General features: G+C 37.8%; 2 protein-coding genes, 1 long non-coding RNA gene and 1 pseudogene across 3 annotated transcripts; 2 read left to right on the top strand and 2 right to left on the bottom strand.

The window, feature by feature from the left end:
• The first annotated feature begins 22,400 nt into the window (after positions 1-22,400).
• LOC110937212 lies at positions 22,401-27,941 on the top strand (annotated as a pseudogene).
• LOC110937211 (potassium channel KAT3) lies at positions 27,896-32,521 on the bottom strand. Its single transcript, XM_022179604.2, has 11 exons — positions 31,860-32,521; positions 31,558-31,773; positions 31,320-31,475; positions 31,169-31,226; positions 30,727-31,044; positions 30,414-30,653; positions 30,154-30,252; positions 30,042-30,074; positions 29,785-29,970; positions 28,248-28,911; positions 27,896-28,148 (listed from the first exon to the last, which is right to left on the bottom strand). Exons 1-11 carry the CDS (start codon positions 32,060-32,062, stop codon positions 28,024-28,026), a joined length of 2,298 nt encoding a protein of 765 aa, XP_022035296.1. The 5' UTR covers positions 32,063-32,521; the 3' UTR covers positions 27,896-28,023.
• Positions 28,318-32,645, top strand: LOC110937213. Its single transcript, XR_002590644.2, has 5 exons — positions 28,318-28,457; positions 28,581-28,712; positions 30,400-31,062; positions 31,410-31,471; positions 32,515-32,645. It is a non-coding gene; the product is annotated as an uncharacterized LOC110937213 (long non-coding RNA).
• Positions 32,646-53,943: 21,298 nt separating this feature from the next.
• Positions 53,944-54,636, bottom strand: LOC110933870. Its single transcript, XM_022177073.1, has one exon. The coding sequence runs from the start codon at positions 54,634-54,636 to the stop codon at positions 53,944-53,946; it is 693 nt and encodes a 230-aa protein (XP_022032765.1).
• Positions 54,637-72,089: the final 17,453 nt, after the last annotated feature.

A 72,089-nucleotide genomic window follows, 5' to 3' on the forward strand; every position in this document is an offset into this window, starting at 1 on the left:
TTGTCACTTTTAGTCCCTCTAAAGTATATTTTCACATACCGGAACCTTATGACACGTGTCAAGACATTATTGGACGAAATTTTTCGAGGTGTTACACTTTCCTAGGTGTAGTTTTAATGGCTACTGACTTTACACGTTTCCTAGGGGTAGTATCCACACATTCAGCCTTTTCACTTTCATTTTCACTTTCACTTTCACTTGTAGTCCCTTCATAAGCCCCTACATAACTACTATCAGTTTTATCTTCATCATCAGTTTTATCTTCATCATGCTTACCACTGTCCTCATAACTTTCTTGTTCACTCAACTCAACATATTCAGGTTCTCTTTCATCATTTTCTACATCATGTTTAGGATTTTTCCTAATATGTTGAATATAAAGATCAAGCACCTTGTTTGTTTTAACATATTCAAGCAGTCTAATGAAGTCAGTGTTACTGCCTAAGGGCCTTAAACCTAACATTAAATCTTCTCCTGGAACCCTAAAATGGTATACCACAACATCCTCTTCAGAATAGCCTAACTCTACAAACATATTATTTAACATCATCACAGATAAGAAGTCAGAATCCATCTTGTCAATGTGGTCTACCTGACCCCCACTATAGTCAAAATCATCCTCATCAGTGAAATTACCTCCATGATGAAGTCTCAACGTGAAAAATCCAGGTCGATTAGCTATACATTCACAAAAAAACTTTTCAGAGATCGATTCAACTGACTTTGCCCTAACAATTTTGAAAGAAAAAACATGAAATACGTACCATATTTTACTTCAGGATCAAACGTTGTGCCTTCTCTTCGGATGCACCAGTTCCAGTCTTCGTCATCCATTGTTAGGGTTTGAGTAGGAGAAGGGAACCGGGTGAGGAAGGAAGAAGATGATGGGGAATGAGGGTTTTGATCGAAACAGGGGGCTTTTAAGGGTTTTTTTTATTTTCTTTAATATAAATTGCTTAATAATAATATAGAATGACAATTTTGCCCTTGTTTGAAATAAGGATAAAGACAAATTTCAGTAAAAAAATTGATAAAATTTGACTTTTTTGAAATTTGGACTAAAATAGCAAAAAAATGCAAATCTCAGGGACCCAGATTTAAAAAATTTAGAATTTGGACTAAAGTACCAAAAGTGAGCAAACCTCAGAGACCATTTTGACTATTAACTCGCTTAGTTATTTAAAAGAATAGAATTTGATATAAGCAATTTAAGTATTGACACATTTTTCTTTTTCTAAGGCAACGGTCTATGTTTAGGAATGCACAATAATTGCAACAAAGTTTAGAATGTGGTATAAAGTCTCTAGGGGTTTTATCACATCACATCAGCGCCACGTAGACGCCACCTCATATGGGGGCTTTAAAGCCTCTTCCTTTAACATTCCTGCAATGGTTTAAAGCCCCTTCCTTTAATATTCCTGCAATGGTTTAAAGCCTCTTTTAAACAATATAAAAAAAGAAAAAGAAAAAGGAAATCAAAAAAGAAGGAAATCTGATTGGTGGAAAAGGAATAGGTCCCACATGATTGGCGTTAAAATGACCGTTAGCACGCTGACGGGGATGCCATACCGCCTCTCAATGGCGGGCATGGGGTGGGGTGGGGCGCTAAAGGGCGCCATTTTTAGTGAAGTGGCGGGATGGCACGCGGCCACACCCCCTGGTACTCATACATCAGAAGAAAGGAATGTATTTTTTGTTCTATTTTTTATGGTCATGTAGAAACTACTGAGTAACATCAAGAAGTAATAATTATAGTTTCGTTTTAACCTAAAGAAAATTAATAATATGCAATACTAAGAACAAAGAAGATTAGGATTATTTTAATATGTTAAGAGCTTCTTGAAAAATATTATTTCTTTATTTTTTGTTGATAATTACAACATGACTGCTAAAAATATTAAGATGCCTTAGGATTTCCTTTTTTGTTTTGTATAAAGATTAACAAATGTTGGAGCTGCAAGTATGACAAGGCTACATGGTGTATGAACGCCTATGTTACAAACTTTATCGATGACCAGTCAAGCGTTTGTTTTATAAGTTCTATGTGGCTGTCATTTTTTTTAACGACCAACAAACTCAATCTCGAACACTCTCGGGGTACACACTAGACAAACAGAGTACTCCGAAAGTAACCCGAGTCCACCACCAATTCCGGGGAAAACCTGGTAACCCACCCGCCCGTAGGCACGACAGTGAAATTACCGGTAAAACCCGTTTGGCTCAAGGATCCAACCCATGTTTCCCTAGGTCTCCTATCATTGTCCACCAGTGCCTCACTCTGCACCAAGTGGGAGTCGAACCTGCATCTCGCAAGAGAATGCAAGCCCTCCACCACTTGATCTAGAGATCATTGGCATGTGTGGCTGTCATTTGGTATTACTTCCCACTAATTGTCTCACTCCACATTAATTCTTCATTTTATGCGCTTAAAACTATTTATTTAAAAGGAAGAAACACCACTTGGCATGTTAAGTTTTCAGATTATAGGTTACTTTTTGCTTGATACTGCAGGTTGTTTTTGGTAGGTAAAAGGTTAAATTGGAAACTAGACATGTAAGAGGTCAAGTTGCAAATCCCTGGCTGACAAACCGTATCGAGTTCTTATAATAAATGTTTCCCCGAACGGGTTTAATCTTACTAGTTAAATAAAAAGAATGCTTAATCATATTGAGAATTTTTTTACTAGCATACACATTTAGTGATTATTTTTATAAGTGATTGATATAGCGTTTTGTTTCAAATTTTAGAGACTATTATAGAGACTACAATGGTGGAGTATCATGGTTTTCGGAGCGGGTTCGTACACCAGAAACAAATGTAGAAAAGGAAGAAATGGGTGCTAACCAACAAGATGGTAAAAAAATCATGGTCCCTCTTAATTCAAAATATGTATTTTTCTATACCTATGTTATTAACATTTTTAGTACATATTTGTACAATGTTTCCATTTAAATTTGATTAGTGACAACTGTTAAAGGGTACCCGGGATCTTAACTTTGAAGTTGTTCACGTTGATCTTGCTTTTGTATGTCACTTTATTTTGTATTTATTTTATTTATACATGTATGATCAATTTGTTTGTATTATTTTATTTATATATTAATAATTAATGATTAATGTAAATAACTTTATGCAAAAATATTGATATTAAAATAGCAAACCACATTGTTGTTTGACATACCAGCAACAAAACCATTCAACAGTGTTAATTCAAAACAATTTATTTGGAAAATGATTCAAACAATCTGAAAATCTGATGCATTATAATTTCTTTATTTATTTCTTTATGCTTACAACTAACTTATGTTTGTTGTAGAATATGTGTCATATGTCATACTTTTTCTATGATTTAAAGTATGTATTAATCATAAATAGTTTTTAGAGTTAAATGCCCGGATAGTCCCTGTAGTTTGGCTTTTTTTCACCTTTAGTCCCTAACTTTCTAAAATTACAGCTATAGTTCTAACTTTTTCAATTTCGTTCCCGGATAGTCCCTGGAATGGATGTCAGTTAGCTTGTCCAGTTAAATGTGTATAAAATGACTAAAGTACCCTTACTAATTAAATTTAATAAATGAAAACACTAAAATAAATATTATTTTTATAGGCCCACCTTCGTTACCCCAACCCACCTCCAATTACCCCCACTTTCATCAACTCATCTTCATCTTCTTCCATCTTCTTCCCTGCATACTCTATAGAGAGAGAACACAGAAACTTACAGAGAGAAAGAGGATGCAGATAGAGAGACAAGAGAGCGATACAGAGAGGGAGAAAGAAACATAGCCAGCGAAGAGAGCGATAGCTAGAGAGAGAGAAGAGACAGTGGTTGTCGATGGTGGTTGTTGCCGGAATCAAAGTTGCAGGTTTTCCAGACGACGACGGTGGGTCGTCGGACATCAGGCCCGCTTCCGAAATCTAAGTTGAATCTCTGTTTGTTGTGTTTCTTTTGCCCTAATTTTTTAGTCATGAAGGTTTTAGACATATCTTGTTTTAGGATTTTAGAGAAACAGAGGGTGATGAAGATGAGTGTATTATGTATTTTTTTTTCATTAGAGCATAAAGTTGGGATAATCGTGTTGGATATTTATGTCCGGTTCGATAAGTCAATGCTGCCGACCGGGTCTTGACCCGTAAGAGTTACACCGTGGTCAACGAACTAAAATCCACTTAACTGATTTAACTGGTAACTACGAACGATACGCGGGTATTGAACTGAGAGACGGGTTCGTAAATCAGGTGGGACAAGAATTCTCTTGTATCGCCATTTGGCAAGCACCTAGATTTCAGCCAATGGAATTACATGCAAGGAATCTTTTCACCACTTGTCATCCACCTAACTTGTGGCCAATCAAAACACATACAATTTTGCATGTCTTACACTTGGCAAGCATACAAGTTGTCCATGGCCTATAAATGTGGGTCTTGTTTTGAGAAGAAGAACACACAAGGTTGCAAAACTCTCTCAACTCACACACCCACAACCGGTCCCCACCGCCTCGGGTAGTCTGCCGCCGCCACCGCCGTCTCGCCGGTCCACCTCGCCGCCGCCGCTCTCCGCCGGTCGCCGCCGCCTGCACCGCCGGCCACCACCGCCGAGACCCGGCTCACATTCACGTATCTCTCGTTCGTGTAACTAGCATTCGTTCGTTGAACCTCGGTGTCTCAACCGGTTTATTTACTAACCGAAGGTATATCTAAACCCCCTATGGTTGATGTTCGATTTCGTGTTTGCATGTTGGTGACCTTGTTCCATTACGGGTATTCCTTGGTATAAAAGTGTTTATGTTAATTTTGTTACATACGCTTCCGTTGCCAAAAATGTGTATATGTTTTTTTTTAACTAGTTAAAGTTTATTTTGAATAACCTATTTCTACATGCACTCTTTTGTCAAAAATGTTTTGACTAAATCCTTGTGACAAAATAAACACATATTTAATATGAACCGGGTTTATAAAATAAAAGTAAAATTATACCACGGAAATCCTTCAAGGGTATCAGAGCCGATGCTCACCACATGCAAATCGAAACCGGTCTTTTTTTTCACCGGAATAATAAATCACAAACTTTAAAAGTCTAAAGTTTTTGATTTATTTTTATCTTTGGGCTATATATATTTTTTGGTCATATTTTAGTTGTTAGTATTTTGTTGACCAAAATTGTCCAAACATACTTTTGGTTATGTTGAATATGTAAATCGGGCTCGACCTCGTGGTTGTGTTTATTTTTGGTTTTGTTTATGGTTTTGGTCCATTTTGCGGCTCAAAGTTGTAATAAATTAGTTTATGGTTTTGGCCCGCTTTGTGGTTCAAAGTTGTAATAGGTAAGGTTCTTTGTCTTTATTATATTTACTTGTTAAATATTATTGATGCGAAGACCCGAAGCAAACCCGAATGCCAAGAGGAGTCTTGGAGTTAGTGGGAGTCGCTCGAGACAACAAGATGCACTCAAGTCCATCCTTGTGGTTGTTTTGTGTTTTGTGACCGTGACCCCTTGATCTTGCTACTTGGCTCTAGCAAGATCATATTCATGCCCATATGATTTACATATTCATTTTTTGCTATTATGGTTGCCATTTGATAAATGTTGTCACACTTCAACCTAATACTAAAACGCATTCTTAAAAAGTTTTTTTTTTTAAAAAATGAAATCGAGAAAAAGCAAGTTCTAGCAACTTGCATATTTTTATAACCACTAGAGTTTTATAACATGTTTTTTTTTCACATCTTTAAAACTTATAAACTTAATAGTATTCACTATTAACTTTAATTGGTTATTCCAAGTCGTGACAAACTTAGTTTTATAGGTTATCTAAAACTAATTGTCCCGAGAGGTGAAAGGGTCCTTTTTGGTTATATCGCAAATTTAATACTTAAGTTAAAACCGATTATAACGACCCTATTTGGCAAAAATTAAAATCAATGGTCTATGCCATCCTACTGCTAGTAACACTTGGGGCATAATGCGAACCATCAGTGTTGGAGCCACAGCACGACACTTGGTGCAAGGGTTCCAAGGTGCAAGGGTTCCGTCGACACATCCGGCCCTTCCACATGTGACCGTTTTAGGACGACTATTACTTTTCTTCTCGTGTTGCGTGCCCCAGCCGTCTCGAGAACAAAAGTGGCATAGATGAGGCCAAACGTGTAACAACTGCCACTAAAATCAATAATTAGGACGATAATTAGTTAATAAGGAAACCCTAATTGAGACACCCAATTAATTCTGCACTAGCCTAAAATTTTCAGAATGATCGGAATCAGGATCAGGGCCCCTAAAACTCGAGGGGGGCAAACCCTAGTTGATAATTATCTTAATTAAAACGTTGCTTTGTTCTGATTTGTTGAAAAGTTGAGTCACCCAAGCTACAACCGAGTCTAGGCAGCCTATGAATTAGACTGCTTAGCTTACGGACCGTAAAGGTTCGGGCTTACGGTCCGTAAGGAGGTCCCAAAACTTGCTATAAATAGCCGACATTGGCACTTAACTGTTGAAGTAGAAACGACGTAATTTGTCCCTGTGTACGTCGAATTATAGTTGTAATACCACAATAAACACACACACGATCACGAGGTGCTGCCGCAATCAGGGTAATAACTGGATCGCTATTACGATTCAACGTCCGATCGATTATAACTATCCAACAATTGTCCGAGTGCTGCTCAAATTGAGCTTGTACTTTGTTATTCATTGTGATTTCGACTTGAATGTTTGAGTGTTGTTCGAATTCGGACTATGCTCTGTCATTCGTTGTGAATCCATTGAATTGTTAAGTATTGCACTTGATAATAGTTGTGAGGGTTTAATCTCGTGAATTGACGTAACTGCTGAATTAGTTACTAATCCCGTTTGTGTGTGCATTGTTATTTAAATTAGGTTAGAAGGCTAATCAGTAAAGCTTATACTCTGCTCGTAAATCTGCAATGTGAGTCATTCCCCTTTTATAAACTCTTTTCTCACAGTTTGTGAGTCATTTTCTTTTTATTAATTGTTTTACAAAACTCCAAACTATTTTCAAAGTTATAATTACAGGGATTAAGTCTATGTAATCACCAAATTACAGCCGGTATGTGGGGTTTTGTATACATTACTTGTTTCCCGTCACACTTGGACAAACGGGTGGCCAAGGGGTGATCTGACCACAGTCACAGACACCATTGGACAAATGGGCTAGCCAATGGATGGTCGAGTGACAAATACTGTGGGTAGTTGGTTTGATGTCAGAAACATTGTAATTCCCCTTAATACTGTAGATTATAACAAGTGTGTCGTTTTTAGTAAACTGAATGATTCACTCAGTATTTCCCTGCTGACAAAACCTTTTTCAAACGTGTTTAAGGTGATATGGTATGAGCAAAGAAAAGTGCCGTGAAGTACTCCCAGCTTAGAAAAGTGGCTCAATGTAAATAAATAAATGAACATGTTTTGAAAATAAAGATTTCCCTGAGAAATCACAGCATTGTAAATTTCGGGAATTTATCCCTAAGTTATGAAACGAGCAGTTTAAATTATTAAAAAGATCCTGTTTTAAAAGACTTCCGATGTCGCCTAAATCAAATACCACAGGATTCCTGTCCCGCGGCTCCTGAAACGGGTCAAACCGGGTCGGGGGCCGTGACAGGAAAAGGTGGTATCAGAGCCACTGTTTTAAGCTTACTGATTAAACTCATTGTTCTAATTAATTTAAGTTTATCGAAAGTTTTATTTGTCATTCTGTGAATATATGCTTATTAACTGATTAATTGTTAAAATTACAGTATGGGTAAACAAAAGATTTCTGCTATCTATCGCAAATTAGATAGTACACCTAAAGAACAGGGAACCTCTTCCTCCAAATCTCCCACTAAATTAGAAGAGGGAATCTTTGTCCGTAAGGCCAATTATGAAAACCCACTTACACCGGAGAAAAGGAATTCAATCCTTAGAAAAGGTCAAGAGAAAAAGAAACCTTGAACCAAGAGAGTGAGGATTAACCCAGAAATTCAGGAAATTAATAATAATCCACCAGGGGAAAATAACTTAGATGAAAAATGGGCAAATCTGTATCTGCTCGCCACTGTAGCAGAAAATGCAAATCTTTAAGCTTTAAACACTAGAAATATTTACTTCCCAGTAAATAAATAAATAGATCTGAGTGTATTATGTTTGCTGTATGTTGTACAAATTGGTATGCAATAAAAAATGTTTATTTGTTAAGCTTTGTTCCAAAGTTTTAACTTAGCATTTTGTGCATTTTGCATATATGCCGTACAGCATGAATGAGATGTCGGAAGCATATCAGAATCTCAACCTCTATCCTGTGCCGATTGAAGTCTCCCACAACTTCACTGGTTACATTGCTGACATAGAGGAACCTCTGGAATTCCAAGCTCCACCGCTGGAAAAAGCCAAACCTAAAAAGAAGAGAAGATATGTAGGGTGGCGAAAAGTGCGCAGAAGGAAACCTAGGAGACTCCCTAAAATAGAAAACCCTGTGAGTGTGAGCAAGGGAAAAGAAATAGAAACCGGAGAAAGTTCCAAGCCAGCAGAAATAGGGATAGATCTAAAGCAAAAGGGAATAGAGATCGGAGAAAGCTCTAAACAGTCTGAGGAAACCACATTCCAGGACGAAATAGACCGCCTACTGAATAATTGTGATGTTCTAGAGCCTATCAACAATAATCTCTTCTCTTATCCTGCTACAGCCCAATTCCCAATAAACATAGGACCAACTATTCCAGACCCACTAGTTCACGCCCGACCATTAGGCCAAATGGAGGAATGGTGGACCAATGACTGGCAATTCCAAAATATAATTAATAGTCCCTATAGTTTTCTCCCACAGTTTGATCCAGAACCTGTCCCTAATCCACCAATGAGCTATGAAAATTTAGCTGAGCTACGTCAGTTTGGTGAAGAACTGATAGGCACCGAGAATAGGATCAGGGAAATGAGGGAGCAGATTTCTTGGAAGTACGACGAGAGGGAGCGTCGTTACTGAAACTGCCAGTGAACCAAAAGATAGGAAGGGTTGAAAAAGTTTGTTTGTATTATAACTAATATAGTAAAACTGATTCTGTAAAATGGGCAATAAAACACTGTAAGATAAAAAGTGTGTATTGAAGCAGGTATAATATATGAAACAAAACAGAAGTCGAGACATCGACAATTTTGACTATGCTTGCATGTTGTGCTGATCTATGTGTTTTCTGTGTATGTATCTGTAATTTTGATATTAATAATTAGACACTAATAATTTCTAATTAGCAGATGGAAAACGCTAATAGTGAACCAGTTAATGAAGTAAATCAGTCTGAGCGAAATCAAGAAGATCAATATATAACTAGACAAGATATTGAACACTTTATTGCTCAAGGGATAGCCAATGCTATTCCAGAAATCGTGGCTGCTGTTCAGAAACCTGCCGAACCACAATTAATTCCTAGTAAACGTATTCCGGAAGATAACGGCAGTAACAGCATAAATGGAGGTGGCAATCATGACAATCATGATCCGCAACAGGCCCCACTCCCTAAAAGAATGAAAGCTGCAACGCCTGGTTGCACTTACAAAGAATTTCTTGCCTGTAAACCCGCAGAATTTGCAGGTAATGAAGGGGCAACTGCAACACTGCGTTGGTTAGAGAAAACCGAGGCAGTAATTGCAATAAGTAAATGTGCTGAAGAAGATCAAGTGATGTATGCATCAAACTTGTTCAAAGAAGGGGCGTTAGAATGGTAGAACACGGTGCTACAAGCAAAAGGAAGAAGGGTGGCCTATGCGATGAATTGGGAAGAATTTAAGTGTCTTGTCGAAAGAAAATTCTGTCCCGAATACGAGAAGGAACAAATGGCAAATAAGTTCCTGAGTCATCATATATTAGGTGTAGAATGTCGAGGATATACTTCGACATTCTTCGAATATGCGAGAGTGGTACCTTCCCTGGCTTCGCCAGAACCGGTACTTATTTCCCGTTATATTTGGGGATTAATCGGAGAAATCCGTAACATCGTTAAAGCTGCGAGACCACGCACGATTGACGATGCTGTGGAATTAGCTAATACCTTAACTGATGAACTAGTCCGCACCAGAGAAGAAGATCGCAAGAAGGAATTGGCTCAGAAGATTACCCAAGGATTTCGCATGGGTAATAATAGCAATAAATTCAAGAAAAGAGGAACCGGGCAATACTCGTCACCTCCTTTCTGTAGAAATTGCAAAAAGAAACACTATGGGCAGTGCAATATCTTTTGCAACTTCTGTAAGGCGAAAGGACATCGGGAAGAAGACTGCAGAAGGAAAACAAAAGTTTGTTATAACTGCAGAGAAACAGGACATTTCCAGTCTGAATGCCCTAAGTTAACTAAACCAGCAGACAGTAGAGCTAAAACGACTGAAGGAACTACTAAGAAAAATGCTCGCGCATTCCAGCTGACCACTCAAGAAGCTGAACTCATTCCAGACGTGATAGCGGGTACGTTCTTAGTGCATAACGTCTATGCAAAAGTATTATTTGATTCTGGTGCAAACCAAAGTTTCATTAATACTGTATTCTGCCAAGCTCTTAACTTACCTCTAAATACCCTTAGGCAAATCTTTTCTGTTGAAACGGCAGATGGAAATTCTGTCAACATAGACAAGGTTTTGCAAGAAGTAAAGATAGAATTGTTAGGTCATAAGTTTTCTGCAAACCTGTTACCTATGAATTTAGCCGGATTCGAGGTGGTGTTAGGAATGGATTGGTTAATAGCCAACCATGCTCGAATCCTGTGTGATAAGAATTCCGTAGAAATCCGTACTCCCACAGGAGAAGTAATTCTAATTATAGGAGATAGACCTCGAAAGCCACTGAAATTCATTTCAGTATTGAAATTGGCTAGTTATTCAAGGAAACAAGAAATGGTGTATATGATTTCTGTAATCATTAACACTAAAAGTAAAGAACTCCATGACATCCCTATAATTTCAGAATACCCAGATGTTTTTCCTGAAGAATTACCTGGTTTACCACCTGATAGGGAAGTAGAGTTTAGAATTCATTTAATTCCAGGTACTGCACCAATAGCTAAGACACCTTATCGATTAGCACCCACTGAAATGCTAGAATTGAAAAAGCAGTTAGATGAATTACTAAGCAAAGGATTCATACAACCTAGTTCATCCCCTTGGGGTGCGCCTGTGTTGTTTGTGAAAAAGAAAGATGGATCAATGAGAATGTGTATCGATTATAGGGAATTAAATAAGGTTACAATTAAGAATCGATACCCATTACCTAGGATTGATGATCTTTTTGATCAGTTGCAAGGAGCTAGGTATTTCTCTAAAATAGATTTAAGATCTGGATATCACCAGTTGAGAGTACAAGAGGAGGACATACCTAAAACTGCTTTCAGAACTAGGTATGGTCATTATGAGTTTACAGTCATGCCCTTTGGATTAACAAATGCTCCAGCTGCATTTATGGACATGATGAATAGAATCTGTAAACCATACTTGGATAAATTTGTAATCGTGTTCATTGACGATATACTCATTTATTCCAAAAGTCAGGAGGAACATTGTGAACACTTGCATGCACTCTTAACTTTGTTAAGAAAGGAAAAGCTTTATGCCAAATTCTCAAAATGCGAATTCTGGCTACAAGAAGTGCAATTTTTAGGTCATATGGTGAATCACGAAGGAATTCACGTAGATCCTGCTAAAATAGAAGCAATCACGAATTGGAAAGCTCCACGAACGGCTATGGAAGTTAGAAGTTTTCTAGGCTTAGCTGGATATTATAGACGATTTATTAAAGATTTTTCTAGGATAGCTGTACCTTTAACCAAGCTAACCTGTAAAGCCGTTAAGTTTGAATGGGGATCTAAACAAGAGGAAGCTTTTAGGATTCTAAAGCACAAATTGACAAATACTCCAATTTTAGCTTTACCCGAAGGAACCGAGGATTTTGAAGTATACTGTGATGCTTCAAAATTAGGATATGGATGTGTGTTGATGCAACGCAAAAAGGTAATTGCGTATGCCTCCAGGCAATTGAAAAAGCACGAAGAAAATTATACAACTCATGATCTAGAGTTAGGAGCCATAATTTTCGCCCTTAAGATTTGGAGACATTATCTGTATGGAAGTAAGTTTACTATCTATACGGACCATAAGAGTTTAAGGTATATATTTGGGCAAAAAGAGTTAAATATGAGGCAAAGAAGGTGGATGGAAATCTTAAGTGATTACGACTGTGATATTCAATATCATGAAGGAAAGGCGAACGTAGTTGCCGACGCCTTAAGTCGTAAATATCATGAAAAGCAAAAGCGAGTCCGTGCTCTTAGGTTAAATCTACAATTAGATTTAATGGAACAAATAAAGGAAGTTCAAGAAACGGCAATCAAGGACGATGCCGAAGGAATGAAAGGTTATCTAAAGGAATTAGAACAAGGAAAAGATGGAATTTGGAGATTCCACAAGAAACGAGTTTGGGTACCTAAGCAAGGAGAATTAAGAAATAAGATTTTAGAAGAATCTCATAAATCTAGGTATACCGTACATCCAGGAAATAATAAGATGTACCAGGATTTAAGAAATAATTTTTGGTGGATAGGAATGAAAAAGGATATAGCCGAATACGTATCTAAGTGTCTAACTTGTTCACAAGTTAAAGTCGAACATCAGAAACCTTCAGGACTACTACAACAGTTAGAAATGCCTGTATGGAAATGGGAACTCATAACAATGGATTTTGTTACTAAGTTACCCAAAACCAGAAAAGGTAATGATGCTATTTGGGTAATTGTGGATTGATTAACCAAATCAGCTCATTTTCTACCAATGAAGGAAACCTTTAGCATGGAAAGGTTAGCCAAGTTGTATGTAGATGAAGTAGTATCCTTACATGGAGTCCCACTCTCCATTGTATCGGATAGAGATAGTCGTTTTACTTCCCGTTTCTGGACAAGTTTCCAAGAAGCAATGGGAACTCGACTTAATTTAAGTACCGCATATCATCCTCAAACGGACGGACAAAGTGAAAGGACGATACAAACCCTGGAAGACATGCTCCGAGCATGTGTAATTGACTTTGGTGGTAATTGGGATACCCATTTACCATTAATTGAATTCTCCTATAACAATAGTTATCATTCGAGCATCGAAGCTGCTCCATTCGAAGCACTGTATGGACGCAAGTGCAGAACTCCCGTTTGTTGGGCAGAGATAGGAGAAAGTCAGTTATCAGGACCAGAGATTGTGCAAGAAACTACTGACAAGATATCGCAAATCAAGGAAAGATTGAAGACTGCTAGAGATCGTCAGAAGAGCTATGCAGACAATCGACGTAAGCCATTAGAATTTCAAGTCGGAGACAAAGTACTTTTGAAAGTATCTCCTTGGAAAGGAGTAGTACGATTTGGTAAGAAAGGAAAACTGAGTCCCAGATATGTTGGACCATTCCCAGTGATCCAACGAATCGGACCAGTAGCTTATCGTTTACAACTACCAGAAGAATTAGCTGGAGTACATGATGTGTTTCATGTATCCAATCTCAAGAAATGTCTATCAGACGAATCCCTGGTAGTACCTCTTCAAGATATAGAGGTAAATGAAAAGCTGAAATTCGTAGAGAAACCCCTACAAATAGAAGATCGGAAGATTAAGTTTCTCAAACATAAAAGACTGGTGTTGGTCAAAGTCAAATGGGAATCCAAGAGAGGACCAGAATATACTTGGGAACTGGAATCAGAGATGAAGCGAAAGTACCCTCATCTATTTCAGTAAATCTCGAGGACGAGATTTTCTTCAAGGTGGGGAGGATGTAACAACTGCCACTAAAATCAATAATTAGGACGATAATTAGTTAATAAGGAAACCCTAATTGAGACACCCAATTAATTCTGCACTAGCCCTAAAATTTTCAGAATGATCGGAATCAGGATCAGGGCCCCTAAAACTCGAGGGGGGCAAACCCTAGTTGATAATTATCTTAATTAAAACGTTGCTTTGTTCTGATTTGTTGAAAAGTTGAGTCACCCAAGCTACAACCGAGTCTAGGCAGCCTATGAATTAGACTGCTTAGCTTACGGACCGTAAAGGTTCGGGCTTACGGTCCGTAAGGAGGTCCCAAAACTTGCTATAAATAGCCGACATTGGCACTTAACTGTTGAAGTAGAAACGACGTAATTTGTCCCTGTGTACGTCGAATTATAGCTGTAATACCACAATAAACACACACACGATCACGAGGTGCTGCCGCAATCAGGGTAATAACTCGATCGCTATTACGATTCAACGTCCGATCGATTATAACTATCCAACAATTGTCCGAGTGCTGCTCAAATTGAGCTTGTACTTTGTTATTCATTGTGATTTCGACTTGAATGTTTGAGTGCTGTTCGAATTCGGACTATGCTCTGTCATTCGTTGTGAATCCATTGAATTGTTAAGTATTGCACTTGATAATAGTTGTGAGGGTTTAATCTCGTGAATTGACGTAACTGCTGAATTAGTTACTAATCCCGTTTGTGTGTGCATTGTTATTTAAATTAGGTTAGAAGGCTAATCAGTAAAGCTTATACTCTGCTCGTAAATCTGCAATGTGAGTCATTCCCCTTTTATAAACTCTTTTCTCACAGTTTGTGAGTCATTCTCTTTTTATTAATTGTTTTACAAAACTCCAAACTATTTCCAAAGTTATAACTACAGGGATTAAGTCTATGTAATCACCAAATTACAGCCGGTATGTGGGGTTTTGTATACATTACTTGTTTCCTGTCACACTTGGACAAACGGGTGGCCAAGGGTTGATCTGACCACAGTCACAGACACCATTGGACAAATGGGCTAGCCAATGGATGGTCGAGTGACAAATACTGTGGGTAGTTGGTTTGATGTCAGAAACATTGTAATTCCCCTTAATACTGTAGATTATAACAAGTGTGTCGTTTTTAGTAAACTGAATGATTCACTCAGTATTTCCTTGCTGACAAAACCTTTTTCAAACGTGTTTCAGGTGATATGGTATGAGCAAAGAAAAGTGCCGTGAAGTACTCCCAGCTTAGAAAAGTGGCTCAATGTAAATAAATAAATGAACATGTTTTGAAAATAAAGATTTCCCTGAGAAATCACAGCATTGTAAATTTCGGGAATTTATCCCTAAGTTATGAAACGAGCAGTTTAAATTATTAAAAAGATCCTGTTTTAAAAAGACTTCCGCTGTCGCCTAAATCAAATACCACGGGATTCCTGTCCCGCGGCTCCTGAAACGGGTCAAACCGGGTCGGGGGCCGTGACAAAACGTATCAATGCAAGGACAAAAGTTGTCCTCGCAGCCTCATAAACCCCGGGAGTTGTGTTTTTCTCATAAGTGACAATCGTTGTCAGTCCGCTTGAACCTCTTGCTAATGTTGCATGCCCCAGCTGCCTTTAGAAAGAGCTTCTAACCGGATTCTCGCTCCTTATCGTCTCACCTCACTAAATAAGGAAATACGTTAAAAATACTAATTAAATAATTTTTGCTTAACAGATGTCATCTGAAAACAACTCCTCTTTTGCTCTCAAGTCCATACTTGAGAAAGACAAACTGAATAACACCAATTTTCTTGAGTGGCACCGCAACTTGAGAATCGTTCTCAAGATGGCAAAAAGGCTTTATCTTTTGGAAACCCCGATCCCAACCGCACCCGAGAACAACAATGTGGTTGCGAAGAAGGCTTTCGACAAACATATAGAAGATGCCATGGAAGTTGCTTGCCTCATGCAAGCCACCATGTCTCCAGATCTTCAGAAAAATATGGAAGACATGAATGCCTTCGACATGATTGAACAATTCAAGGGCATGTTTCAGAAACAAGCCCGTCAGGAACGCTATGACACCATGAAACAGCTCATAAGCTGTAAAATGCAAGAGGGTTCCTCAGTTAGTGCTCATGTCCTCAAGATGAAGGCTACATCGACCAACTAAACAAACTTAGTTATCCTCTCCAAGATGAGATGGCTGTTGATTTCATTCTCAACTCTCTTTCTAGTCACTATGATCAATTTGTTATGAACTTTAACATGAATGACTGGGTAAAGACAGTGCCAGAGCTACATGGGATGCTCAAAACAGCAGAGATGAACATTTCCAACAAAGTAAGCCAAGTGTTAATGGTTCGATCTGGTGGTGTTAAAAAGCCCAAAACGAAGAAGAAAAGTTATAACGGCAAAAACAAAGGAAAGGCTCCTGTTGCTGCCAAACCTGCCACCAACAAGAGCAAGCAAGCTGTGAAAACCCCTCTTCCAGAAGAGCGGCAATGCTATGAGTGTAAGAAGATGGGGCACTGGAAACGTAACTGCCCCGAGTATCTTGCCAAGCTCAAAGTGAAGAAGGCTAATGGAGAAGGCACTTCTTCAGGTATTCTAATATATGTTATTGAACTTTTCACTGTTTCAAGCAACACATGGGTATTTGATACCGGATGTGGTTATCACATCATTAATGTCTTGCAGGAGCCTGAAAAGTGGAAGAAACTGAAGCCGGGAGACATGGAGCTCATTGTTGGCGATGGGAAAAGAGTCCCAGTTCTGGCAACTGGCACATTTAATCTTACATGTCCTTCTGGTCTTATTGTTGTTTTGAACAATTGTCTTTATGCACCTGGTTTAACCAGGAACATCATTTCAGTTTCGTTGCTTTATGAACAAGGATTTAGATATGTTTTCAATAGTATTGCTATTTCTGCTTATCTAAATGGTATTTACTATTTTGAGGCTAAACCTCGAAACGGTATTTATGAAATTAATGTTCAGCCTAGCAGTAACATATATCACCTTTCTAAATGTCAGAAAAATGGTACTAGTGATTCATTCCTATGGCATTGTAGACTTGGCCATATAAGCAAGGCACGCATAAAATGGATCCAATCTGAGGGGATTCTTGAATCCACCGGAACAGGCTCATTTGATGATTGCGAGTCTTGCTTAGCTCGCAAACTCACCAAGGATCCCTTCACCCATGTTGGTGAACGAGCTAGTGATCTACTAGGACTCATACACTCAGATGTATGTGGTCCTTTTAGAACCATGACTAGGAATCACGAGAGATACTTCGTTACATTCATCGACGACTATAGTCGATATGCTTATGTCTATCTAATGAAGCATAAGCATGAAACTTTTGAAAAGTTCAAAGAGTTTCAAAACGAAGTTGAAAACCAACTTAATAGAAAGATTAAAATGCTTCGCTCAGATCGAGGCGGTGAATACCTCAGCTTGGAATTTCTCGATCATCTAAAGGAATGTGGAATAGTTTCACAACCCACTCCACCAGGCACACCCCAACTTAATGGCGTGTGTGAAAGGAGAAATCGAACCTTACTAAATATGATTCGATCGATGATGTGTAGAACAAATCTACCTCACTCCTTTTGGGGTTTTGCTCTTATGACTGCTGCTCGACTCGTAAATCTAGCGCCAACCAAAAGGGTAAACAAAACTCCATATGAGATATGGCATGGGCATAAGCCGAATTTGAGTTACCTAAGAGTATGGGGGTGTGATGCTTACATCACAAGTAACTCTGATGACAAGCTCGACCCTCGAGGCGAAAAGGTTATTTTCGTCGGATACTATAACCAATGCGGTTATTACTTCTACCATCCTGATGCAAATACGATTTCCATCAAAAGGAAGGCTAAAAGGTTCCTTGAAGATGAACTTCTTAGCCGAGGAACTGGAAGTAACTTAGTAGATCTTGAAGAAGTCCAAGGACTACAAGCAACCGTTGATGATGTCGGAACGTCTGAACCACAACAAATTGTTGATACCGAATCAGACCCGAACACAAGCCTTCGCAGGAGCATCAGGACTCGTAAAGAACCCGATAGATACCTTTGGCATGTTGAGGGTTCTGAAGTCCTGACAGTAGCCGAGTCTGATGACGAGCCTACCAGTTACAAATCTGCTATTTCTAATCCAGATTCTGCGAAATGGCTAGAGGCCATGAAAGCCGAGATGTAATCCATGCGTGACAATCAACTCTGGGACTTGGTTGAGCTACCCCCCGAATCTCGGGCAGTAGGGAGCAAATGGGTTTTCAAGAGAAAAACTGACATGCATGGAAATATACAAACCTATAAAGCACGGCTAGTAGCGAAAGGTTTCACTCAAACTCAAGGTATTGACTATGATGAAACCTTCTCACCCGTTGCTATGATCAAATCGATCAGGATATTACTTGCCATAGCTGCGTACTATGATTACGAAATTTGGCAAATGGATGTTAAGACCGCCTTTCTTAATGGACATCTTTCCGAAGATGTTTATATGGTTCAACCTGACGGTTTTATCGATCCAAAATATCCTAATAGGGTATGCAAGCTAAACAAGTCCATTTATGGACTCAAGCAAGCATCTCGAAGCTGGAATCTTCGTTTTGACCAGAAAGTCAAAGAGTTTGGTTTTGTCAAGAACGAAGATGAACCTTGTGTTTACAGAAAGGCTAGTGGGAGTGCTATATCATTTCTCATCTTGTATGTAGATGATATATTGATCATTGGAAACAACATCCCCATGCTTAAGGAAATTAAACATTGGTTGGGATCTTGCTTCGCAATGAAGGATCTTGGAGAAGCTGCTTACATTTTAGGAATCAAGATCTATAGGGATAGATCTAAGCGACTTCTTGGGCTAACTCAGAGCACATACATAGATCAAATAATGAGACGCTTCAAGATGGAAAACTCCAAGAAAGGAGGTGTTCCAATGACTAAAGGAACCGTCTTGGACAAATCGCAAGCTCCCTCTGAGGACCGAGAGATAAAGCAAATGGAAGCAGTTCCATATGCTTCAGCGATTGGTTCTATCATGTATGCTATGGTATGTACTCGACCAGACGTCTCGTATGCTTTGAGCATGACCAGCCATTACCAGCAGAGCCCTGGGATTGCCCACTGAACTGCAGTTAAGAACATCCTTAAGTACTTGAGAAGGACAAAAGATATATTCTTGATATTTGGAGGAGTCAATGAGGAGCTCACTGTAAAATGTTACACTGATGCTAGTTTTCAAACTGATTGAGATACCTCTCGCTCACAAACGGGTTTCGTGTTCACTCTCAATGGAGGAGCTGTCTCATGGAAAAGCTCTAAGCAGAGTGTTGTAGCCGATTCTACATTGCCGCACCGGATGCCGCAAAGGAAGTTGCTTGGATGAAGAAGTTCATAACCGATCTCGATGTGGTTCCAAGTATCATAAAACCCATCCAGATATTTTGTGATAACACAGGTGCTATTGCTCAAGCCAAGGAGCCTAGATCACATCACAAAGCCAAGCACATTTTGAGAAAGTTTCACTACATACGTGAGATTGTGGAACGTGGAGACATCGTTATAAGCAAAATTGACACAGATCAAAACTTAGCTGACCCATTTACTAAGCCAATGACTCAAGAGAAACATGACCGTCATATGGACGCTATTGGGCTTAGATTAGCTAGTGAAATGTTTTGATTTAGTATTTGGATGTACGAACATCAAACAGTTGTATTCCTGTATTCATTTTGATTTACTAGTTAAATGCAATTCTTGAATCCTACAACTGTGTTCGATTTTGATACGCTTAATCCGTGAATCTTGTATTCTAAATTATCCGTAGTCGATCAGACTCGTGGGAACGACTCTGAATTAAGACTATTCTGATTTTGGACTCAAGGAATTGACTTCCAAATTCACAGGCTTCATTATGAATGACACTGGAGTAACTCGCATCAAATCATCTTCATGGATCTTAGTCATAAGATGTTTTGATTTGGGCATACTCATTTAGTATCCTCTGACCTGAGATACATACTAGAACTTTCGTTTACTAAAGACTATTTTTTGATCAGTGTCAACCGCTGTCGCGTAACTGCCAGTCATAAAGGCATTGGTTGGGAGTGGTTCTGAAGTTCAGTGGGAGTTGTATGTAGTCAAGATGGGATTCTGTACTCTTACATTATAATGTAACAGTTAGGCATCTGGGCGCCCTCGTTGATTCAAACTGGTGAAGTGTAAGGCCTCACCCAAACTTACTGTGTGTTTGATTGGACCACTTTGATTCTGTGAACGAGAACGATAATGATTGAGCACCATGTGAGATTGAATCTGATCCATGTCTCATTGTTCAATTGATGTCTTTTACAGAAGGGATAGATGACAACGATTGCCATAAGTCTATTGTCTTCAAGTAGCAAGCCGTTGCTAAAGGGAAGATACCTTGGTTAGTGACTTTAAAGTGTCATGACCTGTTGGGGGCAGCCATGTGTAGCTAGAGCACCGCTGGCTGTCTGCGTTGAGATCTTATTAGAGACCGTCCAAGTGGGAGCTGTTGGATATTTATGTCCGGTTCGATAAGTCAACGCTGCCGACCGGGTCTTGACCCGTAAGAGTTACACCGTGGTCAACGAACTAAAATCCACTTAACTGATTTAACTGGTAACTACGAACGATACACGGCTATTGAACTGAGAGACGGGTTCGTAAATCGGGTGGGACAAGAATTCTCTTGTATCGCCATTTGGCAAGCACCTAGATTTCAGCCAATGGAATTACATGCAAGGAATCTTTTCACCATTTGTCATCCACCTAACTTGTGGCCAATCAAAACACATGCAATTTTGCATGTCTTACACTTGGCAAGCATACAAGTTGTCCATGGCCTATAAATGTGGGTCTTGTTTTGAGAAGAAGAACACACAAGGTTGCAAAACTCTCTCAACTCACACACCCACAACCGGTCCCCACCGCCTCGGGTAGTCCGCCGCCGCCACCGCTGCCTCGCCAGTCCACCTCGCCGCCGCCGCTCTCCGCCGGTCGCCGCCGCCTGCACCGCCGGCCACCACCGCCGAGACCCGGCTCACATTCACGTATCTCTCGTTCGTGTAACTAGCATTCGTTCGTTGAACTTCGATGTCTCAACCGGTTATTTACTAACCGAAGGTATATCTAAACCCCCTATGGTTGATGTTCTATTTCGTGTTTGCATGTTGGTGACCTTGTTCCATTACGGGTATTCCTTGGTATAAAAGTGTTTATGTTAATTTTGTTACATACGCTTCCGTTGCCAAAAATGTGTATATGTTTTTTTTAACTAGTTAAAGTTTATTTTGAATAACCTATTTCTACATGCACTCTTTTGTCAAAAATGTTTTGACTAAATCCTTGTGACAAAATAAACACATATGTAATATGAACCGGGTTCATAAAATAAAAGTAAAATTATACCACGGAAATCCTTCAAATCGTTCATATTATGAAGGGCCTAAAGTCTACCAATATCTGGAACATTGGATCAACATATCAAATCTTGATCAGTACAAGACCTTTCAAGATCTTAAGTCGGTACTTAATACGTTTAGCACGTGTATGCAGATTCACATGTGAATATTATGCATTATTATGTGAATTCAAATGTAAACATGGATAATCATAATGGAAATATGTATTTATTTAGGATCCAAAACAAATCAGAAACCCATGGTCATTCACTCATTCACATATTAACCTTCTACAGAAGCTAAAATAGGCCGGAAACATCCACATTAGGCAATATTTCATGTAGTTTAGTTATTGTTCTAGCACATGAAGAGTTTTATATCCGATTTGGTGTTGATTTGGTTATTCTGATTTGGTTACAGGTGAAGGATTGAAGGCTTGTTTCAATTTGTTTGAGATCTGTTGAACATAATTAATGGTGGTGGTTGTAAAGACGATTTGCTGGTGATGATGGCGGCGGTGCTGGTTTTGTCAGTGATGGTGGTGGTGGCGACTGAGCGGTGCTGGTGGTGGTGGTGATGGTTTTTCAAATGAGAGAGAGAGAGAGAAAGTAAAGAGAGAAAGGGAGAGAGTAGAGAGATAGTTATGTGGCCGGTATTATATTTAGTACTTAATTAATTCATTTTGTTTTACTTAAGGGCATTATAGTCATTTTACACCAACTTAACTGATAAAACTAACCTCCATCTATACCAGAGACTATCCGGGAACGAAAATTGAAAAGTTTGGGACTATAGAGGTAATTTTAGAAAGTTAGGGACTAAAAGTGAAAAAAAGCCAAACCACAGGGACTATCCAGGCATTTAACTATAGTTTTTAATATAAGTAACTTTCTTAAACCCGAAGTAATCCAAAGAGTGATGACTCAAAGTCAACTGTGTTTTTTTGCAACCGCGTTTAATGTGCGCATTAGCCTAATGTGAAGGAATTTTTTTTTTTTAGAAATAAAATCAGATAAGATTAGATAATTTAATCTGGTTTTTTTTTTTGAACGGCTAATTTCTTTAATACTCTATCATCCCGTCTTTGCCAATGGACCACCACCCCGTTGGTAGATAATTTAATCTGTTAATTCATAACTTTTTATAGAAAAAAAAATCATTTGGGTTACTAAAAAATCATTTGGGTTACTAAAAAATCATTTGAGTTACTAAAATATGCTTAATTGTTTCGTAATTTATATCATCTGGTAACATGATAACCCGATGGCCACCGGCACCACCACCGGCACCACCACCGGCACCGGCATAATCGACGGTAATCTGAACACCATCGCCCGTTGACTTTCGATTACACTGGATTCCATCATTCTACTACACGTTACACATCGTGTCAGATCTGGACTCATACAAAAACCCTAGCTTATAACAATAACAATGTCTTCTAACACACTACCTTACTCTACAAAGACCTTCACTACGATAACGCCAACTTTCCTTCACGATCCTTCTTTCAGGTATGTTTCTTACTCGCAATCTCTGCCCTTCTTTAGTTATAAATGCGATAGAAATTGAATACTGTAGGCTATATGTGGTTAATGATTCTGTGTGTTTATGTGAGCTGTTGATAGTTTGTTCTAAATGCAGTAGAAATTGAGGTTTAGGTTATAACTTACAGGTTTCAGGATCCATATATTATTATTATGAGTGATTGACACAAGTTGGATTGTAAACATGTTGCACAAAATAAGGATTAGTGATTTATAATCCAAAAAAGTAGTGATATTAGTCACAAAATAAGGATTAGTGAAAGTGATGTCTTGTCTTATTATTAGTTGTTGTATAAGTTGGTATCAAGTATCAGCAAAAGTACCTTCTGTTAATGTGGATTTGTGTTTTTACGAGAATAATAAACTCATGTGGTGGCGTTGATAGCCGAAAGACAAAAGGGTACATGCACTAATCGGCCTTTGTCCCGATTGTGTCCAAGGCTTGAAGCAGCCTCTCTATTCCTACGGGGTAGAGGTAAGGCTATCTACATCTTACCCTCCTCAGACCCTATCTTAGCTTTGCTATTGATGGGATTTACTGAGTATGATGATGATGATGATGATGATGACATAACTAATGCATCCAGAGGCCCACTTGAAGTTCTACATCAACTTCCTAGTTAATGGTACAATTTTTTTGGTTATCTTTTGGCTATTAGGCATGATAGATGACATATTGATGCGGTGTATTAACTGGAAAGTGCTAATCAAATGGGAGAAAGATGAAAAAAAAAATCTATTTTGATTTTGTTTTACTAATCCTTTAGACCACCTGTAGTGGGGGGTTTTTGGACGTTTTTCCCCAAAAAAACGCCCCTTAATTCCCATCAACCGCCCCCGGGGCGTTTTATCAAAAAGAAAGCATATGGCGTCCTTTTTTCCACGCCTCTTCTTGAATTGTTTGGCACTTTGGCCAATGACATGTATTCTACTTTTTGGTTGGCCAATACCCTTTTTTTGGTGTTTTTTTATTTAATTTTTTACACCCCTTTTAACATAATGCCCCACAATGCCCACATCCCCACTACACCCATTTTAGAAAAAACACTCCATAATGCCCCATTGCTGACTGGACTGCCACATGGCGCAAAACGCCCAAGGGTGGGGGCATTATATGTGTCTTCCACTACACATGGTCTTAGTTTCATGATGTTGGGTTTTGAAATCAGCTGTTAAATCTATTACGTCAAACTTTTGAACTTAGCGAGGCAGTGAGATTCGTATACAAATCCTTCTATGATATAGTGACACATGACAGTTAGGATGTACCTTAGATACTTGGCCTATTTCTATTTCTTCCATGTTGATTAGGAAAAGGGACTTTTTTGTGTAAGGTTGCATTGCATCCATGGGATAACACATTCACGCTCATCAAATGGCAGTTCTTAAGCTTGTAATCCGTTTGCGACTCAATACATTATTGGGCCCATATAATGTTGGAACAAACACCCAGAATATACCTGAACAGTTCACCATCTCGTATGTGAAGTAACGCGAATACGTTTTTTTGAAAATAGTTCACCATCTAGGTTTGTGTATCATATTGCTGGTAGTAAGAAGTTCCCATATCACTGGAATTTGATAAAGAGGAGCTTTTGGTCAAAACATCTTTATAAGATGGCGTTAGAATGGTGAAAAATAGATCTTGATACAATGCAACTGAAAAGTTACTAAACAAACTAATTGAAAGACAAGAGACCAATGAAAAATCGAGTGAAAAGTGATTGTTATATCTTATTTGTATTTTGTGCAGGTTATTTCACATATTTTATTCACCAAAAACGTGAAGAGTGAATTCATGGCATGTAGCACTGGAAAGTTTCTGGCCTTATTAATGTTCTGTGGTTTGACATATCTTATGCTCACTCATGCAAGTCCCATTCATTCTATAACTAATCACGTATCTAGTGTCGTTAGTTCTGAGGTCGGTGATAAGTCCATCATAAATGGCAGCTTTGGATTTAAAAGACTTTTGAGAAAGCCACCTAGGCTTCCCCCTCGTTTGATCACTCGTGAAGTAAATAGTACTAATAAATCCATAGCAAAATCAAACAAGAAGTCTAAATGGACATCTAGGCGAAAAAGTGTTAGGAAAGCGTTTATCCATGCATGGTCCGGGTACAAAAACTATGCAATGGGTTATGATGAACTTATGCCACTAAGCAGAAGAGGCGTAAATGGTTTAGGCGGCTTAGGGGCTACTGTTGTGGATGCTTTAGATTCAGCCATGATAATGAAGCTTCATGATGTGGTCTTTGAAGCAGGTTCTTGGATTGAAAAACATCTTCCAGAAAGAATTTTACGTAAAGGTCAAGTTAATCTGTTTGAAACAACCATACGCGTCGTTGGTGGTCTTTTGAGTGCTTATCATTTAAGTAATTCAAATCCTACATACAAGGGACCCACACCATCGGTCTACCTAGAAACTGCTAAAAAGTTGGCTGATCGTCTTTTAACCGCCTTCACTTCAAGTCCAACTGCTATTCCATTCAGTGATGTTGTTTTGCATGATCACACAGCACATGCTGCACCTGACGGACTTAGCAGCACTTCGGAAGCTTCTACTTTACAACTTGAGTTTAATTATCTTAGCTTTCTTACTGGTGAGCAAAAGTACAGTGTTGAAGCGATGAAGGTTTTGGAACATATGAAAATTCTTCCGAAGGTTGAAGGACTTGTTCCTATCTACATCAGGTATGAACTTTTTACGAAGTATATATATTATCTTAATTAAGAACCAAGTAATAATGGTTGTTTTTTCTTCTATGCCAGTCCGTCATCTGGTGAATTTTCTGGAGCTAATATTAGATTAGGCTCTCGTGGAGATAGCTATTATGAATACCTTATTAAAGTGTGGCTTCAGCAGAGGCAAAGTAATTTGACGTATTTGCATGACATGTATGTGGAAGCAATGAAGGGTGTTAAGCATCTTCTGGTCAAAAAGTCAAAGCCAAATGGGCTGGTTTTTGTTGGGGAGTTGCCTTATGGGGTTGACGGTGGCTTTAGTCCTAAAATGGATCATTTGGTAAGTTGTATATCGTTTCTGTTGGTCCTTTTTGTCGAAGTATTGGTTGGTGAATTGGATGCAAACAATGTGTAATTTCACATGTTCAGGTCTGCTTCTTGCCGGGCACGCTTGCACTTGGAGCCACCAAAGGCATTACCAAGGCAAAGGCAATGGAAGAGGATTTGCTGACTTTTGAAGACCTTGAAAACCTAAAGTTGGCTGAAGATCTTGCTAAAACTTGTTTTGAGATGTATGCTGTCACATCTACCGGCTTGGCTCCTGAGATTGCTTATTTCAATTCGGAGGTTAGTCTTATACATACATACATACGTACATACGTACATACGTACATACGTACATACGTACAGTACGTACAGTACGTACAGTACGTACAGTACGTGTACGTACAGTACGTACAGTACGTGTACGTACAGTACGTACAGTACGTACAGTACGTACAGTACGTACAGTACGTACAGTACGTACAGTACGTACAGTACGTACAGTACGTACAGTACGTACGTACGTACGTACGTACGTACGTACATACATACATACATAGCGAGAGAGAGAGAGAGAGAGAGAGAGAGAGAGAGAGAGAGAGAGAGAGAGAAAGTTTTAACGAAAGGCACTTAATGTGCAAAGGTACGCAGCCACCAAGTTGCGCTGCGTGTCATTCCATATTTTCAGAGGGAAGGGTAATCTAGTCAAATAAGATAAAGTGTAATAACATGCGTTTCTTAAAACATAACATGCGTTTTTTTAACAATAACATGCGTTTCTGAAAACATAACATGCATTATTAAACATAACATGCGTTTCTTAAAGCATAACATGCGTTTCTTTAGTTATGTGTAGTTATACAGAACATGCGTTTCTGAAATCATAACATGCGTTTTTTAAAACAATTTCCATCGTCTTCAACATCTGTTACACTCTCATAGATTATTACTCTGTGGATCTTGTCAATTGCAATCATAAACAGGTTATTTAGATCATTCTTGTGAATCGTTCGGTTAATCGATTAGAGATTATGCATTTAATCTATCGAAACAATTTAGTTTGTGATTCGAATTGAATCCGAAGCAAATCTGCGAAATTTAGGGCTTATATATCTGTTAATCGATTCTTGAAGGTTGAATTGTATTTGACAATTATGCCCTTCCCACTCGATTATGTAATTGAATTCAAAGTTAATTACGTATTATGCCACTGCGTTAAATTGAGCCCTAGATTGGATCAGATGTGTGGTTCAGATGATCGCGTACGCATCGCAAGTTAAGGGACTATTGTACGATAACTGCCCTCTCTCTCTCTCTCTCTATATATATATATATATATATATATATATATATATATATATATATTGTTGTTTTTAAAATATTTAAGTAGTTTTTTAATTATTTTCTTATTTTTCGCATCAACTTCAATCAGGGCTACTCTGAGGAAGGTCTTGATGGAGGAAACAAGACTTCAGAATATATACACGACATTGTTATCAAACATGCCGATCGACACAATCTCTTGCGTCCTGAAACTGTCGAATCACTGTTCATTCTGTACCGTATTACAGAAGATTCAAAGTATGTTCCAAGTTCCAACACCTTCACGAGATTATAAATATCTTTACCATTTTTAGTAATATATTTTATTGTGAATCATTATCACAGATATCGTGAATGGGGTTGGTCTATCTTTAAGGCATTCGAGAAGTACACAAAGGTTGACTCTTGTGGTTACAGTTCTTTGGATGATGTCACCATGCTTCCTCCTAGACGAAGAGACAAAATGGAGACGTTTTTCTTGGGTGAAACCCTCAAGTATTTATACTTATTATTTAGTGAAAGTAATCTTATTCCGCTGACAGAGTTTGTTTTCAACACGGAAGCTCACCCCATTCCTATAATCGCAGAAAAATAAAAAGGAACGATTCTCTTTCAACACTGAGAAATCATCTACATTACACAAAAAACCTTGATCTGCTTAATTTTTCACCTTCAAATATGTATTATCATTACGTTAATTTAGTATTAAGGCCTGGTTATCTGGCATATTAATTACCGAGAGAAAAGTAGATAGAACTTCTTTTGTTGTAACTTCTCTTAAGAGGCAATGATGAATTAAAGGAGTCGGATATAGTAATGTTAAGAGGCAATCAGTTTTATCAATGTATCCAACTTTGTTAGATTTTTTTGATCAAATAGCAACTTGTTGAAGCCACACGCTCTAAATTCTCTTAATTTCTATTATATTGCTTATCATACTCCTTAGGTTTCACAATCATTTGGAAGGAAAAACAAGTGGTCCCCGTCTCTGATAACGCTCAAATCATCTACTTCTGCACTCTCCGAGCTCACAACTCGTGCAAAACGTTGACCTCCAAACTTTTCACCTGCAGTTGCAGACAGTTATAATCACACATCAAGGTTTGGCTGGCATGTTTACTGTTACTTAAACGTATTATGATTCATAATAATAATATAGAGTTTACCTGCAATGCTCAGTAATTGTTCTAATGAATCTGGTAGGACTATAAACTTTGGAAGCTGCTTTTCCGACTTGTTCGTGAACTTCGCATGAATGGTGACCCTTTTCATCCGTTTCTTAACTTCGTTATCTGGATGACAGCTGGCACTGCTTGAACTAACGGAAGCAGGCTCCGTGAATGAAGTGGAACAACAAGGGTCCTTGTTTGCTGTTGGTAAATACTGATTTTTCTTACTGTTTGTGGTTTCGGGGTCGGTGAAATCTATTCTATGCTCGTTTTTCCTATTTTCATGACTTAACAAAAGGTCATGTATGCTTTTGTTTCCTTGCTGTTTAGCTAGAGATATCGGTGTGCACCCTTTTAGATCTGGCTTGTTTACGTTTGCTCCTCCTTCTAGAAGAAGCCGTACCATTTCTAAATGGCCGTTCTTTACGGCAACATGAAGAGCAGTTTGTCCTTCCTCTGCTGGTAAATCAACGTTCGTTTCACTCTTGTTTGATTTAGAATTGTTTATCTGTTCTTGCTTCTCTATATCTCCTGAAGTCATATAATCGATATCACTCAGTTCCCATGTAACCTGATGTTCATTCCGATAGTTGTGTACGTCAGTAGACGAATTCTCCATCGTCAACCCTCCATGTCCAAAACTTTCCAGGCCTTTCAGCTTCTGCAAATGGACAAACATAGAAGTGTACATATTTCTTAGATCTATATTAAACCGAAGGGTACTGAACTTTAAGTTAGAAGTTGCAATTTTGGCCCATGAATTTAGCAATGCGTATTTTTTTTTTTGTTCTATTTAGATTAAAATGCCATTTTTCGTCCATGAGGTTTGGCTAGTTTTTGCGACTTTCGTCCAAAGGTTTGTTTTTCCGCATCTGGATCCAAAAGGTTTGATATCTCGCCGTTTTCATCCGGCTCGTTAGCTCCATCCGTTTTTCTTCGTTAAGTCAAGGTTATTTTCGTCTTTTTTGGTAACTTAAAGGGCAATTCGGTCTTGTACATTATGTTAAATGCTTGTGCATAAAGTGAAAAAGACCAAATTGCCCTTTAAGTTAACAGAAAAGACGAAAACACCCCTGACTTAACGGAGAAAAATGGATGGAGTCAACGAGCTGGATGAAAATGGCAAGATTTCAAATCTTTTGGATCTCGATGCGGAAAAACAAACCGTTGGACGAAAGTCGCAAAACTAGCCAAACCTCAGGAATGAAAATGGCATTTTACTCTTCTTTTTTTTAATGTTCAAACGGGTCAGGTAAACAAATTTAGCTAAAATAGGAACACTTAAAATGGGCTGAAGTGGTTGAAACTCTAGGTGTATTATCTACATACAACTTTCTAAATAGCTTTATTTCAAGATTTAGTTTATTATTGTAGTAACACTGTCCTCATGATCAGATCTAGTGCATTAAATTGTTTATTAAACATAAAAAAGGAGAAACGTGTTTCGGGTCAACCCAGTTCGTTTTGACTTGTTACCCAACCCACCCATCTTGCCACCTCTACTTCAAACGCTGAGTACATGACAAATGCATACCATGTAAAAGTTATTCATGATAACAAATCCATCTTGTGTATTTGTGTGAATTATCCGAAGCAGTGCCGAACCATCCATCCTCAGTATCTGAGAAATCTCCCTTGTTCGGAATGTGAACGGTTGAGGCGTATTGTATAAAACTCCCGTTTCTCCAAACATTTCTCCTGACACAACCTTTCCTATGATCTGCATGTTAACAATATCTTACGTAAGATTCTTTTCTCGTTTTCCGAACCTAACCAATAGTAATACTATACCTGATCCTGCCCGTCTTTTTGTGAAATTATATCCTGCCAATGGAATGTGAATTACAAACCCATTTATTTCATATTTCATAAGCAACATGTATTAATTATCAATTTTTCTTACCACTGCTCCGGTAACGATTATGTACAGATTTGTCGGAATCTCGTTTTGTAGAATCACAACCTCCTTCGGTGGAAAATACTCCGCTTCCATTTCAGAAACCTTTTCAACAATATAGTACACTACATTATTAAACCTGAGAAATGTGCATTGATACAATCAATTATTAATGAACATGTTTTACATTTTTATTTTGGAATCATCCTTTGCGTTTAGTCTAATACGCTTGTGAAATTAATTTACAATCAGGAAAAGAAGATTACCAGCTGGAAAAGGCACTCGTGGGAAACGCCGCGAAACAAATGGACGTTTTGCACAATCGGGTAAAAAAGATGGCGTGAAATGCTCGCACGGATGGCTTTTGGCAGACAGTTTAACGTATCTTGATGTTTTAACCCCTGGGTTTTGTAATCCAGACAGATGTGTGACAATATTTGATCTTTTATCTGCGGTGGAAGCTGATTCCGTTTCGCAAATTCTGAAGCAGCTGCGACTTTATCTCTCTACACCACCAAAAACATTGTTCAGAATCCGGAACGACAAAAAAAACAGAAAGTTGTCAACAAGATAACTTACAAAATCTCTGGTATTTCCTGTCCAATGAACGACAAGATTTGTCATGTTCCCGATAAGGTACGATGTTAATCCCAAGTTGAATAGCATATAGCCGATATCGAACACCATTTCTCTTGCATTCTCAGCGTGAAAGTCTCCGTAACCAGTAGTTGTTAGAGTCACAATCGACCAATACAGTGATGTTACGTATCTATTCCAGATGCTTTCGGTTTTGAAATTTGGATAAACCGCACCTATCCAAGTTTTACTTGGGTCGGGATATCTATCTGCTATCAAGTAGTTAAAGCATCCGGCACAGTGTACCGCAAACAGAGTCACCTGAATTTACAAACCGAGGTAAATATATATTATTTTATATTACCCGTAAACAACTTGTTTTAGATAACCAAATTTGTTTTAAATGAAAACCAAACCACCACCCATAAAAAGCTTTGTTGCTTACCGATATAAGCTTTGTACAACGGATCCAGAAATAGTTGAACCTGATGTCCTTCTCAAGCCTGAAGTGTACAGTACATATTTTGTCACTTAGTGTACTTTTCATAATGAAAAATTTGGAAGGTTATTTTTAAAAAATGTTAGAATGTATGTACCTTGCAAATAGCGCGCTAACTCTTCTTAAGCGCCATAATCTAAGCATACTTAGTATCTGGAATCCGATCTCACTTTTCTTATCTTTGCAGAGGAGGCTGAGAGATCTAAACGGCACAGTTGAGCTCACGTCAAATATAAACCATGTTGACAGGTACCTGTTACAATGCAACCTTTTTGTTCTTCATAAGTTGTGAAATAAATAAATATATAAAAATATTTAAAAATTATGTTGCTGACCTCACTGCGATTTTCTTGTGGTCATCAATAAGAGCATAGGATTGCGGCTCTAGATATGCCACGAAGAAAGTAAGAACGATGTCAATGGCAAAGAAGCCATTGACAATGTTGTCAAAGATTCTCAAGCCACCTTCTTTATTATCAAGAAACGCAAAGTCAAACGGCGAAATCCATGCTGAGTAAATTACGAAAATAACCAGGAACATCTGCCATGCCCTGTACAAAGAAAAAGAGTATAAAGCCTATAGATACAAAATTACTAATACGGTAAAACACCCTTTGAAGTGAATGATAAGTCTCACCTATATCGTCTATCAAAAGGGCAGATTATGTATTTCCTCGGTGCAACCACACGGTTAGAATTGGCTCCTAGAGACGGAAGTAGATCACTGGAGAAGAAACCACTGTGTGTAGCTTTTCCCACGTGACGGTCGTCGATGCATAAGCATCTTAAGACGTTATTGTTGGAAACCGACATTCTGTAGGGTGGTGGCAAGGTGGTCATGGTGTTGAACTATCGATGGGTGGTGAAATGATCACAAGAATTTCATGTTCGGTGGAGAAAGGAAGAAGATGAGGGAGTCCATAATTGAAGTGGTGAACATGATGCAGTTGAGAAAATGAAAATGGTCCTAAGATTGGTGAGTTGTGTGGGGGGGGTATATAACTGGGGCGAGTTCATGTCAAATTCCATATATAGACCAGACAAGAGGCTGTAAGAGTTTTGAGAAAAAAGGATATGGGCCAGTGGAATCTGTCTTAACAAAGATGCCTTCTCTAATCTTTAACTCTATACTTTTAGTCAAATCCACAATCCTCGAATATGCATCCTTACACCCGCGTATCATCACTCGACGGACGACTCTTTTTACCGTATTTTGTTTTTTGGTTGCATGGTGTCATGTCATATATGAATTTGATGCGTTTTTCTAACACCATTATGTATGCTTGTTTCAGATGGCCCAAGAGACACAAACAATGCCTTAAAACATAGTTTTCTTTGTGTGGTGTAAGGTGGGTTAGATTAGACTCCATGCACAGGGGTTGGTGCTTTAGTGGCCCTTTTGTGATGGTGCTCAATTACCATACAGTTGGGGAATCCAACCACCGACTTGCACCTGGACATGCACGTGCCTAGATATTCAAAATCTTCTATGTTATTATTATTGATTTTTTTTTTATGAAGGGTGGTTATATGTCTTATTTGCAAAACTTATTTACTTGTGACAAAGTTATGTGTAGAGAAATATGCTTTGTGTAAACGACAAAAGTTACTTTTGTTACTTAAATGAAGATTCGTGGGTCTTCTAAGAACTAAATATGAAATTTATTAGTGAGACCTGTTGTCCCAAATGCTGGAGATTGCTTTTAATAATGGAAATAATGTGGGTTTCTTCATCTTACACGTATCATCCTCCTATTGGTAACTTTAAATCAGAATCCGTAAAAAGTTATTTTGAGAAAAAGTTTGATTTTTTTTTTTTGAGTTAATTGCGCGGATAGCCCGTGGTTTCCATTTTTTCACCTTTAGTCTCTATCTTTTTAAAATAGCATGTTTGCTTTTTGTGGTTTACTAACTTGTTACTCGGATAGTCCCTAAAGCGAATGGAAGTTAGTTTGCTCAGTTAAATCCATGTTAAACGACTAAATTGCCCTTAATCATTAAACAATTCAAATTAAATAAATATTAAATATATATGTGTGGGGGCCACTTATAATAATCTTCTCCCACAAATGAGACCGACTACCCACGTTCCCACCCTTTCTTCTTTGCAACAACCAGTTGCCACCATCAACCCTGTCTCCGGTCACCACCAAAATTCCGACAACAACCAAGAAACACTGAAACATTGGTGCCATGGCACCTGCAACCACCCTTCAAAACCCACCCATCTGCAACCACCAGTCACATCGGGCGGCACCTGCAACAACCCGTCACCACCACAATCGACCCTCGAGATCAGCAATATATGGCCGGAATGTAAGATGTTCAGTTATTAGAATATTAATTTCCATCAAATAACTGTAACTGTCACAGCCCCTGACCCCTATCCCGGGAGCGGTCGGCCGTGATCCAGTTTCGGTGGTATCCTGTTATTGTCTAATTTGGCAGCGGAATTTTTCATCAGGACCGTAGTTAGGAGATATTTTATCAGAGTAAATACCACATTTTCATAACATTAAACACATGGGTAGAACCCAAGTTTTTCAGTACACGCATTTTCATAGGGATACACCCTATTTTTATTTAAGAAAACATCTATTTCTTTTAGGTCACTTTATTGCCACTTTTCCAAGCCTTCAGTGCTGTCCAGCTGGCTTCTATTTGGCTTTCACATATTGTTACCTGAAACGCGTTTTAAAAACATTTTGTCAGTGGGAAATACTGGTGAGTGAATCCCAGTTTAATCAAGTTTTAATAAAAACCATAGTACAACATTGAGGGCGCATCCGCAATTACATTTGTTTCCAAGTCATATCAATTACCACCACACGGTACTGTCGTTCCGAATTATGGTCATGTTACTCCTTACCAGGTTGTAACAAATTTTGTATACAAAACCCCAAATTTACCGACTGTAATTGTATCCTTACAAATACTCAATAACTGTTTAATATATAATAATTAAGTGAGGTTTTGTAAAAACAGTTAACAAATAGAGGATTACTCACATTGCTGTCTTAGATTATCCGTAAGGGTTTCCTGGTGACAATCTATAAATTACACAAATGCACGCGTGTTAGTATAATAACCCATTTCAACATTAGTAATACCCTCCCCGAGACGGCATTCCAACGACTACGTCGGGCAGAACCACGACAGCCGTTACGGAACCCTAGATCAATCGGGCAGAGTATCTAATACGTCTCCAGGGGTTATGATACTTACATCGGAGCAGAACCTCGCTATTTAGGGGGGTATTATACCCGTGTATTATGCCTACTACAAGAAAATTGAGAGAAAGAAAGATTTCTGAACGATTCTCGACTGAAATCCGATGGCCTCCATTTATAGGGCCTGATTTCAGCTTTTACGCGGCCCGCGTAAATGTTAACACAGGGCTACGCGGCCCGTGTCAAACCCTGGTCAACGCGTAGCTTGGCTGGGTCAGCAGGTAGGGTCGCCGGGTGTTGGGCCACGTGGCCGCACCGGGCTTTGCCAGGTTTTTAAGTTCACGCGGCCCGCGTAAGTGTAAGCAAAGGCTTACGCGGCCCGCCTAAACCCCAAAAATCAGTTTTTATTTATTTTTAATAATATTTAATGTATTCGGGGCCCGTTTTCACGTATGGGGTGTATTTTAGGACATATTGGGATGTTTAAAATATTTTTAGGGTGTCGGAAAATATTCGAGGGTGTCGGTTTACTTTAGGGTTGTTATAGTAACATATCATCAACTCACAACAACAACATCTTATATCTAATCTAATACGAGAAACAGGAACACCGAATCCGACGCCAGCGATTAACGGCAAAAAAACGTGTGAAGATCCGACGGGTCCGACGCAGGTGATTAAAGGTCGCTGCAATTTCCTTTGCTTTTCCAATTGCCTCTATTTTAGTTGGGTGGTGGTAGTGGTCCTCTGTTACATGTTACAGAGAAGAAGTTTGGGGGGGGGGGGATAGGGTGAGGTGGGAGATAGGTTATTGTATTTAAATATAGTGGTGGGGCCCACTTATTTATTATTATTATTAGAAAGAAGGGTAATTTGGTAATTTCACACGAAATTAACTGAGCAAACTAACTTCCATCCGCTTTAGGGACTATCCGAGTAACAAGTGAACAAACCACAAGGAGCAAACATGCTATTTTTAAAAGGTGAGGACTAAAGGTGAAAAAGTGACAAACCACAGGGACCATCCGGGCAATTAACTCCTTTTCTTAGACGAACAACAAAATCTTAATCATTCGGGTAAACCTAATGATAAAAAGACACTCACGTCTGCGAATACAGATGGCACTGGTGACCCGACCTATCATCATTTCAGAGGAAATTCACCGCCCAAAGACCTATTGTGGTAAAAGCCCTAGCTCAACTGAGCATTTCGCTACTCAAGCTTATAACCTTCACTTTGGAAAGTCATGATCTACCAATACAACAAATATAAAGTTTAGAAAAAAAATTATGAAAGCATAACTTTGTAGTGATGTCAAATAAATTTACTTTTATGGTTAAGATATCGAATATTAGCTTTACTATTTGTAATAACATGACGTTAATCATACCAAACTTCCTTTTAATGTATAATATGAATCACCTTTTTGAATTGTAGCGAATACTATGCTTGTACATCACATCTTTGAACACCTTATTAAAGTGCGTGTTTGAATTGTTACTGAAAGATTCTTTTGGGGTAAAAAGTTACTTTTGTAAATAATCGTTTTATCTATCGATCAATAATTAACATTTATTTGTGACGTGATTAAGAGGTATTTAGGTATGTAAAATGGTGTCCCATTCCAAGTGGTCGAGGGTTCGAGTCCTACGGTGGACGCTGGTGTAAAATTAAGAGTAGATTAGATTGTTAAAAAACATGATTAAGACTCACGGGAAACGACAATGGCGAACTCAAGATTTGTTTTCATGGAGGGGAATCAAGGGGTTTAACCAAACTTTTAAGGAAGACAATTAAGGTTTTTACCTAAAAGACACATCAAATGTTTAAAGGGCATGACTGCCCCTCCTTCATGAGTAGGTCCGTAATTAGAAAATGGTACATCTAAAAAAGGATACATGACAATTAACGGTACATCTAAAAAAAGGATACATGACAATTAACGTAAGGTCCCGTATGCAAATCATACTAAGAAACAATTTTGGGAAAGTGGTCGGTCTCGAATGCCCTTAATTTAAACAGGATTCTGAGGTGCTTCTACCTCTCCTCCGGGTTAAGGGTGAATCTGGCGAAAAGAAAGTTGTTTGGGGTCGGGGTCAATGATAATCAAGTTCAGAATATGGCAGCCGTTCTTAGGTGTCGAGCTGGGTCTTTTCCCTTCAAATATCTAGGCCTACAAGTGGGCGCCAACATGAACTTGTCTAAACACTGGAAACCGGTGATTGATACGTTTAAGAATCGGCTCTCAGTTTGGAAGGCCAATACATTGTCATATGGGGGTCGGATCACGTTGATAAAATCCGTTCTTAATGCATTACCTGCGTATTATTTCTCGCTATTCAAAGCCCCAAAACAGGACATCCGGGATTTGGAACGAATAAGGCGGGATTTCCTATGGGGAATGTCATCAGAGCAACAAAAAATAAGTTGGGTGGCATGGAATAATCTTTGTGCTCCGAAGATGAAAGGCGGCATTGGAATTGGATCGCTTAAGGAGGCAAACATCGCTATGCTAGCGAAGTGGTGGTGGCGATTCAAGATAGAGAAACATAATATTTGGAGGAAGGTTATATGGAGCTTACACCACAACGCAAGGTCATGGCGTGGGGTTCCGGTTAAGTTGTCGGTTCCGGGGTTATGGAAACAAGTGGGCAGAATTTCTATTAACCTAGCTGCAATGGGGATTGATCTTGAGAGGCTTTTTTCAGTTATATTAGGTCGCGGGCAGGATGTCTTATTTTGGCGGGAGGCTTGGGCTGCAAACGGGCCTTTTCAATCGAAGTATCCAGCTCTGTTTAGGCTGGAACAGGAGAAAAACGCCAAGGTTGCGGGCAGGTTTAAACTGGAGAACGGGGTGAGAACATTCACACCATGCTGGACGCGCCTCCCAAACAGTGCTCATGAGCTGGTTGAACTAGAAGACTTGTGGGTGACTTTATCATCTGTTCAGAGTACAGGGGTGGAGGATCGGTGGGAGTGGGCCCTCAACCCGATGGGCTCATTCACAGTTAGCAGTCTAAGGGACCAGCTGGATGAGCAGGCTGACGCGAACGGAGGGGCGGGTTTTCGCTGGAACAACTGGACTCCGCTGAAAGTTAATTTTTTAGCTTGGCGAGTCTATTTGGACCGACTTCTTACTATGGAGGCTTTACCTAAAAGAAATGTACAAGTTCCTTCGACGTCGTGTGCTATGTGCCAAGATTATGAAGAGACTTCTGATCATTTGTTTGCCTCGTGTCCTTTTGCACAAGGAGTTTGGGACTAGATTGGATGCTGGTGCAGAATAGCGCCATGCTATTTTTTCGGAGCAAAGGATGTTATTCAGGCCCATGATTACTTGACTCGGTCACTTAAGTGGAAAAAGGTAATTTATTTGATCTTTCAAACTGTTGTATGGTGTATTTGGAGGGCTCGTAACGAGCGGGTATTCGAGGGAAAGACGCAGCAGGTAAGAAAAGTTGTGGAGGATGTCAAGACCATGGGATTCTTGTGGTTTAGAAACAGAGCAAAGATGCCCCATATCACATGGAGCCAATGGGTTGATTTTAATGTAACTGGTATGGGACTATAACATTCTGTTTGATGTCTTTGGGGTTTGTAATGTTTGCTAACTTAAGGTTAGTATGTATATAAATGAAATGTTTTGTTGGCCGTTAAAAAAATACTAAGAAACAATTTTAATAGACACATGAGTAGATATTTGAATAAGTTTTACGTAATTAAAGTAGTAAAAAAGGTAAAGTGAACTAAAGGAGGTTGAGTTGAAGCAACGATAAGTACTTCTCGTGATTTGTCAATAAATTATATCATTAATTATGTGAAGCAAACAACCAACAATCCCACGGCAACATGTGATTTAGATCTTTTATTATAATGTTGCCATTTATATATCCACGTGGATTTTTTTTTATAATTTTAGAAAGAGAGCTTATCAGATGTGGATGTGGGACCATCCATCAATGGTGGATCGAATTTGTATGGGCAGCAGTAATGTTCTCTGTTTTTTTTCTTTTTATTATAAACATATTTTATTTTATTATTGTATAAAGGGTAAATTACAATTTCATTCTTTATGTTTGTATTAGATTGTAATGGATAATCTTTAAGTTCAATAATTACAGTTATAATCATTTATTTGGAAAACTCATTACGTCTTTCATCTTTTAGCACTAACCAAGTTAAAATTTTCAGTTAAATCTAATCAATTAAGGGTAGTTTTGTAATTTTACCTATTCACTTAAAAAATATATTTAAAAAGAACAGAAAAAAATATTTATTTATATTTAGGGCATGTTTGGCTAAGCTTATTTAACTCAAAAAGAAGTTTTTGTTAAAATGAGTTATTGACTTATGACTTTTTGAAAAGTAGTTTTTAAAAAAGTGTTTGGATTAGCTTATGTGGTGGAAAAAGCCAATAAGCCAAAAAGTTTTGAAAAGTCATGATATTCTAGCTTTTTAAAATAACTTTTCTACCTTAGACAAAAAGTTATTTTGAAAAGTCATTTTCCTTTATCCAAACATTATTTTGACTTATCGGTTTTTTTGAAAAAGCCAATAAATCAATAAGTTGTTTTAAAAAGCTTAGCCAAACATGCTCTTATAAATCAAACACTCATACATTTACACACTCAACTTTCTCTCTAACCCTGTAACCTAAGCTCTTCACCACCAGCAATCCTGCCGCCAGCCACCACCACCGCTGTAAGCACCACCACCCTAGCATCACCATCGTAAGCACCATCACCGCCTAACATTCTCACTCCACGTCTCTCTTTTCTTGGTTGATTGCAGCGGTGGAATGATGTCAGAGGGGGTGACAAGATTCCAGATCTGCAAAATCGAAGTTTGAGAGGTTGGTGGAATGGTGCGGTTGTGTTTGATTCAGAGGTTAGTTCGCTCGATTAAGTTAATCATTACATCCGATTGATTCAGAGGTGCACTTTGCTCGATTCAGAGGTTTGATCAGATGCTTGCTTTTGTTCATAGTGCAAGGTTAATTATTACATCCCATTTGATTTCTGAACTGGGTTTTGTTAAAAATTGAATCTTTTTTAACTTTCTTTAAGATTTCTCCATTTTTTTAACTTGTGGACCAGTGTTGAAGAAGCACATGCATCTCACTTGTATAGTTATAAGCATGGGTTTATAGGATTTGTAGTGGCTGTCACAGTTGTGGTGGTGGTGGGAGTTGGCTGGAGAGAGAAAACTGATATTGAGATAAAGAGAGATTGGTGGTGGTTATGGTGGTGATGAAAAAAGAAGGGGAAAGAATGAAAAAGGTAAGAGATAGAAGTGGGTTTTTAAATTTAGGTTTTAGTTTTCTTTAATTAAGTTGGTAAAATGACTAAAATACCCTTAACTGATTAGATTTAACTGAAAATTTTAACTTGGTTAGTGCTAAAGGACGAAAGATGTAATGAATTTTCCGGATAAAGGATTGTAACTTTAATTATTGAAGTTAAAGGCTATCCATTGCAATACGATACAAACATAAAGGACGAAAAAAATTACCCTTGTATAAACTTTCATGAATAAAATTGCATTTTTATATATTATTATGTTTTATTTATTTTACTTGTAAACCACGTAACTTTCCAAAAGTCATACACAGTAAAAGGTCACTATAGACGAAATATTGGAAATCCATGTTTTGTTTTGTTTTGGAAGATCCTAGACACTTTATGTTTTCACTGTTTAATTAATCTATAAATATGTACAGTTTAAAGATTGAAAGGAATACATTCTTGGCAATTGAGGTCTTTGGAATATAGGGTGTCAAATCGAACTTGGCTTAGAAAAGAAAAGCAAGAATATGATTTGTTTTTCAATTTTCTATTTTAATTCTTGCTCTTGATCAATAGTTTTTGAAGATCCTTTTAAAATTATATAAATAATTAGTAATTCGATCAAGAGAAAATTAAACAAAAAGTCATTTTAAACCTTGATAATGTTTGGCTATGTGTATGTGTACTCTGTCGGCAAGTTTTGACATAAACTGGTATTGGGATATAGAGGCGTGCCAATGGCGTAAATGAGTAGGTCAGCTTGTTTGTGTGGTTGTATATGTATAAACTTGCGATGCGATAGACTTTTTTGACGTTTAGATGACTAGTCCAAGGAATACTAATTTGACACCTAAAACAATTAGTGGTTTAAGAGCGACTTGACGCTAAACATCATCGATACAAAGAATTTAAAAAAAGGACTTGATATAAGCTCTAATAGGCCCATCTTCTATCTTAGTCACTCCCAATTCTTGGACAAGCTAGCCCTTGAGCACACTACACTGTCTTTTGATCCATATAATTTCTCAACCATCCAATTCTTGGACAAGCTAGTCCTTGAGCACACTACACTGTCTTTTGAACTTTCTCAACCATATATAATCTTAAATACAATAATGTTGATAATAAACGATCTTACAAAATCCTAAATGACACTTAGAAAGACGAAACTTTTGCAACCTCTAATATAGAGCGGACGCGTGGCACCTCAGTAGACAAGACATTTGGGATCCACGCCACCTTATAATAAACATTTGATAAAGGCTAAAACACAGTCCACACAGATGCACATCAAGAACTAATAGCTAACGGTGATTATATATGTTGGCATTAACTCATATTAAAGATGTTTCGGAAAACAACATCACGAAGTAATGTGCGGTTACCAACATTAGGGAAACATCTTTGTGTTACGAAATCAGTTTTGTACTTATTTCTTGAGGGTTTTGCTTATTTCTTGAGATTAAAGGGAAATAGTATTTATAAAAAGTATGGAACATTTAGTGAACTGTGTTGATGGAAAGTGTACTTATTTTTGTTTGAACGAATGAACATAAACTTTTTTTTTTGTATCTTTATTTAAACGAGGCATGTTGGTAAAGATTCATTTATAATGTGTGTGTATGTTAGTATGGGGTGCGTGTGAAGTTGTGTCCTCTAACGTTCATATAGCCAGTGGCGAAGCTTGAAAATTTTCACCGGGAGGACGGAAGTCACCGGACCTAAAAATTTTATATAGGTAATTTTTTTCTTATAAAACCGGGGGGTCGAAAACGTATATATCTAAAAGAGTAAATTACAAAAATCGTCCTTTATGTATGTCACTTATTGCAAACTGTGTCCTTTATCTTCAATAATTACAGAAAACGTACTCGATGTTTGCAAACCCTTGCAAGTTATGTCCTTTAGCCCTAACTCAGTTAATTTTGTGGTTAAATCTGACCAAATGGACCCCACATGAGGGTATTTTGGTCATTTTACTCTCATGTGGGGTCCATTTGGTCAGATTTAACCACAAAAATACCCTCATGTGGGGTCCATTTGGTCAGATTTCACCACAAAAATTAGAGTGAATTGCAAGGATCATCCTTTATCTTTATACCCATTTGCAGGCGCTGTCCTTTATGTTTAAAATTGACGAGTTTTGTACTTTATGTTTTCAAATCATACACGTTTTATCCTTTAGCCCTAACCCAGTTAGATTTTTCTGTTAAATCTGGTCATGTGCAATGCACATGAGGATAAAATTGTCTTTTCATCTTATTCTTTAAAAATACATATAAAAGAAAAAAAGCACTCAATAAGGACCATTTTATAAATAATATATATATCCAGGGACTATTTTGTATATAAATAAAATACATGTATACAAATAGAAAAAAAGCACTCTACGGTATTTCTCTCTCTCTAGTTCCTCCTCCACACAACAATCTCTCCGACGACCTGAAACCCTTTCTCCGGCAGCCACCTACAGACCCCGCCGCACCTGAATGTTGAAACCCATACACTCCTCAAACCCTATAACTTCACCATCGCATACCATCCCCTCCACTATTAAAAATCTGAAAAAAGACGATGAAGTTTGGAATAGGTTTCGTAAGTGACAAACCTGGAACGATAGGTTCTTGGAGGGTGCAGATTCGAAAGTCGGGTTTTGTGGTTTCAAAGATTTTGAGCATATACTTATCATAAATCTATAATATAGCGATGGAATAGGGTCACAAGGTTACGGTCTAAAAATATACAGAGCAGTCTCAGGTAATCAAACCATCCACTGCAAATTGAAAAGTTAAGGAACTTTGAAACCTATTTGCGATCTAGAGTTATTCTTTTTGTGGGTTTCTTAGTTTTGTTTTTGTTCGACTGGAAGAAGTAAATTATAGAGGATTGAGTGAGTGTGGTGGTTTATGGTGGTTGTTGGAATGATTTGGGAAGAAACAGGGGGATGTGTGTAGATTATTTTTTCTAGGTGGAGATGTGGGGGTTGTATGAAAAAGAAACATTCATGTCGGTTACAAATTTTGGTGGTGGAGGGTGGTGTTTTTGTATGGTGGATGGCAGCTGATAATGGCTGATAGTGGTGGTTGTTGGTGGTGACTGGTGAAGAGAGGTGTAGAGAGAGATGTAGGGAGAGGGGAGACATATTATTTATACATATTATATAACTTTTTAAATTTATTTTCGTTTATTTGCTAAAAATGGGTAAAATGACTAAAGTGCCCTTTAGTCATTTGATTTAAAAAAAAAATTAACTGAGTTACCGCTAAAGGACAAAACGTGTATGATTTGAAAACATAAAGTACAAAACTCGTCAATTTTAAACATAAAGGACAGCGCCTGCAAATGGGTATAAAGATAAAGGACAATTCTTGCAATTCACTCCAAAAATTAACTGAGTTAGGGCTAAAGGACATAACTTGCAAGGGTTTGCAAACATCGAGTACGTTTTCTATAATTATTGAAGATAAATGACACAGTTTGCAATAAGTGACATACATAAAGGATGATTTTTGTAAACTCTATCTAAAAAATTCTATACGAAACGTACATACATAACACTACTGAGCGAAAAGTTCGGGGGTCAGACGCCCCTCTCGGCCCCTTGAAAGCTACGCCCCTACATATAGCATATTTACGGGCATGTATTTTTTAAATATGAACAACTTCATTTTCTTACTGAACGAACACACAAATAAATTTGTTTATTTATGTGTTCGTGTAATTCATTTGTTCTATTAAAGTTGAAACTAAATATGGTAATTAAAGGGTTTGCAACAAGAGCCTCCTTGTAATACAATCTTAAACATGTACAGAAATCAAGGGTATGGTAGCAAATAACCGAAATATGCGTTAAGCAACAACATAAAACTTATGAAGTAAAAATAAATCAAAACTAGGGTTAAGACTCGCCCGCATTACGGTGCGGGTATATCGTAAACACTGAATGGATTAGTCCAAACGTTATATGATGCATTAACAATATGAAAACACACATTTCGACGTATCCAGTTGAACTCAGTGTAACTTGTATAAGCATTGTGATTGGATCAAACGTAAAGTAAATGGAATTCATATCGAACAATCATAACGTATTATATGTGACCCAACTTATACAAAGAAAACGTAACGGGTACGAAGGAAAATATGCACATGTAATCGAAATGGATTAATTAGAGCTTTCGAAAAAATGGGAGAAAAAGAAACCATAATTTGACTTTACTCGTCTCGAAACAAACTTTACGAAACATACATAAAATAAACACGAAAACATATTATATTTGACCTAAATTATTTCTCAAAAAAGTTTACGTCGAAACGTAGAACAACTTGAATTTATACGAAAACGTACATAGAAATATGCACGTAAAAATGGTTTCTTTAAACGAAAACGTATTATATTTGACCTGACTCATCTATAAAAAAAGTTTACGTCGGAACGTAGAAGAAATCATATTTACACATACTCGTACATAAAATATGCACGTAAAAAATAGTTTTTAAGTAAAGAAAGTATAGAGGTAAACTGAAGCAAAAAATTAGTAAAAAATTTAATAGGTTAAAAACGTTCGTAAAACCGTGACAAGTAGCACCAATGCCACAACCACATCGACTCTCAACATCGTAAAAATAAAATAGATAAAATGATAAAAATTACACTGAACGAAAAACAGACTAAAATTGTTGAACCACGTACACCCGTTACAATGTCTTAATGCGAAGAAATTAAACAGAAACGTAAAAGTAGAAAATAATAACTTAGTTGATCTACGACCCGCCCTTGCGGCGAACTTTTCAAAAGGGGAAAAATGGACGCGTTGCGACGGGTCTGTCAAATATGAAAAAATATAGCAAAACCATTGAACCACACATGCACGCTACGACATGTTAACTCGCAAAATTTAGAACAAAACGTAAAACGAAAAACTTGCGAAAGATAAAAAGTATGGGGTACGAAAGTTGTAAATAATAAAGTGTTGTGTTAAATTATAAAAGATGAAAAACTTTGAGGTAAAAGTAAAAAAAAATGAAAAGAGGTTAAAATGTAAAATATGAAATGTTAAGATGAAAAACTTTGAGGTAAAAGTAAAAAAATGAAAAGAGGTTAAAATATAAAATATGAAATGTTTGGGTTAAATATGAAAAACCTAATTTTTTTTTTGAAACACTCCCTAAGCACAAGGTACAAGTCATGATGCACATATAAATTGCTTATTTATATATGGAATAAGATGGGTTCAAGAAAACATGAGGAATCCAACAACATATGAGATCAAAAATACTGTATAATTAGCAACGGTATGTTGAGAAATAATCAACTATATCATATTGAATTTAAAGTATGAAACACATATACATAACATGTTATAAGAGTTGGGTAGGGTTCATGCGAGAACCATCTTTATTGCGAGAACCAATGTAAACACAACAAAATAAATCAACTACACCACCAAAAACCTAACACCCTCCTCCCCCAATCTAAATGCTAAAAACCAAAACCCCCTAAAAACCTAAAAAAAAACCTAACATATCCTTCTCCTATAAGAAATATTTCATAAAAAATATTAAATTTTTTATGTGTTTTTTAGATTTTTTAGGTATTTTTGAATGTGTTCATATTGGTTCTCACGGTTCTCGCAATAAATAATGGTTGGTAACGAATCCTTCACCTATAAGAGTTATGGTAGGACCTAGCTTAATTTTGCCACAATCTTGCTACTTCCACATGGCAAGATGATGACAACGGGTTTGGTCAAAGTTTTGATTGAATGGAAAAGATGAATAGAGGGGGACATAATTATCAAGTGACCCAGTAGTCATGATTCAAATCTATACAAGCATTAGTATATCAGAAATCACATGAATAAGTGCACAACTTTGTAACTCCACTTTCTTGGCATACAATAAGAACTACCAATAGGGGATCAATTCAAAAACCCTATTACGCTATAGGGTGTGGTCATGATCCTCATAGTTACCATGACCTTCCATATCAGCATCATGTCAACCACTTCTAATCCATCATCTAAAACCACTACCCTAAGGGTGTGGTCATGACCCAAACCACTATTCTTTTATTTTAATTTATTTTTGTGAAAAGGAAAAGGAAGTATTAAAAAAGTAAAAGAGTCTCATGGTTGGCATGGAGTCATGGTTGTCATGGTTTAATCCATACCAACCATATTAAATAAGGCAAGAAGATGATGTAACAATTCATTAATGGTGTTATATGACATTAATAACCCACACCCTTTATCCTTATGATATCCATCACATTAATGCTTATAATCCATATCTAAATAAGTGTCTCTATTCATGCAATCATTCAATCCGGAACTCACTCGAGAAACTATCTTGGAAATTCATTTTCCTTTTATAATGAGTACATTACGTCCAACTTGTAGCACAATATAACAATACAATATATGATTAGTAAATTGTATATGTTTTTAAGTTGTTGCACGCTATGATATGTATGTTCTATTAACATATTAGACTAATTAAGGATCCATAAATAAAGGTTGAGATACTATACAAAGCTAATTATAAGAACCGTAAGAATATATCTGAACCATTGATAATTAAAATCAAGGGTTGATATTGATTATAAATAAAACTCTTATAATTAAAAATTACTACTAACAAATTATGGGTAATTTTGTAAAATTGCTAGTCATTTGACCATTTTCCATTAAATACAAATTCCACCAAGGTTTTTTAAACTAAGATAACTTTTATATACTTCATTATTTTTAAAAAAATATATATATCATAAAATCAAGTATTTTTTTATCGAGTACCATATTGCTATACCTTCTTTGTATTTATAAAAGTGATTTTTAAAAAAGTTAACAAAAGGTGTTTTATAATTGTGCTGATAACGTGCTGATTATGTGTTAATTACAAAATAATACAAACAAACATCAAAAGTAGATATAATCAGCACATCTGGTGTGCTGATAATGGAGAACGATTGAGGATGTTGTGCTAATGTCGTTTATGTTGATAATGAAGAACGATTGAGGACGATGTGCTGATAATGAAGAACAATTAAGGATGTTATGCTAATTATATAGTGTTGTGCTGATTATATTTTTTGTAATTATTTTTAATTAGTTATAAATAAATATGGTCAAAAGGTCTAAATTACCCCTAAATTAATTTTTTATTGATGGACACTTGTTAATTATGTGTTGGTTCTTACGGTTCTTACAAAGTATTTGATCCCATTCCCCATAAGGGTCTTACAAACTTAAGTGTTTGTATTTGATCTCATTCCCCATAAATAATATGTTGCTTCTTACTTATTCGTAATCATGGTTAAGCTTCATAGTACACTGCATCATCAGCTTAATATATTAAACTAATTATTAAAGGAAGAAAAAAACAAAAACCATTATATGTTGGGAGGTATCAGTTTAAAAGATTGGCATAAATCTATATTATTATTTCTATTATTGTTCTTGTTGTAGTGTAGTATTATACATAGACATATTAAAATCGAAAGTCGGTTTGTGAGCGGGTTGTACTGTAGCTAATAGTACAACCATTTAAAGCATGTGTACAAGCTTAAGTAAGGTTTAGCCTAAAGTTGAGGGACTTGAACACAGTGGCGAAGCTTGAGATTTCCGACCGAAGGGTCGAAAACGTATATACCAAAAATTTCTATAAAATCCGGGGGTCAAAAACGTATATACCCAAAAATTTCTATATGAAAACTATTTACTCTCTACTACTGAGCGAAAAGTTCGGGGGGTCAGCCGCCCCCTCCCCCTCCACAAAGCTACGCCCCTGCTTGAACATGACATGCTCTTTTTTTTATCTACATTTCTGTGTAAGTTTTGTTCAAAACATAACCTCATGTATTAATGTACAAGTTATCTAAACACCTTCATACAAACATATATGTACACATGTGGGTAACGCGCTCGCCACAATATGCGGGTAATCATACTAGTTAATACTAAACTAGTAACGATAAGAATTGGTCTGATACCGATCGAACAATGTCGGTACCAGTGTCATTGCTATTAAAACCGCGATCGGTTATATTAGAACCGACATCGGTATTCAATTTTTTATTGATGTAAAAACATGTATCCATATCCTTTTGGCTTGTCATGACTTTATTTTTCTTGATTTTCGCTTTCGGTTGCTCTAGCAGTACCAGTACGGGTATCGTAACAGACAATATCGACACCGACCGAATCCCCATCGCATAGTGCGAGAAATTCCACTGGTTTCTTTTACATTTGCCTTAAAATTTAACCACTTTTGCCCCGTATCTTCAAAGTATGATTTTAGGTATTTTCAAATCCTAATTTTACCTGTTAAAACATGTTTAAAGTTCATGATATGTTCCTGATTACAAGTGTCACACCCCAACCGATGGCAGAATCATCGGGGCGTGGCACTAGGCGAATCAGATTGCTAAAGAGAATCCATAACAACTATATTGCGATAATATTTATTACATTCGTTATCCCATACTAACAAATAATACAATCACGTAAGTCATCACAGATTTCTTGTCCTCTCGAACAATTCAAATCCGACAACCTAGATTTTAGGTGAGTTTCTAGACTTCCTAGCTTGATTTGATGTAGACTCCAACTAAACCTGCAACATACGTTAAAATAATGTCAATACAAAGTATTGGCGAGTATACATGTTTGATATGTAATAGCATAATAGATTAAAAGTGCTGCGAATTTCCACATGCATAAACGTAATACACGACATATATACTCACAAAACTGATACTACCAGCTAAGTCCTCGATGCTCGATTCTTCGATTGCATAACTAGACCCCGTCGGGCGCAATAGTACTATACTAGTCGTGGTGGGACGTCACGAGTATAAGTCCTAGCATACATGCAACTAGCATCACGTATATCTATGCAAACAGTTATTCGCAAGTGATAAATTGACCAATTGAATCATTCGTTTGATAAGTTCGATTTATAAGGAACGTATGTTACACCCAAAATTCGTTAAAAAGGGGTCAAGTATACTCACAGTGCGTATTTGGTTGGATTGACGGGATAATGCCTGAGAATGCCCTGATTTCAGACTAATTTCATGAGTATTGGATAGCGCGTCAAATGATAACGGAATACACGAAAACGGATGGTAATTAGATCAAAGGCTGGCCCGTTCGAAGGGGCTGTCCGATCGGCTGGCCTGTCTGATAGGCTGGCCTGTCCAATAGGCTGGCCTGTCCTGTCCGATTGGCTGGCCTGTCCTGTCCGATAGGCTGGCCTGTTCGATAGGCTGGCCTGTTCGATAGGCTGGCCTGTCCTGTCCGATGGGCTGGCCTGTTCTGTCCGATAGGCTGGCCTGTCCTGTCCGATAGGTTGTCCTGTTCGATAGGCTGGCCTGTCCTGTCCGATAGGCTGGCCTGTCCTGTCCGATAGGCTGGCCTGTCCTGTCCGATAGGCTGGCCTGTTCGATAGGCAGGCCTGTCCTGTCCGATAGGCTGGCCTGTCCTGTCCGATAGGCTGGCCTGTCCTGTCCGATAGGCTAGCCTGACCAGCTGTATTCGACAATTTTGCAAGTCTTTTGTGTTTTTGGTCGAGACGTTTGCTGGGACGCGTTAAACAACTGAAATTCCACCAAAACCGGCTTGTTTATCGGCCGGGAATCACCCAGTTCCATCAGAACTCACCGTTCTTAGCGGTTTTCCCCTGTTTAACCCGAAATTGGTTGTCTTATCGTTAGGAATTAGATCTTTGACCAACACGACACTAGAAATGAGTAGAAGGTCGTTATAAGCCCCGATTCCACCGTTTTTGAGTGCCTTGAGAGTAAAAGAGTTGAAAGAAGGTTGGAAAACCATCCTTCAATCCTTTTATTCAAGAGTATGTGTAGGTCTGATGTGAAAATCTTGTTTATTCTTGTGGAAATCCTTTAGATCTGAGTTGTTCTTGTTGGAATGAGACCAACACTTGAAGTTCATAAGAACTCCATGATGACATCACCCTAGAACACCTCAAATCCATTGATTTCACGGTTAAAAGTTGGAATTTGAAAGATAGAAAGGTGGAGGAATGCATAAAGATCAAGGAAGTACAAGATTTGAGTTGAAAACTTACAAGAATCGCGAGAAATCGAGAGATAAAGGGGTTGGAACTTCTGGTCGAGCAGCAACAGTGACAACAAGTGTGTTGGAGGTGAATGAGGGGTATTTATAGGCAAGGAGGAAGGAAAGGAGGGCAGGCTGGCCTGTCCGATCGGTTGGCCCAGCCGTTCGGCTGGCCCGTCCGACCGGTTGGCCGAGCCGTTCGGTTGGCCCGTCCGATCGGTTGGCCCAGCCGTTCGGCTGGCCCGTCCGATCGGTTGGCCCAGCCGTTCGGCTGGCCCATCCGTACGGAGGCCTTTCGATCCTCGTTTTTGGTGCGTTGCGATAGTTTGGGCCACATTTCCATATATTTATATTATTATTTATTTATTTATTATAATTAATCACAAAAGGGTCATATATACGTATCTATATATTCAATATTCAGTGTGATGATCCAGTTACGCGTGCCTTCGAGTGCATTCTTCGATGTGATGTGCCACAGTGATTATCGGGGTACTACTTGCTCGTATTGCCATCATCGTCATGACGGCTGGAGGCATGGTACTCACCCGATAGTCCTTGTTAGCGTTGATTGTTTACGTTTTGACACCTCATGACTATCGAGGAGGGTAGAATAGGTCCTCACTAAACGTCATCGTGAGCGTTATTATTTGCGAAAATAGCTTTGTAATAGTGATAAAATATGCGTAATTATTCGATTATACTTCGATATAGCGATGTATCTGATATTGTTACATTATGATCCGAATCTCTGGTGCTAGGCGTAACGAGTGTAACGAGTAGTAACAACGCACGAAAGTGCGGGTTGTTACATTCCCCCATGCTTTAGGAAATTTCATCCCAAAATTAATCCATCAGTAGGGTCGTAAGAGCTGATGCGAATGGGAGTAGCGATTTAAAAATGTTTAGATTAGCGAGTGATCGATTAAGATTCGACGAGCGGGGGCGGTGAGAAGATGGGATTCGAACAACCAAAAGCAGTAACACACACAAAAGCGATTCCATAGCGTTTTAAATTTACAGATAGTCGGTTATTCTTCGAAGATGCTTTAGGAAGATCTCCCCACGGCGCGGTTTTGTGTCTTTCACTTGTTCTTAGTTACGTCTGTAATTGTACGGTCTTTGTTTGACGTGTCTGTTTAGTTTTGGTCGAGTCGACCAAGTCAAGATATCCTCCTATCTTGATTTGGTACGACATTTACTTTGTGATGTTTGTAAAACAGCTGCATGTCTGCAGTCTGTTAGTTAGTTATGTTTGTTTCTGCTGTTTCTGTTTGAAGTCTGCAAGTTATTATCTGTTTGCAGCCTACCCACGAAGAATCCCTTCTTCGTGGGAAACACATCTTCACAAACAACGTGTTTCATAACGAAGAACCTATTCTTTGTGGGATCAGTTGTTCATTGATCAAGTCTACGAAGAATCACATTCTTCGTGGGCCTGGACATTCTTCGTGGCCCAGTAACATTCTTCGTAGTGTTACTGGGTATGAGCTTATAAATAGACAGCTTCACAGTTTCAGTAAGAGAGCTTTCAGAGTCTGTATGTGCTTGTACTAGTTCTCTTCAGATTAATCAAGATAGTGAATCTTTGGTTACTTTGTGTTTGTTTTTCTTTGCTTTGGTTTGCATACTTACGTGGATTCCCCACTCGTTAGTGTGTTGTAAAACAAGGAAGTAGGTTTATTCTTGATCCTTCAAGTGGACCTACAAAATTTACAGTCATGCCAAGTTTAGGTCTAATATTTGCCGAAATATAAGAATTCTCGTAGACATTTTCTTTAAAACATGAGACCATGAATGACAAACGTCCAATAGCTTTTAACAATACAACATCTTTGGTTTTCAAACAACAATCTCAAACCAACTTTATCCAGCCATCCGTAAATATACAATGACCATCTCTCTTCTTTACTCGTACTAACCATGTTTTGTCATTATCATGTAGTTCTACAGTTTGACCGTAGGGGACCTCCTTCCTCCACAACAAAATTCCTAAAATTAAGTGGTAGCAAATATCTTATATCAAAAATTAATGTACAATCCTAACAGTAACACGAAAGTAAAAAAAGATAAAATATAAAATCATCTTCATTCAGAAATTTTAAAAAGGATAGTGTTAGGTTGGACGGATTCATATCTGCAACAAAAGATTTAAACTTACAAGTTATAAAGACGAACATCTAAGAAAACTTATAGCAAACTGCTATGCTGAAAGTAGATGCTATCATAAGTTTATGATTATCATGGGAAAAAAACAGGAAACGAAAATTATCCTTTCGAAAAACAGCTAAACAAATCAACAACAAAAACATCATATCTATTATTTTATTTCCGTAATGTAGAACTTGATGAAGAAAACATTCGTTACCATTCAAATACAATAAAATAATTTAAAAAAAACATCAGTTAAACTAAATCAATACTTAAAAAACAAAAGTACCAAATATTATGACAACTATTTGTATAATCACACACTTAGGGTTTCATAAAAATACAGTCCAAAACAAAAATTATCTCTCACAATAGTTAAACAAATCAACAACAACCAAAAATCATATGGTTCATTTATCAACCATAATGCAGAAGACGCCATCAAGAAGATGCATCCACAAATTGTCTCAGAGAATGCTATCAATAACTTCATTGAAGTTAATGCAGTACTTAATCAATAAACTACACCAGATTACATCAACTATTATGATCGAAACAAAGAATATGAAACGCCATTTATGAGAAACAGATTCTCATAACATCAAATAATGAAAACCTAACATTTATAACACAAACAATAAGATCAAAGAAACAATACCTGGTTTTACAGTGTCTAATATATATAATGCAGAGGTCTTAAGAGCTTTGATAAGAAGCTTATGAGAAAAGTTCCGAAGGTATTCTGTGATGTTTATGTTCAATAATGGAGTTGAGTAGAGCTTATATAGAGGATCCGAAAACCTAATACAGATGCTCCATTTACACGGGTTGGATCCATGTAAGTTTTATAAAATTTATACTTTACCCCCTTTTCTTTAAAATAATGTAATTTTAGCACATTTTACCATAAGATTTTAATGAATGATCATGTGTGTTGTTAAATTCATAACTTATTAGGTTTGTTCTTTACGGATTGCATAAACATTCATACATTAATAAATACTCGACAACAATTTACACGATTTACACTTATGTAATATCTAAAAACACAAGTAGTCTTTAGAAAATTTACATACAAAAATTTATTAAAAACACAAATCACTATACATTGCTCTTTACGAATTGCAGGAGTATACGTAAATTCATAAATACTCTTTTACAATAATACACATTATACACTAATATAACATTTAATAAAAATACCACACATAATAAATTTAAAGCATTAATACTAATATCATAAGTATCATAGTTTTATAAGGCATTATAATGCTTCTTACATGTTTTTCGATCTAAAAAACATCATCCAAAATTTATAATAAATTTGAGTAAGTAGAAGATACAATTACATGTTCAAAAGTCAGCAACCATGACATAACAACATGTCATCACAGGTTTTGTAGAACTTCTTTGTAAAACACATTAGTAGTGGTTGTACAAACTCGTTTTGCTTTATTACAAATCAAAATTTTCAATCCCTTCCTGCTTTTTACCCTAGATACAACAACATAGAGTTGGCCATGACTAAACACTGGACGTGGAAGATACAAGCCAACACGTTCCAACGATTTTCCTTGACTTTTATTTATTGTCGTAGCAAAGCATAGTGAAAGTGGGAATTGTCTTAGAGAAATCTTCACTGGTATTCTTTTATCAGAAGGTGTCACCTTTAATCTTGAAATCAAAGTATGATGACCTATATTAGTTCCTGTGATAATTATTGCTTCAATCAGAACTTTTCCGAGTTCCGTGACTTGAAATGTGTGCCGTTACACCATCCATTTGCCTGATCAATGTTTCTGAGTAACATTACTGGAGCACCAACTTTCAATACTAATTTATAGTGAGGTAAACCAGACAAATGAAGATTGTTTAACACATGAAGAGGAAATAATGCCATATTAATCTCTGATTCTTCCTCAGATTGATATAAACTATCTGAACTAAAATAAATGTTCCCTTCACCAGGCAGACTCTCTAACAACTCTTCATTTATTGAATCCACTACTTCATTTGTTGGAGCAAGAATGGCTCATTGTTGGAAATACGCTAAATCCCACAAACACTTATTCATATCCAGATATGTAAATGAAATTAGAAAAGAAATAGGATTGACTTGATCATGAATAAGTAAATCATCTGGAATTTCAATATCTACCTCACCATCATTTTCATCACCAAGGAGACCATCACCAAGCTTTAAAATCCATTCTGCAAATTCCTTTATTTCTTGTAAATCTGTTTGCTTACATCCAACTCTTAATCTCATAAGCTTTAGTACTTGACAATGTTGCCATATATAAGAAGAATACAAAGAAGCATCGACTATCATGCTTCTGGTACCTTTAGGGATGACTAGAAGAATTTGTCTAAAATCACCATCAAATAGAACGACCTTTCCTCCAAAAGGCTTGCCTTCTATGTTCGATTGACTGGAACGTGATATGTCTCTCATTGTCCTATCGAGAGCCTCGAAACAATGATTGTGAGTCATAGGTGCTTCATCCCAAATAATCAAAGTTGTTCTTTTAATTAAATCACCTAATTCAGTATTAGGCTCTATCAAACATATTGAATCCTCGTTAATGTTGATTGGAATTACAAACCTTGAATGAGCAGTTCTACCACCATCTAACAAAAGTGATGCAATTCCCCTAGATGCAACATTCAATACAACTTCACATTTGGATCGTAATGCAGCTGCGAATGTCTTCCAAAGAAACATTGTCCCAATTCCACCATAACCGTATACAAAGAAGATACCTCCATCACCTTTTCAACCGCTTTCATAACAATTTTATAAATTCTTTGTTGTTTGGCAGTTAAACACTTTAGATAACCAGCATGTTCCCTTTGTAGAGTCTCTTTGTCATACGATAGTTATTTCATTATCAATCGATTGTTCAACGATGAAACATAATTGTTCGGAACACTTGGCATGTTAGGAAAGTTTTTCAGTGTACTCCTATTGCTATGTAGCAACTTTTCAATTTGGGATAGACAAATGTTTTCAACTTCTTTTTCTTGAAGAACCAAATCTAAAACAAATATAAAAAAGTATTGATTTTTTCACAATCCAGAAGCTATTGCATAATATTAATGTAGTTGGTTATAGCTTTAATAAAGTAATTAAATTACATGCAATACCAGTTATCTTCCGTTGTTGGTATAGAATGTCTTCACATAACATGGACTTGGTTTGCGACCAAAAAACACCAGGACGAGATATGGAGTTTGACAGTAGCAACATTACAAAAAAGTCCTCAAGAAGTCTACGGTTAACCATGTGCTAGCTTCTTTGATGGCATCAACATATTCCTTATCATCATCCAACAGTCCTCATGCAAAACATGCATCTTTGAATGTTTCAAAAACTTGTCCATCAACTGTTTTTATATCTTCAAAACAGGTTAGTCCCCTAAGATGATTCAATAAAATCCTTAAGTAATAACAATCACCAAGTGATGGTGGGACATAATGTATCCTCCTAACTGATCCATATGGATGCTTTCTTCGACACCATCTGTAACAGCTTTCTGATCAATACAAGAGACAATTAATAGTGAATCCAAGCTAAATGAAGACCGAATCAATGAATTCCGCCTCTGATTCAGTCTGAGCACTCTTCTGATCGACTCGTTAGGTCGTTTCATGATCCTACAAGTGGTATCAGAGCTCAGGAGGAAGAGTTCTTACCGTTTAGCTCGTTTTCGCTGGAATATTCTGATTTCTACACCTTCTTTCTTCATCAGAATGAGTTTTATTGGTCAAAATTGGATCAAAATTTCACAGATTATAGGAAATTGGACATAGACAAATCCCTGAAAGTTTGACACTGAAATTCGGACTAAAAATGGACCAAATTAGGGCCCGAGTTGATTTCGCTTATACGGACATTCTGTGATTTCGCTCTTAGATCACCCTAATTTCGCTCCAGTGGACAAGTTCAAGGGTGATTTCGCTCTTAGGACATCATTCTTGAGATTTCGCTCCAAAGGTTCTTCTGATTTCGCTCCAGTGTCACATCAATCAGTGATTTCGCTCATGTGTCAGGCTAATTTCACTCCAGTGTCAAGTGTTTAAGTAATTTCGCTCCAGAGTACTGATCTGATTTCGCTCCTAGTGAACTATATCAGTGTTTTCGTCTTTGTGAACACTGTAATTTCGCTTATAAGTCACTGATTTCGAAAAACGTGCTAGGTCACCATCTAATTTCACTCAAAGGGACAATAGTTGTTTTTGTGAGAAAATTTGTCGGGACAGTTTAAAAGACGACAATGGTCTTTGATGAAAAAGAAAACAATGATCTTGAAAGAATAAATGGTTGGTATCGAGGATATTTTAGTAGTCATTATCAAGGTTTGCCCAAGAATGTTTGGAGTATCCGGTTTGAATGTTTTCTGTGTAAGAAAGATGAAAAATTGGATGATTTGGAGAAGCGATTTGATCATTTGATTGACTATTTGAAAGAAAATCAGATAGTAATATCAGAAGCTGAAATGGTATCAAAGTTTGCTAATGGATTGCCAGCTGAATGGGATGATTTTTTGAAAAATCTGAGAGAAAATTCTAGTTTTTCAAAATTATCTTTGAGTAAATTCATCAGTAAACTTAAAAATCACAGTTATGAAATTTATAACAAGAAGAGAGATTTGATGGATAAAATAAAAATGAATTTAGATGATTTGAATTTAGAAGTGATAGATGAAATAAACAAAAGAGTCAATATTTGTTGGGCAGCAAAAAGAAATTTGAAATACGATATGAAAAGGGGTTGTTATATTGATGAAAATGAAAATCCTCTTGATTTCGTTAAAATCTTTGGTGCAGGAACGTATAAGATAGAGAAAGAGCAAGCTCCAAAGAATGAAGAATCTGTGAAGAATGAATCTTCTAATTCTGAATCAGTGTGCTCCAAATGTGACAACTTTAAGACTGACAATGACAAACTCTTGAAGGATGCGGAAAGTTTAACATCGGAAGTCAAGAAGTTGAAAGATGATAAGCAAACTGATGTAAAACAGATTCTGGATTTACAGGAAAATTGTGAGAAGTTCAAATCTGAGAATGTTAAACTGTTAAATGACTTAAACAGTTTAACATCAGAAAACAAAATTTTGAAAGAAAAAGAAAAAGACTTTGAAAGCAAAAAAGAAATCTTCAGAAAATGAAGATTTCTGGATAAAACTGGAAAACAAGAATCTGAAAGCAAATGAAACAAAATTTCAAGAACAGATAAAAGCTTTGGTCAATGAAAAGTCTGTTCTTGAAAACATTAAGATTGAGAATGAAAAATCAGTCAAGTCTCATCTTGAAAGAATATCTCAGCTTGAAAACGAAGCTGAAAATTCAAGAAACAAGATTGATGAACTTGAAAATAAATTGAAAGGTTTTGTGACTTCATCAGATAGTTTGAATTTTCCATGTCCAAAACCGATCAATTCAGTTCCAATAAGTGACGATGTCACAAATTTTGACAAAGTCAAAATTGAAGATTGTGATGAAAAATCTGATGATGAAAATGAAAAAATTGAAAAACAAAAATTGTTTTTGAAATTAAAAGAAAAATTTCAGAAAACTGTTCTACTATCGACTGAAAAGGGAGAATGCTCTAAGCAAAAACCTTTGAAGAAGAAAGTGGAACAGAAACAAAAAATTAAAAATGAGAAAAATGTTCAAAAAGATAATAAAAGCTCATCAGATCGATTATCCAATCAAAATCAAAAATCACAAAAATTGAAAAATGATAATTCAAAAATTGTTGGTAATAAGTGGTGCAGGTCGGACCACAGTGCTCAAAAGCCAAATCCAGCAAACATGAGGAAGGAATATCACCAAGCCAAACAATGCTATGATCTGAGCATCTGGTATGAAAGTGGTGATTAGTATGATAACAGAGTGTGTTACCAATGTGGTTATCAAGGACACATTGCTGTTAACTGCCAGAATTGGAGCTATGAGACGAGAAGATGTTATAATTGCAACATCAGAGGTCATATTGCCAGAGATTGCCCAAGAGGATCGAATAACAGATTGAGGGCTAATTCTCAAAAATTGGCAAAGATTCCAGTCAAAGTCAAGCCCCATGAACAGAAGGTTCTAAAATATAAAGTTCAAGAACAGAAAGTTCAAGAAAAGAAAGTTAAACTTTCACAGGGGCAGAAAGACAGACTGAGAAAGAAGAGGAAGAAGGCGAGAGAATATCTGGAGAAGATATTGTCCCCAGGTTCATCTGTTGGTAAGAATAAGAGTTCTGATGAATCAATTCCCTCGATTGCAAAGTCAAGCAATACGAATTCATCGGATACAAATCTGAGGACAAAAGAAGAAAAGAAGAAGAAGAAAATGGTCGGCGATGAATCTGACGTGATAAAGTCAGACAAGTCACCTTCAGGCAATGAATCTGACAGATCAAAGTCAGACAAGCCATGTGCAGGCAATGATTCTGGTTCGTCAAAGCCAGAGGAGCCTGGTGTTGAGATAAAAAAGGAGAATTTGGGTTTAACAATGGATGATGTAAATTTTCCACCATCGTTGAACAAGAATTCAAAATCACCCAAGGATCGTCAGGCTTGGGTGAATCTGTTCAAATAGAAAAGCCTGACTTGCCGGAGCTCCCAAGTTGGTATTCGCGGAGCATGAATCGGCATCATTCTTTAAAATGCTTATAAAATGTTTTTTTTTTGAAAAGCAGGAATTACCGGAACTCCCAGGTTTGTAAGAGTGGAGTAGGAATCGGCACCTTGAGAATTCAACCAACAGATGGTAATTGGTTGAAAAGCAGGTTTGAGTTGTATGTTTGTGATTGATACAAGTGGTTCAGAATTTGAACCAGGTTGATCCTACAAGTGGTTAATCAAGGTCATTAAATTGAACTTGAGTTAACTATCATTCATAAGATTGGTAAACAATGTGATGAAATGACCCCAAAACTTTACAAGTGGTAAAATAAACAAAACCTATTTTCCGGAAAAACCATTCTGATTAAAACAAACTTAAGTGTTTTGAAATCTTAATGGGAAAATAGTTTGTTGTGAGGGGGAGTTCTGATTGTTTATGCCAAGCGAATGGAGAATTGAGGCAATTCGATATCAGTTGTCATGTTCTGTATAGTTTGTTTTCAATTTCTTTAAATGTTTTTGAATTTAAGGGGGAGTAAGAAATTTTCAGAAAATCCAAAAACATTAGAAAATTTGAAAAAGACAAAAACATGATAAAACTGAAAGAGTTTTTGTTGTATAAAAGAGGAAATGATAGTACATCAGTGGACTATCACAGCACGCTAAAGAAATGTAAAGATAAAATGTGATAAACTATCTCACTGTGGATGTGTCAGTAGGTTTTTACACATTTAGTAAACTGTAACGAGATATAAACCTAAGTACAAACTTGCTTATTCTGTGGGTTAACAACTTCTTGGATATATAGGTAACCCCTGAAATCTTGTTTGAAAGGTCCCGTATTCTGAGATACTAGGTCTTTATGCTCAGTGATATCTAGGGTATTATCCCGGGACTTCCGCTGTATGGAAGTACTGACCTAGTCCCCGGATAACGCTTTCCACAAATGCTTGAAACATAGCATTGATGTGTTTAAAATGCAACATATAAATTACATCAAATGAGGCATAAAACTAACCCTTTTTAAGTACTAATGTTGGAAAAAGAGTGTTTTTGTCTTCCTTTTGTATTTTCAGGATTAAATGAGCTCAAATTCACAAAAGAAGCAAAAAGACAGCTAAATCTAACATAAATACAAGAAAAGGAACATAAGTGGATTGCCCGACCCCTCAACAGCATCCTCCCAAGCAAAATAGAGAAGGCAGAAGACTGAACACGCCCCGTGCTCAGCCAGCACGGGGCCGTGCCCAAGAAGCAGCAGAAAAGACAAACCTATAGAAGCTTCTATTGCCCACCACGGGGCCGTGCCCAGTGAACACGTGGGCGTGGCGAAAGTACAGCAGGCGCATTAATTGTAATTGCGAATTACAATTAATGAAGAGAGAGAGTGTCAGACAGGCACGGGGCCGTGTCCAGCGGACACGGGGCCGTGCCCAGCCTTCTGTTCAGCCTATAAATATGAGTGCTTGGTTTCATTGCAACTCATCCCTTGGCACACCACCTCTCTCACACTTCATCCACCACCCACCACCATCACAACACCATCATCCACCACCATCATCCATTGTCCATCATAGAGTGTGTGAGTCATCTCGGGATCCAAGATTGATCGTAAGAGTTCTTGACAATCAAGGCCATGTTTGCCTAAGTCTCTTACATCACTTGGTGAAGACAAGTGTTTAGTTTAATACTTTTTATTTTCAATCTTTTTGCACTTTTTATTTGGTTTTGTATTAATGACTTTAATAACTAGTTGCTTATGTTGAAGGTGATCTTTCCTTACGTTTGTCCGTGGTGTCTTGGCATTATTTTACTGTCTATATAAAATAAAAGATTTTCACCATTCATATCTCCACGGTCTATATGGAGGTATGTTGGCTACCTGGTCGGGGGTTAAGGGAACGGTTTGGTAAGGGTCTTGCCCTTGTTCAGCGTTTAGAGGTCCTGCAAGGGACCTGGGTCAATTTTAGTAGGATCTCCTTCAATGCCCATAGGTATTGGATGGCGGGGATCCAAACTCTTTGACCCCCTCATAAGTTAACTACTATTAATACTATAACCCGACTATTTAGGACTGTATTCCTGCTGACTCAGACTACTTAGTCGAGGGTAACGTCACCGCCAAAAGCGGGGCCTACCATAATTTGCATTAATAACTTAATTCATTATCTTCTAATAATCCAACCCTTTAGGATTGTATCCTTGCTGACTCAAACTACTGGGTTGAGGGTAACGTCGCCTTCAAAAGAGGGTCCTACTACAATAACTAAGATAATCTCTTAAACAAGTGCAAAAGTGCGAAAATAATCAAAGGTTATACTAATACACGAGTCGGATCCAAGTGATTCATCTTGTCTATCTGTTTTTATTTTTATTTTATTTTTCAGCATTTAGTTAGTTTTTATTTCTCTTAGTTTAAAAATTTTTTCTAACATTTTGATTTGATTAGATGTTGAGGATAAACCGGTATTAAAAGCTCTTGTGTCCTTGGACGACCTCGGTATCTTACCAACACTATACTACGTCCACGATGGGTGCACTTGCCCATATGTGTGTTTAGTGTTAGTAAATATCGTGTTTTATAAATTTAAAACTTGGCTAAAAGTGTAAAAAGGGCTTAAATTATACATCAAAAATATATTACACCTAACGCACATCAAGTTTTTGGCGCCGTTGCCGGGGACACAAGGATTTTAAGAAAGCTTAAAATCAACGGCCTAATCTATTTTTCAAAACCTTTTTAAAACGCGCGCACATTTTTCTACATTTTAGTTTAGTTTGCATTTACAGTAGCCTGAACAAGGGGTCCTGCTCACTGAACACGCCCCGTGCTGCATATTTTTTAGTTAGATACCCATATACAGAGTCTGAACACGGGGCCATGCTCACTGAACACGCCCCCGTGTCCAACGTGACCAGTAACTTTAATTAAAACACCCAGATACAGATCCTGAACACGGGGCCGTGTTCACCCAACACGGGGCCGTGTCCAGCCTTCTGTTTCCGACTTTGTTTTTGTTTTCTGGTCCCGAGACTCAGTTGTAGTCTGCTGAGTGATTCTTATGGATCAATACTCAGGAGGTTACAACTACACCTATGAGGAGGATGATTATATGAGAAACTATTGCACTAATTGTGGTAATCCGCACTCGGTACAACATGGTAACTTGTTTCAACCATCTACTTCATACAACTATTATGAGGAGCCCAGGTACGAGCCATCAACTTCATACACATCCTATGAAGACCAAAGGTATGAACCTAACCCCTCATACTCATATTTTGATGAACCAAGGTATGAGCCTTCATACTCATACTTTGAAGATTCAATATATGAGCCACCACCTTCATATACTTATTATGAGGAACCATGGCATGAACAACCCACCTCATATGAGTACTATGAAGAACAAAATTTTGACCCTTATCCATCATATACTTACAATGAAGAACAATGGTGTGAACCATCTACTTCATATGGGTACTATGAGGAACCAAGGATTGAGCAACCGGATTCAAGCTTTGAGGATCCCAATCCTTTTTCTATCACCGAAGTGACCAATAGGATATTAGAACACATTAAAACTATCGAACGTTGCATAAAAGAATCTCGCGCAAGGGAAGAGGATCCCCGCGCAAGAGAATAATTAAATTGTAATAATAACGTAGAGATAGTTGAAAATGTAAAAATGGAAGAACGAGAAAGTGAAAAACCGACACATGAGTTAAACATTGAGAGAGGTGAGGACGATAACGCTAAATTACAAGAAGAGTCCAATTTTGAAGAAATTAGTCTCTTGTCACCTTCTTTTGAAAATCATTGTTTAGTAACCCCTCATGCTAAGTTTTTAAAAGAGCTAAACACTAATACTAAAATTGAAGAAATGGTAAGTGTTAAGTTAACTAATGATCAAACTTCGCTAATAAAAGAAGATCCTTTTGAAATTAACATTACACCGGTTCCGTGTTTCTTTTAAAATTCCTTTATTAGTAATATCACCATTGATAAAGATCTTTGTGTTAACATAATGCCTAACTATATTTTTGAAAAGTTAAGTATTAGTGATTTTGCTCCACTTCAAATACCCATTTTTCTATCCGATCGGAAAGTAATAAAATCAATCGGTGTAGTTGAGGATGTCTTGGTTCAAACAAATCAAATGGTTATTCCAACCGACTTTGTCATCCTCGATGACGCTCCTCTAGTCTTAGGAAAACCTTTTGTGAAAACTCATGAAACTTTGAAAAACCGGAAATTTAACAATCTACCTCTTCAATTAGGGGCATTCAAAAGGAGCATAGATCTTGAGCATTCAATGAAATATCCTTTTGGCAATAATGACCCCCTAATTGAAGATGAGGATGAGCCACCCGATACAACTAAAGAAGATGACCACTTTGTTGAAGAAGAGGTCGCCATAGAACAAACTTTTAAGGTTCTTGATCTAGATGAGCCAGAAAATAAGGTGTCTTCTAACGACCCACCCATTGAGCTCAAAGAACTTCCTAAAGGTTTGGAATATGCTTTTCTAGACAAAGATGGTAATTTACCTGTAATTATTTCATCTAAATTAAGTAGCGTAGAAAAAGAAAAATTAGTTAATCTTCTTAAAAAAACACAAGAATGCGATTGCTTGGAAGCTTGTAGATATTAAAGGAATAAGTCCTTCCATGTGCACGCACAAAATTTTAATGAATGATGACTACAAAACAATAATTCAACCACAACGAAGAGTTAATCCCAATGTACAAGAGGTGGTTAATAATGAAGTCATCAAGCTACTTGACGCCGGACTAATCTATCCTATCTCCGATAGTCCATGGGTGAGTCCCGTCCAAGTAGTCCCAAAGAAAGGAAGTATGACGGTAATAACTAATGAAAAAAATGAATTAATACCAACAAGAACCGTCACAGGATGGAGAGTTTGTATAGACTATAGACGATTAAATGAAGCAACTAGGAAAGACCACTTTCCTTTGCCCTTCATTGATCAAATGTTAGAACGACTATCCGGTCATAAATCTTACTGTTTCTTGGATGGTTTTTCAGGTTACTTTCAAATCCCAATAGCACCTGAAGACCAAGAAAAGACGACTTTCACATGCCCCTACGGAACTTTCGGCTATCGACGCATGCCATTCGGTCTATGTAATGCACCTGCAACATTCCAACGTTGTATAGTAGCCATTTTCCATGACATGATAGAAAAGACAATGGAAGTCTTCATGGACGACTTTTCTATCTTTGGAGACTCATATGACCAATGCCTCGATAACCTTGAACGAATGCTATCCCGATGTGAGGAAACTAACCTCGCCCTTAACTGGGAAAAATGCCATTTCATGGTAACAGAGGGAATAGTACTCGGTCATAAAATCTCATGCGAAGGTATGGAAGTTGATCGAGCAAAAATAGAAACTATTTCTCGATTGCCTCCACCATCCTCTGTTAGAGCAATCCGAAGTTTCTTAGGGCATGCCGGATTTTATAGAAGGTTTATCAAGGACTTTTCAAAAATTTCAAGACCTCTAACAAAATTACTTGAAAAAGATGCACCTTTCATCTTTGACAAGGAATGCAATCAAGCATTTCTAACCCTCAAGGAAATGCTAGTCAATGCACCTATCATGATAGCGCCTGATTGGAAATTTCCTTTCGAAATCATGTGTGATGCAAGTGACTTTGCTGTTGGAGCAGTCTTGGGACGACGAAAAGAGAAGCATTTCCACCCAATTTATTATGCTAGTAAAACGCTTAACGATGCACAAGAAAATTACACAACTACAGAAAAGGAATTACTAGCTGTGGTATTTGCTTTTGATAAATTCCGTTCTTACCTTGTTCTTTCTAAAACTGTAGTCTATACAGATCATGCAGCTATCCGATACCTCTTCAAGAAACAAGACGCGAAACCCCGTTTGATCAGATGGATTCTACTCCTCCAAGAGTTCGACATTGAAAGCAAAGACAAAAGAGGAGTAGAAAACACTGCTGCGGATCATCTTTCACGCCTTGAAGACCCAGCTTTGGAGGCAACCAGGGACGAGCAGATCAACGAAAAATTTCCTACAGAATCCTTGGAAATGATGGAAAGCAGACAAGAACCGTGGTATGCCGACTATGCTAATTATTTAGCTAGCGGTATAGTCACCAAAGGATGGCTGCATCATCAAAGAAAGAAATTCTTTGCTGATGTAAAGCATTACTTTTGGGAAGACCCTTATCTTTTCAAAATGTGTGCCGACCAACTCATCCGAAGGTGTGTCCATGGTAATGAAGCACGAAGAATTCTCCGTCATTGTCATGAAGGTCCATACGGAGGGCATCATGGTGCCACTAGTACCGCACGAAAGGTATTTGATTCAGGATTTTATTGGCCAACCATTTACAAAGATGCACAAGATCTTGTAAAGACATGTGACGCTTGCCAAAGATCAGGTAATATTTCTTCCAAAAACGAGATGCCTCAAAACGGCATTCTCGTTTGTGAAATTTTTGATGTGTGGGGACTCGATTTTATGGGACCATTCCCACCGTCAAAAGGAAACAAATATATACTTGTGGCAGTCGATTACTTGTCTAAATGGGCAGAGGCCGAAGCTCTTCCAACAAACGATGGAAGAGTAGTGGTAAAATTTCTGAAAAAGTTATTCTCTCGTTTTGGAACACCAAAAGCTTTGATAAGTGATAGAGGTACCCATTTTTGCAATCATCAACTCGAAAAAATATTAACAAGGTATGGGGTCTATCACCGGGTCTCAACAGCATATCACCCTCAAACAAATGGGCAAGCCGAAGTGACTAACCGAGGTTTAAAACGAATACTTGAAAAAACCGTAGGTTTAAATAAAACGGAATGGGCTGATAAATTAGATGATGCTCTATGGGCTTTTCGAACTGCTTATAAAACCACTATAGGCACAACCCCATATAAGCTCGTCTATGGAAAAAGTTGTCACTTGCCAGTAGAAATAGCTCACAGGGCCTACTGGGCAATAAAAAGTGTAAACTTAGATTTAGAAACTGCAGGTAAAAATCGATTCTGTCAAATGAATGAATTAGACGAATTAAGGAATTATGCATACTCTAACTCCAAAATTTATAAGGAAAGAATGAAAAATTTACACGATAAATATATTAAGTCTAATGAATTTCGGGTAGGAGACCAAGTTCTGTTGTTTAATTCGCGACTTCGATTATTTCCTGGTAAACTAAAATCTAGGTGGTCAGGACCTTTTTCTGTCACCCATGTTTTTCCTCACGGTGCAGTAGAAATTAAAGCTCGAAATGGTATACCATTTAAAGCCAATGGCCAACGGCTAAAACTCTACCGAGGATCCATTGAGGATGAAGAAGAGGAGATCTTGCTTCAAACGGTTAACGAATGAAAAGCACCCACATCATACCCGGTATGTCACAAACAAGCGAGTATACATCGAAACCGGTAAGTCTTCTAACCATGTCTTCGGAAAAATGGGCACTCACACAAGCACTTTTCCTAAAAAAAAATATTTTCAAAACTTTTGCTCGGCACGAGGCCGTGTTCGCTGGACACGGGGCCGTGTCGACGCAACTGTCGGGATAAAACCCCTTTTTCATAACAGTTACCTCATTCCACACGCCCCGTTTTGCCGAAAACGCTCTGATTCAAGGCGATTTTCCGCAGATTTCTGACGTTACTTCCACGTTTAACAACATCAAGGTATGATTCTATCATCATTAATAGTAGGTTAGTTACTTGCATGTAGTTAAACATGAAAGATTTGGGGAAAAATCTAGGGTTCTTCAAGTTCATCCGGATCGAACTTCAAATTTTTGATGTAATCTGTTAGTATTAGTTTAGATTAGTATAATGGGAAGTAAATACACTTGTATTGTTGATGGATTTGTCCGATTTCTCACTAAAACCTCAAACCCTTGTTTTTGAACCAAAAAAGATGAAATTGGAAGGGTAAACTGGTTGTTTTGGGAAAAACGACACTTAGGGTTTCATTTTCGGGGGAAACCGCACCTACTTGGCCAAAAATTTTCAGATTTTCGGGACCGGGACGAAAAATGAAGTTTTTGGGTTACAGACGTCTGGACACGGGGTCGTGCCCACTGAACACGGGGCCGTGTCCAGCCCACTGTTTGCAGTTTCTTTAGAAAATCTCATTGTTTCGCGCTAACTTTTGGTGTATTCTTTCAGATGGCAAAGTTCACAAGGTTCAATGCAAGTGAGCTCGATGCTAGGCAAGATACGAAATACTTCAAACAAGACCAGAGGAGTACCCCAGGCAAGCATGCACGGACCTGTTAACCTTGGTAAACCAGCTGGACCGATTCAACAACATCGTTACGGGACCACTGAGGGTTGCATTGACCACTCGGCTTCGGTCGGTGCATCAATGCACCATGGAGTTCTATAGCACTTTTACCTTCACCTCAAGGTGTGACCCGTTCGACAATGAAGGGGTTGCATTTTGGTGTGGCGGGACAAGGTACTCGATCTCTATGGCTCAGTTTGGAGCAATTGTGGGACTGTACGGGGAAGAGGAATCGGGAAACGAGGAAAACACCGGGGGATTACGAGATTTGGATGAAAATGAACGTCAAGCCGCATGGGCCCAAATCGGTGAAGGAATCTACAACCCTAGCAGCACCAAGAGTACCAAACTGAGGGACCCACTCTATCGCTACATTCACAGGCTCCTCACCTACTCTCTTAGCCAACGTCACGACAGTAGTGGCGTTGTAGGGTTGAAAGATTTGGTTGTCCTTCACTGTATCCACAACCGGAAGCCTCTTGATGTTCCATATCTTCTGTTACGAAACATGCATCTCAACCGCCTTGCTCGTCCTCCAATACCTATCTTCTTTGGAGGATGGGTGTACCGCCTCTTCAAGCACTTCACGCGAATTACAAGGTCCTTTGAAAGAAGCCCATGGTCAGGACGAGTTGACTACCACATTTTCCGAGCCATGAACTTACTTTATGAGGCAGAAGACGGGTCAGTGAGCTTCCAAAGGACGCAAGGCTATGCATGGAACCCGCAGGAGGCCCTAGTTCTTCACGCACCACCTCCCCACTACCAGTATCAACCCCACGATGATCTGGGTCAATCCTCCTCACAGGGAGGCGGTTTTCCTAACTTTCAAAGCTTACATGATCTTTTGCAGGAAAACCTCATGTGTACCAGGAACACCTACAATCTCGCCAACAATACATACCACCGGGTCGGAGCTATTGAACGTAACATCAACGATATACAAGACGATATCAGCAGCATCCGGGAGTATATGGCGGGGCATGGGGATGGAGGTGATGACAACGATGAAGACATGGACTGGGGGGAGCAGGAGCAGGTTGATGGGAAGCCCACAGGTTTAAGTCCCTTTATCTATCGAACAGTTTGTGGCCTGCGTGCCAAGTGTTGAACAATTTACTTTCCTTGACTACTTTTATTTTCCGCTTTATTTTTCTTTTACTTTATGCTTGGAACAATTAACTATGGTAATGTAGGATGTTTGTGTTGCTTGGTGTGGTATTAAGTGATGAAACAGGTACAAACCGAGGCTTAGAGTGCTAAGCCTTAGCACTCATAAGGCCAGGATGGAAAAACCGGAGGAAGGAACCTATTTTTCAGGCTTACAGACTGTCCACACGTGGACGTGTCCAGCCGACACGCCCCCGTGCTCACCTCCCAGACCTGCTGTTTGGGTACTTTTCTGCATGTTTTTGTCAGACATGGGGCCGTGCCTAACCAACACGCCCCCGTGTCCGCCTTCTGTAAGTTTTTATTACTGGCAGTTCACCACAGGGTCGTGTCCAATGAACACGGGGCCGTGTCCAGACTGCCAGTAACATAAATCTTTGCTCTTAACACTATATTACACATCTAATCAACCTAAAAATTTATTTTTGAGACACATTGAGGACAATGTGTAATTTAAGTGTGGGGGGGATGCTAAAACCTTGAAATTTTGCAAATCCTAATAACAAGCCTTACACAAAACTCTATTGGAACCGCTAATCACCCCAAATTTTTTTCAAAAATTTCCATTTTTTTTACTTGTCTAAAGTTTAAGTTGGGAATTCTAAGATTAATAAGGTTATATTTTTATAAATTTACAACCAAGAGCGTCGTGATAAAAAGAACCAACATAAGAAAATTATGAAACGGGCATGACAAGCTTAGTTAAAATTTGATTATATATACTTGATCACATAGAAAAACCCATTCCCACAAAAAGTGAGTTTTGAGCCTTTATTGAGCATACAAATATACATCTTTAGACTAAATGCTCATTTTTTCGTTTCTTGTGTGAATAGCCACTTGGTTCTTACGACTTTAGAACTTGCCACGACGATTCATTCCCGGTCCTTACCAACTTAAACCCAAGTAAGTAAATGATGGAGGCATTAGGACTAACCCTTTTTCTTTCTACACCATTATTTTTCATTTTTTTTACCACCTACCTAAAATCCCCCTAGTTAACCCCTTTGAGCCTAAACCTTTCATTTCTTTACCTTAAAACCCTTTTACCCACCAAAACTCTTTTTATTTTTTTTACCCTTTATTTTAGTGACAGGCTCGGTTTTCGTGTGACTAAAAAAAATGATGAAGTAAGAAATAAACAAACAAAGCTCTTAAAACAAAAAGCTTGTTTGAAGAAATACTTCATTAAGAATAAAAAGTCACTAAAACAAAATGTTTTACGAAAACCGACGCTTTTTACGCTTTTCGCCTTTTTTTTACTAACCACTAACCCACTCACCCACCTTTAGCCCGAGCCTTTACCCAAAAAGTCCTCTTGATATTTACAAAGGTAACAAGTTAAAAAGGAGGAGGATTGATTTCTTGGCAAGCCTATGGTAGGAATAAGTTCCACGCCGCTCTCGAGTGATTCACTAAAAATACACCTTCGGCCGAGTGTGAGTGATTTCTCCCGTGAGGTATGCGAACTTGTATATAAATGGAATTTTAAAAAGGCATGCTATGCCCAAATAAGTAATTTATCCTATGAAACGTTCTAAATAAATCATAATGAATAGGATTGTAAATAAATGAAAATAAAACCAAAAAAATCTTGGATTCCCGACACTCTATGACAAGCCAAAACCTTCTCTTCTACCCATTCCATTTGGGAGTGTAAGCCACGTATTAAAGAGTTTTGCTTGAGGACAAGCAAAAATTCAAGTGTGGGGGTATTTGATGTGTTTAAAATGCAACATATAAATTACATCAAATGAGGCATAAACTAACCCTTTTTAAGTACTAATGTTGGAAAAAGAGTGTTTTTGTATTCCTTTTGTATTTTCAGGATTAGATGAGCTCAAATTCACAAAAGAAGCAAAAAGACAGCTAAATCTAACATAAATACAAGAAAATGAACATAAGTGGATTGCCCGACCCCTCAACAACATCCTCCCAAGCAAAATAGAGAAGGCAGAAGACTGAACACGCCCCGTGCTCAGCCAGCACGGGGCCGTGCCCAAGAAGCAGCAGAAAAGACAAACCCATAGAAGCTTCTATTGCCCACCACGGGGTCGTGCCCAGTGAACACGGGGGCGTGGCGAAAGTACAGCAGGCGCATTAATTGTAATTGCGAATTACAATTAATGAAGAGAGAGAGTGTCAGACAGGCACGGGGCCGTGTCCAGCTGACACGGGGCCGTGCCCAGCCTTCTGTTCAGCCTATAAATAGGAGTGCTTGGTTTCATTGCAACTCATCCCTTGGCACACCACCTCTCTCACACTTCATCCACCACCCACCACCATCACAACACCATCATCCACTACCATCATCCATTGTCCATCATAGAGTGTGTGAGTCGTCTCGGGATCCAAGATTGATCGTAAGAGTTCTTGACAATCAAGGCCATGTTTGCCTAAGTCTCTTACATCACTTGGTGAAAAAAAAGTGTTTAGTTTAATACTTTTTATTATCAATCTTTTTGCACTTTTTATTTGGTTTTGTATTAATGACTTTAATAACTAGTTGCTTATGTTGAAGATGATCTTTCCTTATCGTTTGTCCGTGGTGTCTTGGCATTATTTTACTGTCTATATAAAATAAAAGATTTTCACCATTCATATCTCCACGGTCTATATGGAGGTATGTTGGCTACCTGGTCGGGGGTTAAGGGAACGGTTTGGTAAGGGTCTCGCCCTTGTTCAACATTTAGAGGTCCTGCAAGGGACCTGGGTCAATTTTAGTAGGATCTCCTTCAATGCCCATATGTATTGGATGGCGGGGATCCAAACTCTTTGACCCCCTCATAAGTTAACTACTATTAATACTATAACCCGGCTATTTAGGACTGTATCCCTGCTGACTCAGACTACTTAGTCGAGGGTAACGTCACCGCCAAAAGCGGGGCCTACCATAATTTGCATTAATAACTTAATTCATTATCTTCCAATAATCCAACCCTTTAGGATTGTATCCTTGCTGACTCAAACTACTGGGCTGAGGGTAACGTCGCCTTCAAAAGAGGGGCCTACTACAATAACCAAGATAATCTCTTAAACAAGTGCAAAAGTGCGAAAATAATCAAAGGTTATACTAATACACGAGTCGGATCCAAGTGATTCATCTTGTCTATCTGTTTTTATTTTTATTTTATTTTTCAGCATTTAATTAGTTTTTATTTCTCTTAGTTTAAAAATCTTTTCTAACATTTTGATTTGATTAGACGTTGAGGATAAACCGGTACTAAAAGCTCTTGTGTCCTTGGACGACCTCGGTATCTTACCAACACTATACTACGTCCACGATGGGTGCACTTGCCCATATGTGTATTTAGTGTTAGTAAATATAGTGTTTTATAAATTTAAAACTTGGCTAAAAGTGTAAAAAGGCTTAAATTATACATCAAAAATATATTACACCTAACGCACATCAGCATCGCCCTCAGCAAGCTGATGAAACAATAAAATCGATAGTCGCTGCTGTTGTAACAAAAAGATCCTCTAAAGGGGACACACCGAAAGTCGAAGCCGTCATCTCTTTGCGTATACGGAAGTATCGACCTGAGCTCTCACGGCCCTCGCATCTTACCCTTTACAGATATCATCTGTGGTATACTCACCTGTAAGACTGAATATTGGGATCTGGATACGGGAGTATATTCAAGTAGTGGGACACACGAATAAGTCTAAGTAATTAAGACACTAATTGCATATCTCGAAACAGTTGAAATTTGTGTGAAAATTTAAAAGGACAAACATACTGACAATCTAGGTGAATTGTTTAGAGCTTAAAATGAAATCTAGCTTAACGGTGCTAGTAATTTGTCTTAAAAACTGATATGATCCTCTTGCACGAACTCACAAAAATATTGTTTGTACAGATTTCATTTATGCATTTAAAATTCTGTTTCTGATTTATGTTTCATATTTTTTTTGAAAAATCCAAAAAGATTTTCGACAACTGATGTTGAAAAGCTGATATTCAAAATCTCAAAGGCTAAACATGATGAACAGATGGTTTGGTTAATTGGTTTGAAATGTTTAAGATGATTCATTAAGTTGAATCAGATTTTGAAATGTTTCAAAGTTTGTTAAGTTTTAA

The sequence above is a fragment of the Helianthus annuus genome, chromosome 4 (assembly GCF_002127325.2).
Source record: "Helianthus annuus cultivar XRQ/B chromosome 4, HanXRQr2.0-SUNRISE, whole genome shotgun sequence".
Lineage (NCBI taxonomy): Eukaryota > Viridiplantae > Streptophyta > Magnoliopsida > Asterales > Asteraceae > Helianthus > Helianthus annuus.

Coding starts and splice junctions, on each gene's coding strand:
- LOC110937211 (XM_022179604.2), bottom strand. CDS start 32,062: ATGACCACCTTGCCACCACCCTACAGAATGTCGGTTTCCAACAATAAC. Junction 31,476..31,557: donor CACAAGAAAATCGCAGTGAG/GTCAGCAACATA, acceptor GCATTGTAACAG/GTACCTGTCAACATGGTTTA. Junction 31,045..31,168: donor GTTGTACAAAGCTTATATCG/GTAAGCAACAAA, acceptor TTGTAAATTCAG/GTGACTCTGTTTGCGGTACA.
- LOC110933870 (XM_022177073.1), bottom strand. CDS start 54,636: ATGTTTCTTTGGAAGACATTCGCAGCTGCATTACGATCCAAATGTGAA.